This window comes from Camelina sativa, chromosome 15 (assembly GCF_030686135.1).
Source record: "Camelina sativa cultivar CO46 ecotype springtype chromosome 15, ASM3068613v1".
NCBI lineage: Eukaryota > Viridiplantae > Streptophyta > Magnoliopsida > Brassicales > Brassicaceae > Camelina > Camelina sativa.
Window position 1 is genome coordinate 32,389,435 of NC_141894.1, and position 72,089 is coordinate 32,461,523.

The 72,089-nt window shown below is 38.7% G+C and overlaps 3 protein-coding genes, 2 long non-coding RNA genes, 1 other non-coding gene and 2 pseudogenes across 6 annotated transcripts; 4 read left to right on the forward strand and 4 right to left on the reverse strand.

The window, feature by feature from the left end:
• Positions 1 to 12,338: 12,338 nt before the first annotated feature.
• On the forward strand, positions 12,339 to 17,039 carry LOC147927449 (uncharacterized; annotated as a pseudogene).
• An 11,520-nt stretch (positions 17,040 to 28,559) lies between these two features.
• Positions 28,560 to 29,566, forward strand: LOC104747775 (uncharacterized). The gene is made up of 3 exons (XR_015581552.1): positions 28,560 to 28,921; positions 29,084 to 29,123; positions 29,212 to 29,566. It is a non-coding gene; the product is annotated as an uncharacterized LOC104747775 (long non-coding RNA).
• Positions 29,567 to 37,070: 7,504 nt separating this feature from the next.
• LOC147927450 (uncharacterized) lies at positions 37,071 to 37,551 on the reverse strand. Its single transcript, XR_015582922.1, has 2 exons — positions 37,365 to 37,551; positions 37,071 to 37,277 (listed from the first exon to the last, which is right to left on the reverse strand). It is a non-coding gene; the product is annotated as an uncharacterized LOC147927450 (long non-coding RNA).
• Positions 37,552 to 47,273: 9,722 nt separating this feature from the next.
• On the forward strand, positions 47,274 to 47,380 carry LOC147927451 (small nucleolar RNA R71). The gene has a single exon (XR_015583188.1). It is a non-coding gene; the product is annotated as a small nucleolar RNA R71 (small nucleolar RNA).
• Positions 47,381 to 58,326: 10,946 nt separating this feature from the next.
• On the reverse strand, positions 58,327 to 61,508 carry LOC147927452 (uncharacterized; annotated as a pseudogene).
• A 785-nt stretch (positions 61,509 to 62,293) lies between these two features.
• On the forward strand, positions 62,294 to 63,487 carry LOC104748896 (uncharacterized). The gene is made up of 3 exons (XM_010470475.1): positions 62,294 to 63,130; positions 63,199 to 63,293; positions 63,373 to 63,487. Exons 1-3 carry the CDS (start codon positions 62,294 to 62,296, stop codon positions 63,485 to 63,487), a joined length of 1,047 nt encoding a protein of 348 aa, XP_010468777.1.
• Positions 63,488 to 63,758: 271 nt separating this feature from the next.
• LOC104748895 (QWRF motif-containing protein 3-like) lies at positions 63,759 to 65,640 on the reverse strand. The gene is made up of 7 exons (XM_019236482.2): positions 65,574 to 65,640; positions 64,704 to 65,477; positions 64,512 to 64,631; positions 64,308 to 64,424; positions 64,116 to 64,205; positions 63,920 to 64,033; positions 63,759 to 63,843 (listed from the first exon to the last, which is right to left on the reverse strand). Exons 1-7 carry the CDS (start codon positions 65,628 to 65,630, stop codon positions 63,772 to 63,774), a joined length of 1,344 nt encoding a protein of 447 aa, XP_019092027.2. The 5' UTR covers positions 65,631 to 65,640; the 3' UTR covers positions 63,759 to 63,771.
• Positions 65,641 to 65,835: 195 nt separating this feature from the next.
• Positions 65,836 to 67,732, reverse strand: LOC104747774 (putative galacturonosyltransferase 10). Its single transcript, XM_010469464.3, has 2 exons — positions 67,582 to 67,732; positions 65,836 to 67,471 (listed from the first exon to the last, which is right to left on the reverse strand). Exons 1-2 carry the CDS (start codon positions 67,729 to 67,731, stop codon positions 66,014 to 66,016), a joined length of 1,608 nt encoding a protein of 535 aa, XP_010467766.1. The 5' UTR covers position 67,732; the 3' UTR covers positions 65,836 to 66,013.
• Positions 67,733 to 72,089: the final 4,357 nt, after the last annotated feature.

Here is a 72,089-nt window from a genome sequence, read left to right on the forward strand (position 1 = left end):
GCGCTTTAGCCAAACAGTGTGGATAGTTGCTTGGAGAACAAGTCGGAGAACGAAACTAGTTGTCCCAGAGAATGTTGTTGTTGACACCAAGTTGAGAAGCTGAGAGAAACTTGCAGAGTAGTGACTTCGTAAAAGCCGACGGATAACTCTGCCCAAACCCGTGAGGAGTAGGGGCAGATAAAAAAAAGATGCTCAAGCGTTTCCATTGGCATTTGGCAAAAGACACAGGCTGTATCAACACCTCTATTCCATGTTGCCATACGATCATCCATCATTAGTCTATTCTTAGCGGCTAACCAAAGCATAAAAGAGTGCTTGGGGACCGGAGAACCAAATGCCCCTATGCCAACTCACTAACTGCAGTGGAGAACGAAGCTGCTTCCAAGTTTCAGATGTGGAGGAAGAGTGCTTGAGTATGGGTTCTTGGATGTGGAGGAAGCTCCTAAAGTATCGCTATCAGGCCAAAACTTTTCATATGATGGAGATATGCAGTGGCCTGCAAACTTCAGTTTGGTATGACCATTGGTGCCCGCTTGGACCAGATGAGGAGAACCGTGGCTGAAACTGTAAGTTAGACTGCCTCCAAAGGGAGACATCCTTACCCAGAGATAGGCCTCTATCGTGGAGTTTGGTTAGCTCAAGTTCGACCTTGTTAAGAAGGTCCAAACGATGATGGTGACGATGTGGAACATAAAGCACCAAACCAACAGTAGCAAAGGAAGGAATTCCCAAAGCAACGAAGCCTCGTGGTCCTAGTAAATCAGATAACCGTCCAAGCGGGCACCAATGGTCATACCAAAATGAAGTTTGCAGGCCACTGCATATCTCCATCATATGAAAAGTTTTGGCCTGAGATCGATACTTTAGAACCCACATCCAAGTTGCATATATTATGAGTAACCGTATTTCTTTGTTGAGTGTATTAATATTTATTAGTATATAAATATCCCTTATATATTAAAAGAGAATCATTTTAGAGAAAAAACTGATGTGTCGTCGCCAGATAGCTCCGTACCCAATTTATTTTTTGCCACTAATATTTCATAAATTACATAAACTTGCCACTGCTATATATATATAGGACCACTAATATTTTTTGTCAACTGTCACTGCTATTCAGTTTGTTTATATACACAATATTCTGCTCCTATAAATTATAAAATTGGTAAATATTATTCAAAAATTGATAAATATATTTTTTTTCCAACCAAACATTAAATAACTAGAATATCACTCCACGATTGGTAGCCCAAACAGGAGGAAAATAGTTTACAAAAGAAGTTTCAAAAAGTAAAGTTCTTGAGGACCGGGCAAGGCAATCTGCTCTAACGTTGACATCACGGGAAATCCTATTCAAAGAGAAGGAGGGGAAGGAGGATCGGAGCAAGAAGAATTCGTCCAGCAAGTTTGAGAAGGCCGGCCAATCCTCGGGCAACTGCACCATCGCTATTAATTCTGCACAATCCGTCTCAAAAATTTGACAATCATACCCAGCCGCCTGCAGCGATTCCATAGCCCACATCAGGGCTTGTAACTCCGCATGTAATGGGGACGGACCCCGTCGAAGACTTCGAGCACCCAGAAGAAGCGTCGAGTCCTCACCATTACAAAACCACTAACCCATACCTTGGAGGGGATCCGACCCCTTCCAGGAACCATCAACCTGACAGCGTAGAAAGGGCTCCCTTACATATTATCCCTTACATATTTTCAAAATTAAATTAATTTCACGTATTGTAATATAATAATATAAATATATTTTAAGAGGTAAAAATATATATTTAAAATCATATCTTCAGAATTAAAAATAATGTTACTTTTTTAATAATTTAATAAATCTCTAATGGTGAAAGAATCGAAAATTATTTGAATGATCAATACTGTGACTAAGACCAATTATATAAGAGATCTAATGACCAATCATAGTTTTCCCCCTCACGAAACAATAAGATTTGATTTATGATTTTTATTTTTATTTCTCCATCAATTACAGACACATATATTATTTATAAAAAAAACTAATAATATCCGATCCAAATTAATATAATTCTCCTTAATAAAATACCTTCTGGTATCTCCTATATAAAATACTCACGCTTTATATCCTATTTTATTATTTGCCCTTCTCTTACTATATTTTTTACATTAAATTTTCATTAGAATAACTAAGGAATATTTTATTCAATAATTGAAGGAAATCTATACTATTAATTGGGAAATACACTTAAGGGTTAAAAAAAAAATCATATCAAATATTCATGTTGCCAAACTGACCCACTTTACATATTAAGAAAAAAAAAGATTAAACAACAGATTTATTATATTTTAGAAAATCGTTCAAATTAATTCCATAATAATCAGGTTATGAGAATTTTGTGTGGGTATATTTATGTATGACAAAATATGGGACAAGAATTTTGGGAATAAGAATTCAAGCAGAATATATGCGGACATACTATTTACTCATGTAAATTACGAGGAATGGGGTTTTTTCAGGTCAAAAAAATTTAAAACATTGCAATGAGACGGGTTTGATCGCTTGAGAATTATATTTAGGTTATCTGGAAATTCTATGATATGCAACAGGATGGGTATGGACAAGTAGGCATGAACACAGGTATGATTACGGTTTATTAACTATTAGTTATTGTTATATACGGTTGTGATTATTTGACGATATGATACAGTTGATATTATTTGATGATATGATATGGTTGATATTATTTATTTTGAATTCAATAAATGAAACTGAAACTGAATCCAAATTTGATCTAACACCCCTAAACAAACAGTTGGAAATGTTTGGATTAGTTTAGAATAATATACATGTAAGATCACTTATCTAAATTATATCTTAATTTTTTCTTATATATATATATATATCACTCATGCATATATGAGTAGAGGTTTAGGTGAAATGTTTCTAATTTTTTAAAAAATTATGTAAAAATAATCTTGCACGTACGTGTGGGTCCGTACCTAGTACTTTTATAAAGTAGAAAAAAAGAATTAGTATCTTAGAGTTAGATATTGAACTGAAATGAATATTTTATGCTTGTTCATTGATTATGGCGTGATTACGTAAATGCATGTTTGTTTGTGGTAAAATAAGTGCTTGTATATGAGGAGATAGGTGCAAAGGACACGTAGATGCGGTGAGCTGCAGAGAGTCATGCAAGGAAAGATTCTTGTAGATGTGTGGTGGTCTACGGGCATTGAATGCGGGTAAATCAGGATTGGCTGACGAGTGTATTGTGCATGAAAGAAGTGCAGGAAGCAAGAGGAATCCGGATACGCAAGCGAAAATGTGCAGGAAGAAGTGCGAAAGCATGAGGAATCCAGTAATGCACAGGTTGGCGTGTCTTGACACGTGTTATCATGGGATGTAGTCCCATTTGTGTGATGTGTGCGTATATTTGTGTATCACAGGATTTATGACGCAGTGATTGCTGCTTGACTGTTTAGACTTTGGGATTGTTTAAACGTACTTAGGTGTGGAGACTTCGGGAGCCCTGAGGTTTTCACTCACTTAGTAGTTATCAATTGCTAATCCATCTCTCTTTTGCAGGTTGGTTAAGTCAAGAGTTCGTTTTGTATAGTTAGTTGGTGGATTTGCAATTATAGAGTGTTTTGGGTCGGGGCATGAAATCAACCCGTTGACCAGCTTCGGATACCGAGTTCGGGTATTACAATTTTCCTAGAGCTTCATAAGAAACTACCTTTAACGAAGGATCAAGAGTCAACATGTAAACAATAAAGAACTTATTCATTTGATGCTTTAAAAAAAAAGTCAAGAAAAGTTATGAACGCATTGAAGCTATGGACATATAAATCTTTAATCTAATTCCAAGAAACAAAAAAATCTCAATTCTTATTATCTTTTTGCTCATTTTTTTACAACAAACAATAACAATGGAGGATTTTGGATAAAAAAATATGGAAAATACACAATAAGAATATGAGAGAAGATTATGTGGAATTTTTAGATTATAGGAGATTTAAATGATTTTTTAGAATATTTGGTGGAAATGTTAGATTTTTGTATAGTAAAAAAAAGAAAAACAATTTGTTATTTTGTGAGATTTTTTATAAAATAATAACAATTATTGCAGAAGATCTTTGAAATAAAATATTACAAGACAAGTGGCTCTACAAAAAGTTTCTCTAATAACTCTTATGAAAGATCCCATATATAACAACATTAAAAATGAGACATACCAACAAGTATACCGCATAGGTCTCTCTGTACAACGTTTTTCCTGGAACTTCATAAAAAACTACCATTAACAAAGGCTACAGAGCCAACATGTAAACAGTCAAGGACTTATTCATTTGATGCTTTCAAAAAAACATCAAAAAGTTATGAACTGCATGAACGCATTGAAGTTATGGACATATAAATCCTTAATCCAATTCCAAGAAACAAAAAAAATCCCAATTTTATTATCTTTTTGATTTTTTCTTTTAGTAAACAAAAACAATGGAGGATTGTTGGATAAAAATATGGAAAATACACAATTGATTGAGAGTCAGGAATCTGGATTCAATATATGAAATGGAAAAGTAGAATCTTCATTCAAACCCAGTAACGTTTTTAAATTGAAGAACAAGAGACATATTAGAATAAGAACAAGAGAGATATGACTATGTAGAAAAGAACGACAATTTTTTTTTTTTTTGTGTGATTTTTAGTTTATTTTTGTTAATAAAGAACAAATCCTATGAAATAACGGTTTTACTGGTAAAATTTTCTCTTTTCAAATACACAAGTTTTCAAAGTCTCATAACATATGTACTTGAAAGGAGAAAATCTAGATCACTATGAGAGATCATAATAATAAGTTTCCAGCTCGTTATATCCTCCCAGGCACAACTATCGAGGACACTCCCCCAACCTCACCTTCCGACGCCGGTGAAGCTATTGCTCGCCGGCGTCGGGATCAAACCGTTTCTTTTCCTACTCAGCTCTTCTCTGGCCCCTTTTCTTTGTTTTACTTCAAGTTTTTTCTTCAATTTTTCCCCTTTTTAAAACTTTATATAACCCTAATAAAAATCTCTCCCGATCCAAACCATGACCATCGAATGCTCCCGCCGTGCTACCACTCACCAGAGAGTCTCTCTTCACAAATCTCGGGAAGCCAGTCGACCCATCCCTCTCTACGGCAATCCATCGAGAATCTAGGGTTTTCCCCAGTGGACCAAGATCTCGTCGTCGAATTAAACCGAAGGCACCAGTTGTTCCCACCGCTCTATCACTCACCGGAGATGCTTCCTTCTCTGTTTTTCCCGGGCAGCTGTCACAGTCTCTGTTCTCTTGGCAATCGGTTCAAAATCTAGGATTTTCCCCAGTGGACCTAGACAATAATGACGACCTCTGCCGCGACCACCAACTACCCCCGCTGAGCTCTCATTCACCGGAGAACACCCCTGCACTGCAGCTATCTCCGCTTAACTCGGGCGGCCGACAGAACCAACTCCCATGGTGCTTCTCTCTTGGGATCCTAGGGTTTTCCCTAGTAGACTTAGGGTCCAAGATAAGCCTATTAGCCCAAAAATGGTATGCATTAATATGCTCTTCTCGAGAAGGGGAAAGTAAAAAGTCGAGGCTCTCTGTATCACCCCTCATGTCGTACCAGTGTCAAGCTATATCTGCATGCCCTCTACTCAATGGTCGAAGACTCCATTGGAGAAAGGCAATCACATTGTTGCTCTGGCTGTTCATGAATTGTGATCGGAACCTGGCTTTAGTTGATTCTAGGGGATCGAATTTGGTTTTTAAAAGCATTCTCGTGTATGGTCTTTGCTCCTTGACTGTCTCTAGCAAAAGTGGTATGTTGTATCTTGAACGCCTTATGTTCATTAACGGCTACCAATCAAGCTGGTCATCTGATGATTTAAAGCATCGTATCCTGATATATCATGGTTTTTGTGGTTTTTAACCATGATATAAAGAGTCTTTTAGTGTCTTTTGATTTGTTTTCTAGGATGTTTTTGAGTCTTTACAGGTTTTTAGCATGAAAGGAGCAAAGTGGAGCAATCTGGATCTGTTTGGAGCAATAATCCGCAAGAAATCAACTTGGAATCGATCAGAGGAGATGGTGTCGATCGACACTGCCTTAGCATCGATAGACACCCAGTCCAAACCGATGAGAGAGCCAAATTTGGAAGTTTTACAAAGTTGCCCGAAGTTTTCCATATTTGCAACATGAGTCCCTGACGTGTTTTAGGACATATATATATATATATATATATATATATATAGTTTTTAGGTTTTCCAAACCCTTAAGTTTTTATTCTATCAAGTTTTATTTTTCCTGCAACCCTGAGATTTTGAGAGCTTTGGAGAGAGAGAGATCAGATCTGCTTTGTAGAGAAGAATTCTTGAACTCCTTCTTATTCTTTATAATCTCAATTGCTTATTATTCAGAATTATGTTTTGTTCTTCATTGATTATGTCTGAGTAGTTTGCTTGTTAGGTTTAGGGAATTTCTCAGGGATTTATGAATTATTAGATCTGTTTATTTAGGATTCATTATCTATCTAGATCTTCATCTTAGGTTGGTCTTCATATTAATCCTTGATTGGCCATCTAGAATTAATACTTTAGGAAAATAAATTGATATGAGAATATAATTGATTTTCCTGATAAAACTTTTTGATGAGCAAAATTATTTCTTGCAAAGAGATTTGATTTAATAATTTTGTGAACAATCTAAACCTGATTTTATTGCTGATTTTTAACCTAGAATTTTACAAAGAGATTTGGATTTTCTGGTTTTAAATTTAGATATTATTTGCAGTGAGAACTAATTTAATTTACAAAAGTGTTTAGAGTTCTAGATCTGTTCTTAATTGTTTGAATCCTAATTTATTGATTGATTTATAATTCATAATTTCCTGAGAAATTCCCTAGGCCTAGCTTTTTGATCCTCTGAATTTACAACAACTTTTATTTAATATTTTGCATTGCTTTTATTTTAATTCAAAGTAATCTGTTTAGCATAATTATAAAACTCTATAATTTATTGTGTAGTCTTGAGTCCTTGTGGAATTCGACCCCTAAGTATTACAGTGATCTCCTAATTTGAGAGAGTAGCTCTAGGGTAAATTTGAGCATATCAAATTTTGGCGCCGTTGCCGGAGACTCTTTGATCTACCATTAGATTTGAGTTTTAGATTTTGTCTAAATTTTCCTTTTTATTTTCAAACTAACACGCTTTTGTTTTCTTCTCTCTTGTGTGTTCCAGGTGTATGCCTAATAAGCCTAACACAAGGAGCAACAAGACTGGTCCAATTCTGAATTTTTCAAACCAAGAGTTGGGAAAACTTGAGCGTGAGAACAGAAAAGCAGCTAAATCTCTGAAGATGGTTAATACGATCATTCTGATGCGTGATGAGGCTGGTGTTTTGAGGGATCAAGAGGGCCACTTGCGCAATGAGCAGGGCCAAAAGCTTGATGCGGAAGGAAATGTGATTGTTGAACCTGTTGTCAACGAGCAGGCTGTTGTGAACCAGCAAGCTGGTGTCGTTGATGATCCGGATCTTGGTGTCGATCGACACCAACTAGGTGGCATCGATCGACACCCACCTGCAGCAGACGTGCGTGGAGCTGCCAACCACGTACAGAACCCAGTTCGAAGACAGGACCAAAACCGGGATCTGATCAGGACCATTGCTGACTACCGGGCTGATCTTGTGTATGAGAACCGGTCTGCAATTGTTCCTCCACCATTCCAGAGGAATGACTTTGAGCTGAAGCCTGCTTACTTTCAGCTGGTTAGACAGAGACCATTCTCTGCTTTGCCCAATGAGAAGCCTCTGGACCATATTGAGCACTTTGAGGATCTTGTGGCTAGTATCAAGGCTAATGGAGTGACTGAGGACTTCATATTCTGCAAGCTCTTCCCATACTCTCTTGCAGGAGAGGCATCTTAGTGGTTGAAACAGTTGCCAGCTGGATCTTTGACATCTTGGCAACAAGTCAAAGTGGCTTTCCTCAACCATTTCTATGATGATGCAATGTCAGATGAGTTGAGAGTCAAGCTATCCACTTTCAAGCAAAGACCAGATGAAGCTTTCAAGGCAGCTTGGGTGAGATTCAAAGCTTATCAGAGGGATTGTCCACACCATGGTTTTTCAAGGGTACAATTGCTGAGTATCTTTTTCAGAGGGTGTGACTGGAAGTATCAGTTGGCTTTAGATGCTGCAAGTCATGGGAATTTCAAAACAAGATTTCCAGAAGATGCTGAATTGTTGATTGAGAATTTGGCTTCTAGCAATAGCACTAAGGGAGCAGATGCTGAAAGGAAGAGATTGCATGGAGGATTTGATTCAAACCAGTTAGCTTCTGTTAATGCTAAGCTGGATTAAGTGCATAATCTCCTTATGGGTAAGAAATCTGTTCATTTTGCTGCTGAGGTTGAGACATATGAGCCAGAACCTGATCAAGGACACCAAGAGGAAGATGTGAACTATGTGTATGGGAATCAGGGACAGCGGTTTGGAAATCAGCAAGGCAATAGGCCTTACAGTGGGAACTTTTCAGGCTACACTTCCAAGCCAGAGTATCAGCAGCAACAACAGAACAATGGCTATACAAGGACATATGGGAACTCATCTTATGAGTCTCCACCTCCTAAGAATTCTTCAGAGAGTAGAATGGAAGCCATGCTTGAGGAGCTTTTGCAAGGACAGGAGCATTTGACAGTGACATTCAATGGGAAGATTGACAATGTCTACACTGAGCTGAATGGGAAGATTGATGCATTGAATGTTCATGTTAAGAAGCTGGAGATTCAAGTTGCACAGACTGCTGGGTCTGTTAAACGACAAGAGAGTGTTCTTCCAGCAAGAACTGAGTCAAACCCCAGACATGCTTGCAATGCCATATCAGTGCGAGAGGAAGATGGTGGTGAAATTGCTTCTGCCGAACTGGGTGAAAAATTGACAAAATTCTCGGTTTCAGATGATGGTGTCGATCGACACCACCTGGGTATCGATCGACACTCATCTCAGACGGAACCAAAAGCTGCAAAATCTCAGGTTCCAACAGTTGAAAGGGTCTACAAGCCTAAGATTCCTTTTCCCAAGCCAAGAAAGTCTAAGCAAGAGATGGAGGAAGCTAGATGCAAGGCTATGATGGATAAGGTGATGATTGAGATGCCTTTAATTGATGCAGTGAAGCTTTCACCACCTCTTAAACGCTATGTGAAGAGAATGGTATCCAATGGTTTGAGCCCTGAAGAAGGAGCACTTCTTACAAAAGATGTCAGTGCAATTCTGTTGAACCAGCCTGTTCAGAGGAAGAAGGAGAGAAAGCAAAAGGTGGTTGTCTCTAAGGAAGTGAGTGAAATCATTCAATGTAGGACTGCTAAGAAGTTACCAGATCCTGGAAGCTTTGTACTTGATTGCTCTATCTCAGCAGGAAGGTTTTCTCACTCACTTTGTGACCTTGGCTCTAGCATCAACTTGATGCCACATTCTGTTGCTGTGAGACTTGGGATGACAGAATTCAAGCCAACTCAGATTTCTCTAATCCTAGCTGATCGATCCAGAAGAACTCCTGAAGGTGTTTTAGAGGATATTCCAGTTAAGGTTGGCAACTTCATGATTCCCACTGACTTTGTGGTGCTGAAGTATGATCAAGAGCCTAAAGATCCTCTCATCTTAGGAAGATCTTTCTTGGCTACAGCTGGTGCCATCATTGATGTGCAGAAAGGACACATAGCACTGAATGTGGATGGTTTGAGAATGAATTTTGAGATGGATAAGCTGAGGAGGGCTCCTACTATTGATGGACAGACTTTTTCTGTTGAAAAAGTTTCTACAACACAAGCATCAGGCTCAGTGTCGATCGATGCCACCAGGAGGGTATCGATCGACACCCCTCCACGACCGCGACAAAGCTTGTCCAAAACTGATGCTCCAAGTCAGAAACCTGTTCCCAAACAGAAGAGTCATCAATCCACACTCCAGAGCCCTCAGGTAAGGCAAAGGTACACCTCTCCTTCTCCTAAACTTCCTCCTATTATCAACAAGAATTTCAAAGAGAGAAAAACTGTTTTACAGTTAACCAAGCCACGAGATTATCGTAGAGCGCTTGTTTCTTATGTTGATGATTTTGCAGGACATAAGAGAGGCAAACCAATCCCTAAATCCCACCCTGGTCCTCTTCCTCACATCCTTGGCAGACCTCATGCACCTACAGCTTATACACCACCTTGGATGAAGAGAACTTCAATGCCATGTTCTGCTCCTCCGGATGCTGAACTTCACCACAGTCAAGCTAATGACTGAAAACAAGCGCTTAGTGGGAGGCAACCCACTGGTAGGTTTTCTTTATCTTTTGATTTTGATTTTTGTTTATTTTATTTCTATTTTTGCTTTCCTCTTACTTGATAACACTAGGGACAGTGTTGTTTAAGTCTGGGGGAGGTTGTCTACTAACTATGATTTCTGTTTATGAGTTTCAGTTGTGTCAGTCAAAACCATAAAGTTTGAGTCAAATTTTTCAAATTTTTCTTTTTATCTTTGGGAATTATGATCTTGACTAATGATTTCTCTTATTTGGCTAACAATCTAATGATTACTTGTTTATGCTTGATCTCAGAACTGAAGCTTAGAAAGACTATGAGCCTTATCAACAATCCTGAAAGCCCTTATTCAATGGATATCTGATTGATCTAACGTTGTCTCAACCTTTATCAGGATTTTAACCGGACTTAATCTCTTACTTTGGGGTTGGAAGTCAGTGGACTAGACTTCTTCTTCAGGCCATACAAGACAGTGCAATTTTTCAAAGTATGTCTCCCCTCTCTCTTCCCTTCAGTGCTTTAAAAAAAAAAAGAGAAAAAAAAGGAATAAAAGATGAGATGATTTTGATCAGTTTAGAGGGGTAGGTAAATTACCAGTGACCTCATTATTCTACTCTTGAGTCAAATGATCACACAAAGCTTGGAAGCGAGGGGTAGGTAAATTACCGATGACCCCGATATTCGCTTACACCTTTGATTTAAAAAAAAAAAGAAGAAAAAAAATAATGGAAGTGAGAAAAGGGAGAGGAAAGGAGATGTAAGAAGAATGTTTTGGCCTGAAGAGAATCCAATTGCCACTGTTCGATACACCCAAGGTAAGAACTCACATGTACTTGCATTAACTTATGTTATGAGATGACAATGGAGAATTCAGAGATTCCAGAAGATTGTGTGATGAGACCATGGACAGCTCCACTCAACCACACAAACTTGAGGAGCAGCTTGAACCAGAGGAAGCACCGGAGGAGCAGCTTGAACCAGAGGAAGCACCGGAGGAGCAGCTTGTACCAGCGGAAGCAGCGGAGGAAGCACTAATCGTTTCAGCGGGTCCTATAACAAGGTCACGGTCCAAGAGGTTCAACCAATTAATCCAAGGTCTACTCAAGGAGCTGGACAAGAATTTAGAAGACGTGACTCAAACCACTTGGACGTTGTTCACAGCTCAAGGTGCTCGGTAAAGGGTAAAATGTTGCTTTGGGTGCTCTTTTTCCCTTGGTCAAGTTTTGTCCCATTGGGTTTTCTTGACAAGGTTTTTAATGAGGCCTAAGTAACATTTTCAAGCCCCCTTTACCAGCCCAAGTCGTGGTCCAAGGTTCCCCACAAAGGCCTTGGCCCATTTTCTATCTCTTTCTCATTCAAACTTTGCATTTATTGCTTTTGTAATTTCCTAGACATCTTGCATGAGCTTGAACTTGAACTTGCAAGGCTGTCTAGGGTTTTCTCTTCTCTATCTCGTCCTCCCCTTCTCCTATTTAAAGACCTTGTATCTCTCATTTGTTTCTCATCAAACATTTTAATCAAAAACTTTTACTTGTTTGATCTGAGAAGTGTGTAATATCTTCTCAACTTGTCTTCTTCTTAGTGCGTCATATCTAAGTTGAATTCGAGCCTGAAGTCTAAGAGATTTTCATCTCTCTTGGAAGTTCACTTCAATCCCCTTTTCTATCCGCTGCATCATTTCACCATTCCATCTCTTTCAATCCGCTGCATAAACCACCCTTTCACCTTCCATTTCGTTGATCCATTGCATCTTCGACCCTTCGATCATCATCAATCCGTCCATTCATCTTCAAAACCTTGCGAGTGTGTTCTTGGGAAGCAGATTCCTCACCAGGAGTCTATCATGTGGTATCAGAGCAACCACTCTGCAAACAGGTGTTGAATTCCAATCGTCACTTTCTCTTATTTTCAGATCTGTTGTTTCATCTTGGAAGAATTTTATTAAATGTTGTACTCGTTCAAAAATTATAAACTCAACTGTTTTAGAACCAGGAACGAGTCTAGTATTTTTAAAAATTGATTTGAGAATTTTTGGATTCATTTTCATAATTTTCCCAGATCTGTTTTCATTTACGTGTTTTTAGAACTATTTACTGGTGGATCTTTGTTTTTCTTTTCAGGTACCATGGTGACATCAGAAGAGGAAGAGTCATCTACATCTAGTCTTGAAAGGAAGATCCTTAAGTCAGTCACCGCAGCTATGACAACCATGCTTGATGCTAGACTTGGCACTCTACACTTGAATCAACCAAACCCGGAAGCAAATCAGCGTCAAAGGCAGAACCAGGAGGAACCAAGGCAAGACGACGAAACCAGGCGGTATTATAGCCACGGTTCTTCACACAGCAGTCAGCGGAGGCGTCGACGTGAACGTCCAGTACCAAGAGATCCGTTGGGAGGTCTTAAGTGCAAGATTCCAGCCTTTCACGGAACCAGCAACCCGGATACCTACTTGGAGTGGGAACAGAAAATCGAGTTAGTGTTTGTTTGTCAAGAGGTCACCGAGGTCAACAAAGTTAAACTTGCCGTAACCGAGTTCTACGACTATGCTCTAAGTTGGTGGGATCAGCTTGTTACCAGCCGCAGACGTACCGGAGACATGCCGATCGATACATGGAACCAGCTGAAAACCGTCATGCGAAGGAGATTTGTGCCGAGTTATTATCACCGCGATCTTCATCAACGATTGAGGAACCTAGTTCAAGGAAGCAAGACTGTCGAAGAGTACTTCAAGGAAATGGAAACCCTATTGCTAAGAGCTGATGTTCATGAAGATGGAGAAACTATGATGTCGCGATTCATGGGAGGTGTCAACCGCGAAATCCAAGACCGTCTAGAAACCCAACACTATGTGGAAATTGAGGAGATGCTTCACAAAGCAGTCATGTTCGAACAAAAAATCAAGAGGAAGAACTCTCGATCCAGCTACAGCACCGCTAAGACCAGCTACAGCTCAGGAAAGTCAAGTTATCAAAAGGAGGACAAGCCCGGCTACCGGAAGGACTACAAGCCATTCGTCAAGCCAAAGCCATTTGAGTCAGACCCGAAAGGTAAGGGTAAGGAAGTGATCACGAGGACAAAGGATATTCGTTGCTTTAAGTGTCAAGGACTTGGGCATTACGCAAGCGAATGTGTCAACTAAAGGATCATGGTTCTTAAAGATAATGGCGAGGTAGAGTCTGAAGAAGAGTGTTCGGAAAACGACTCTGTGGAAGAGGGTTTGGAAGCCCCAGCTAAAGGAGAGCTGCTTGTTGCTAGGAGATCGTTGAGTGTTCTAACCAAATCAGAGGAGCAAGCGCAAAGGGAAAACTTGTTCCACACGCGATATATTGTCAAAGACAAGGTATGTAGCTTGATTATTGATGGTGGAAGCTGTACTAACGTTGCAAGCAGGACTATGGTGGAAAAGCTTGGCTTAGAAGTGCTCAAACATCCAAAACCATATGCGCTTCAATGGCTCAACGAAAAAGGTGAGATGTCCGTTAAGGAGCAAGTCAAGGTGCCGCTTTCTATAGGTAAGTTTCAGGACGAAATCATGTGTGACATACTTCCGATGGACGCTAGCCACATTCTTCTTGGACGTCCATGGCAATCAGACCGACAAGTTCACCATGATGGCTTCACCAACTGACACACCTTTGAACACAATGGCCGCAAGACGACTCTCATTCCCATGACGCCGCATGAGGTCTATCTAGATCAGCTTAGCATGAAACAACGAACCGCCAAACAAACTGAACCAACCGATAACAAGGGTAAGAGCAAGGTAAGTCATAATAGTTTGCTATTTGTTTATAAAGAAACTCTTGCTTGTTCTACTAACCCCGAACCGGTGCTACCGAGTAAAGTTGAGTTGGTTTTGCAAGAATATAATGATGTGTTTCCGGAGGATAATCCCATTGGTCTGCCACCAATCCGAGGGATCGAGCATCAAATCGACTTTGTGCCGGGAGCCGCTTTACCAAACCGACCAGCTTACCGCACCAACCCAACCGAAACCAAGGAGCTTGAAAGACAAGTGAACGAGCTGATGGACAAAGGACATATTCGAGAAAGCATGAGTCCATGTGTCGTTCTAGTGTTGCTAGTACCTAAGAAAGATGGGAGTTGGCGAATGTGCGTGGACTGCTGAGCCATCAACAACATCACGGTTAAGTATCTTTTCTAAGATTGATCTTAAAAGTGGATATCATCAAATCCGTATGAAAGAAGGTGATGAGTGGGAAACAGCTTTTAAGACCAAACAAGGGTTATATGAATGGTTAGTCATGCCGTTTGGTTTAACTAATGCGCCTAGCACTTTCATGAGATTGATGAATCATGTCCTGAGGAAGCATATTGGTGTATTTGTTGTGGTCTATTTTGATGACATTTTGGTTTATAGCAAGAACTTAGAAGATCATGTCATGCATCTTAGACTTGTTTTGGATTTGCTTCGCAAGGAAAAACTTTATGCGAACTATAAGAAGTGCACCTTTTGCACATATAATCTTGTTTTCCTAGGCTTTGTTGTGAGTGCAGATGGAATCAAGGTTGATGAGGAGAAAGTCAAGGCAATCATAGATTGGCCAAGTCCTACCAATGTGAGCGAGGTGAGGAGTTTTCATGGCCTAGCAGGGTTCTACCGACGGTTTGTCAAGGACTTCAGCACTATTGCCGCCCCACTCACGGAAGTGATTAAAAAGGACGTTGGTTTCAAATGGGAAGCTGCACAAGAAAATGCATTCCAGGCTTTGAAAGAGAAGCTCACTAATTCCCCTGTTTTAATTCTTCCAAATTTTATGAAAACTTTTGAAATTGAGTGTGATGCCTCAGGGATAGGCATTGGAGCTGTTTTGATGCAGGATCATAAGCCCATAGCGTTCTTCAGTGAGAAGCTAGGAGGAGCGACACTCAATTATCCGACCTATGACAAAGAGCTTTACGCTTTGGTCCGAGCCCTACAAACGTGGCAACACTATCTCTGGCCGAAGGAGTTTGTCATTCATACTGACCACGAGTCTCTTAAGCACCTCAAGGGTCAACAAAAGCTCAACAAACGTCATGCGCGGTGGGTCGAATTCATAGAAACTTTCCCATATGTGATCAAGTACAAAAAAGGTAAGGATAATGTCATTGCCGACGCATTATCTCGCAGGTATGTTTTGCTTACTTCTTTAGATGCAAGATTGTTGGGTTTTGAGCAAATAAAGGACTTGTATGCTGATGATTCTGATTTTAGCAAAATATTTCAATCTTGTGAGAAGTTTGCTTTTGGAAAATATTATCGCCATGAGGGTTATTTGTTCTATGAAAATAGACTTTGTGTGCCTCACTCGTCTTTGTGAGAATTGTTTCTAAGGGAAGCTCATGGTGGTGGTCTAATGGGTCACTTTGGAGTTGCTAAAACCTATAAGGTGATGCAAGAACATTTCCACTGGCCGCACATGAAACGAGATGTTGAACGACTTTGCGAACGGTGTGCGACTTGTAAGCAAGCTAAGGCTAAGGTTCAATCCCACGGTTTGTATACCCCTTTACCTATTCCTTTGCATCCTTGGACTGATATATCTATGGATTTTGTGGTTGGATTGCCTAGGACTAGGGAAGGTAAGGATTCTATTTTTGTGGTGGTTGATCGCTTTTCTAAAATGGCGCATTTTATTCCTTGTCATAAAACTGATGATGCATCTCATGTTGCTAGCTTGTTCTTTAGGGAAGTTGTTCGATTGCATGGCATACCTAAGACTATAGTTTCTGACCGTGATACTAAGTTCCTTAGTTATTTTTGGAAAACTTTGTGGTCTAAGTTAGGAACTAGATTGCTTTTCTCTACTACATGTCATCCGCAAACAGATGGGCAAACTGAGGTTGTGAATCAAACTTTGTCTACCTTGTTGCGTGTGCTTATCAAGAAGAACCTTAAGACTTGGGAGGATTGCTTGCCGCATGTAGAATTTGCTTATAATCATTCTATGCATTCTGCGACTAAGTTTTCTCCATTTGAAATTGTTTATGGGTTCAACCCCACTTCTCCTTTGGATCTAATGCTTTTACCTTTGAGTGTGAGAACAAGTCTTGATGGGAAGAAAAAGGCCGATTTAGTTAAACAGGTTCACAAAAAGGCTAAGGAGAATTTGGAGGCCCGGACGAAGCTGTATGAGAAGTATGCGAACAAAGGGCGTAGAGAAGTCATCTTCAATGAGGGTGATCAAGTGTGGGTTCATCTTCGGAAGGAGCGTTTCCCGGAGGAGCGAGCATCCAAGCTAATGCCGAGGATTGATGGACCATTCACAGTGCTCAAAAGAATCAACAACAATGCCTACCAACTCGACCTCCAAGGTAAGTACAAAGTTAGTGGCAGTTTCAACGTTTCTGATCTTCTTCCTTATTGTGCAGATAATTCGGATTTGAGGTCAAATCCTTTTCAAGTGGGAGAGGATGATGAGACCATGGACAGCTCCACTCAACCACACGAACTTGAGGAGCAGCTTGAACCAGAGGAAGCACCGGAGGAGCAGCTTGAACCAGAGGAAGCACCGGAGGAGCAGCTTGAACCAGAGGAAGCACCGGAGGAGCAGCTTGTACTAGCGGAAGCAGCGGAGGAAGCACTAATCGTTCCGGCGGGTCCTATAACAAGGTAACGGTCCAAGAGGTTCAACCAATCAATCCAAGGTCTACTCAAGGAGCTGGACAAGAAGCTAGAAGACGTGACTCAAACCACTTGGACATTGTTCACAGCTCAAGGTGCTCGGTAAAGGGTAAAATGTTGCTTTGGGTGCTCTTTTTCCCTTGGTCAAGTTTTGTCCCATTGGGTTTTCTTGACAAGGTTTTTAATGAGGCCTAAGTAACATTTTCAAGCCCCCTTTACCAGCCCAAGTCGTGGTCCAAGGTTCCCCACAAAGGCCTTGGCCCATTTTCTATCTCTTTCTCATTCAAACTTTGTATTTATTGCTTTTGTAATTTTCTAGACATCTTGCATGAGCTTGAACTTGAACTTGCAAGGCTGTCTAGGGTTTTCTCTTCTCTATCTCGTCCTCCCCTTCTCCTATTTAAAGACCTTGTATCTCTCATTTGTTTCTCATCAAACATTTTAATCAAAAACCTTTCTTTTACTTGTTTGATCTGAGAAGTGTGTTATATCTTCTCAACTTGTCTTCTTCTTAGTGTGTCATATCTAAGTTGAATTCGAGCCTGAAGTCTAAGAGATTTTCATCTCTCTTGGAAGTTCACTTTAATCCCCTTTTCTATCCGCTGCATCATTTCACCATTCTATCTCTTGTAATCCGCTGCATAAACCACCCTTTCACCTTCCATTTCGTTGATCCATTGCATCTTCGACCCTTCGATCATCATCAATCCGTCCGTTCATCTTCAAAACCTTGCGAGTGTGTTCTTGGGAAGCAGATTCCTCACCAGGTATCATTGTGGGATTTGAGTAAGGAATGTTGATGCTAATCATGGTTAAGTATAAGTAGTAAGTTTTTGAGTCAGGTAAATGAAGAGTGTGAATAAAAATAATCTGCAATTGAGTGAGTTCCCTGTTTTCAAACCTCTTTCACAGGTCTAAGTTTCTGTTTTGCTTGAGGGCAAGCAAAGGCTAAGTCTGGGGGAGTTAATATATCATGGTTTTTGTAGTTTTTAACCATGATATAAAGAGTCTTTTAGTGTCTTTTGATTTGTTTTCTAGGATGTTTTTGAGTCTTTACAGGTTTTTAGCATGAAAGGAGCAAAGTGGAGCAATCTGGATCTGTTTGGAGCAATAATCCGCAAGAAATCAACTTGGAATCGATCAGAGGAGATGGTGTCGATCGACACTGCCTTAGCATCGATCGACACCCAGTCCAAACCGACGAGAGAGCCAAATTTGGAAGTTTTACAAAGTTGCCCGAAGTTTTCCATATTTGCAACATGAGTCCCTGACGTGTTTTAGGACATATATATATAGTTTTTAGGTTTTCCAAACCCTTAAGTTTTTATTCTATCAAGTTTTATTTTTCCTGCAACTCTGAGATTTTGAGAGCTTTGGAGAGAGAGAGATCAGATCTGCTTTGTAGAGAAGAATTCTTGAACTCCTTCTTATTCTTTATAATCTCAATTGTTATTATTCAGAATTATGTTTTGTTCTTCATTGATTATGTCTGAGTAGTTTGCTTGTTAGGTTTAGGGAATTTCTCAGGGATTTTATGAATTATTAGATCTGTTTATTTAGGATTCATTATCTATCTAGATCTTCATCTTAGGTTGGTCTTCATATTAATCCTTGATTGGCCATCTAGAATTAATACTTTAGGAAAATAAATTGATATGAGAATATAATTGATTTTCCTGATAAAACCTTTTGATGAGCAAAATTATTTCTTGCAAAGAGATTTGATTTAATAATTTTGTGAACAATCTAAACCTGATTTTATTGCTGATTTTTAACCTAGAATTTTACAAAGAGATTTGGATTTTCTGGTTTTAAATTTAGATATTATTTGCAGTGAGAACTGATTTAATTTACAAAAGTGTTTAGAGTTCTAGATCTGTTCTTAATTGTTTGAATCCTAATTTATTGATTGATTTATAATTCATAATTTCCTGAGAAATTCCCTAGTCCTAGCTTTTTGATCCTCTGAATTTACAACAACTTTTATTTAATATTTTGCATTGCTTTTATTTTAATTCAAAGTAATCTGTTTAGCATAATTATAAAACTCTATAATTTATTGTGTAGTCTTGAGTCATTGTGGAATTCGACCCCTAAGTATTACAGTGATCTCTTAATTTGAGAGAGTAGCTCTAGGGTAAATTTGAGCATATCATATCCCAACCTCCTCCTTCACATGGATTCAAGCTGCATCTCCTGATTTTCCTCAGAATGATCCAAACCCTATGCTTTGGATGTTAAAGCAACCCCTATCTGACTACAACAACATAGTCACCCGATTCCTCGCTGTGCTGTTACTGCGGATACTCTTTGTCCCGGTGAACACCAACACTTTGAATCATCTCTCAACGTCACAGTGTCTAATGACCATGACAACTAATCCGTCCTTTGAAGCTCTCGAGGATGGACTCTCGATTTCCATGATCTCTCATGTGCCTTTAGGCTCCCAAGCTTTTGGTCTCATAGCTCTTTTGGATCCAAAATCGATGAACTCTTGTTTACTTCTTTTTGGCATTGGGGATTGCCGTGTTATTGTAATGTCTCAAACTTTAGCAAGTTGCTCCTTCTCTGTACTGATACTAGTGTTTCATATTGAATGAATGAAGGCAATTGTTTGACAAAAAAAAAAAAAAAAAGAAAGGAGAAAATCTCACCTATCAAAATGTTATTTCATAGAATTTTATTTATTAATAAAAATAGAATAATACAAAAAATAAAATAAAAAATTATTATTATTCTTTTCTACGTAGTATCTCTCCTGTAGAGGAAACATAATTAGAAAACATAAACTAATATATATATTAGTATTTTTGAAATAAATTCTCATTTCAAAACAATTACAAATAATATCATTAACTTTAATATTATTTATCAAAACTTCAAAATCAGTAGTAGGTAAGATTATCAAAACTTAAAATCAATTATTTATTTAACAACATATTACAGGGCGGGGTTATACGGCGAGACAGATTCTGATCAATATTAAATAAATTCAAAATATCATTATTTTGTTAACGATATGAGTATTAGAGTAATAGACATATCTTATTGTGCTAATTAAATTAATATTATGAAAAAATTCATTTTTCCGTGGTATACAATGATAAATCATAGAACTAGCAATCAAAATACAATTTATACAATTTTAAACACTAGACAAAGTAAACAAAATTGTATAATTTTTCTATGGTGTACCACGGGTTATAATGTACTCTATATAAATCGATAATATATTATTTTGTGTCGGATAGGTTTTTGGAAATATATGAAATTACTTATATATTAGTTCTGCATATCAACTTTTATACTTATAAATAAAATTGAAATCATTCTAACTTCGTATTTTCTGTAACAAACTATTATTTTTTATCATAATGATTTTCGTAAATATTTTTTCAAAATTTAGTTATGAACTGTTTTTATAACAGGGGATATTCAAAACTACGATTCATTAGACATAATCACTTATGTAAATTTGAGACCATAGAAATTTGATTAAAAAAATAGAGGTATATAAGATGTATAAATATTTATATATTATATTTGTAAAGTTAATTGAAAAAATATACAAAGATTTCTAATTTATATTTAAATTTGAGATAGTAATATATAATTATAACATATTGTAAAGAAAGTAATATTTTTTTTTTGTCAACCATTAGGCCACAACAAGCCGACCTATTAGCCTAATCCCTACATTCGTAGGGAGCGGGATTCGATCCCGGGTGTGATGGTGCCTTATGCATTTAGGACTTACCTTTGGCCACTGCACTGTAATATTTTTTAGTAGAACTAATTTTTTCTTTTTTTCTTTTTAATTTGGTTTGGTAAGTGTGCTCGATCACTCAAGGTCGTAGTCTCAAGCACTAACCCATGCTTGAATGCTACCAACGAGCGACAAGCACAGTGGAACTATTTGTAACCGGAGTATTTTGTAATAGATTATAATAGTGTCAATAGCTCAAATGGTAATGTCCTAATATGTATATACTATGATCTCATCCGGGCTACAGCGTGGAGGAATATTTGCTGACATATGCAACCATGCAACAGTCATTATTTTGACATAAGTTAAAAATATCAATGAAAATAGAAAAGTTTCGATGATTAGTGAGGATTGGAGTGAATATTTTTTTTTTTTTTTTTGACAACAAAAGATCAGCTCATATGAGCCAATGCGAAGGAAAAGAGTCTACAAATAAAACATGTTGCGGTGAAGTACGCGCTTGGCGTGCCAAAGAATCCGCACTAACATTAACACTTCTTGGGATCAAAGAAAGGGAGAAAGACGTGAACTCCTCCCTATCCAAAACGATGTCATCGAGATAAGTCTTGAACGCCGGCCAGTCTTGAGGGGAAGACACCATCTTCACCAAGTCTGAGCAATCTGTATAAAAAGCTACTTCTCGAAAATCATGTCCAATCATACAGCGCATAGCCCAAACAAAGGCTTCTACTTCTGCATGCAATGGGGAAAGACTCTGACAGAAATTGGTGGCTCCTTTAATCATCGACCCATCCATAGCGGCTGAACACACCCAACCTGCACCCGCGTAAACGTCTCCCAATTTCCAAGACCCATCAACTAAACACCTGTAACCCGAAGAGGCAGTGGGCAGCGATCTTGCGCGTCCTATCTCCCTAGCAGTAGAGACACGTGAATTCCCGAGTTGATCCTCTACCTCCTCCTCTATTTGAGCCTGTAACCAAGTGGTTGATTCCCCTACCGCTATCCGAACAACCTCCTCTGGCTTTTCTACGACATTCTCAAAGACCCGAGCATTCCGTGCCTTCCAGATATACCACATAATCCAGGGGAAAGCCGCAACCTGAGCACCCGGGTTGTCAGTGCCCAAAAAGTGATCCACATTTGCATATATAGAGGTCGTGGGGAAAGAAACCTCCCCAACCGGTACCTGAGCTAAAGCCCAAGCCTGTCGAGCTGGTGGGCATCGAAAAATAGCATGATTTACCGTTTCCTCATCCGCCCCACAACGGGCACACCCCGAGTCACAAGCAATGCCTTGCCACCGTAAATTCGCTGAAACCGATATACATCCGGATAAAACTTGCCACAAGAAGTGTTGTATTTTTGGTGGGCATGCCACCCGCCATACTCCAGCTAGAAGGGGAGTAATATCCGGCCCGATTCTAGACACTAGCGACCCTTGTTTAGCCGACCGTTCCGTATTATACCCTGATTTCCTAATTTTGTAAAGTGCCAACCCAACGAGTCATCCGTTTGAGAACTACCCAAAGGTATAGCCCTGATCAAAACAGCCTCCTCCGGGGGAAAATGCTCAAAGAGCATATCAAGACGCCAAAAATTAGATTGACGGTCAATAAGATGTGAAATTTTCAGAGAAGGGTCCTGTAAAGGTCCCTTGCTCACAGCTGGTCTTGGGGATTGAGCTGGAATCCATGGATCAGTCCATATAGAAATGGAATCACCAGAGCCAACCCGTATAATGAGCCCTTTGTTGACCAAAGATCTAGCTGAAACAATACTCCGCCACACATAGGATGGAGAGTAAGAACAAATAGGATCCATAGGATTTGAGTTCCTGTAATACCTGCCCTTAAAAACCCGTGCAAAAAGGGACTCCGGGGCCTCAATCAGACGCCACAACTGCTTTGCCAGTAAGGCAGTATTAAAATCATCCACATTCCTAAACCCCAGACCCCCCAACTGCTTGCTTTCGCAGAGCTTCTCCTAGGCTAACCAATGCATTCCCCCGGACTGCCCCGAGCACCACCAGAAGTTGGCCACCGCACTAGTTAGTTTTGATGTAACCGTTTTCGGCAGCCGCAAACAGGACATGACAAAAGTAGGTACCGCAGTGGCGACAGACTTTATCATAACTTCTTTCCCTCCTCTGGACAGTTGTTTCGCTGTCCACCCGTTTGTACGGTTTTGCAAACGATCCCGAACGTAAGAGAAAACTTTCGTTTTGGATCCTCCCAGACTCTCCAGTATCCCTAAGTACGATCCCATCCCACCCAGATTCAAAATACCGAGCACCTCTTGCACCTCACGTTTGACTCCTTCCTCGACCTTGTGACCAAATTGAATGGAAGATTTATCGAAGTTAATCTGTTGCCCGGAGACCGCCTCATATTGTTTTAAGATGTCCAGAATGACCCCACACTGATCCTTGTCTACCCGGCAAAAAAACAGACTATCGTCCGCAAACAACAAATGCGTGATAGCCAGACATTTATTAGCCACCTTGATCCCCGTGATTCGTTTCTCCCTCTCCGCCTTCCGAATATTAGCAATAAGAACTTCTGTACAGAGAATGAAAAGATAGGGAGATAATGGATCACCCTGACGCAAACCACGTTTCGGGACAATCAAACCATTTGGTTGACCGTTCAGCAGTACCTTGTATTCAACCGAGGAAACACAAAATAAAATCCAGGAAACCCATTTACCGAGAAACCCATTTTTCTTAGCAGAGCTTCCACAAAACCCCACTGAACCCTATCATAAGCCTTGCTCATATCCGTTTTAATTGCCATAAACTTCCCTTTGCAGGATGGATTTGTCCTGAGGCCATGGAACATCTCCTGGGCAATTAAAATATTATCCAATATTAGTCTACCGGGCACAAAAGCAGACTGAGTCTCCGAGATAAGCTTTGGTAACACCAATTTCAACCGTTGGCACAGGATCTTGGAAATGATCTTGTACCCCACATTACATAGGCTAATCGGACGTAACTCTGTCATCCGGGTCGGCTTGGCCACCATTGGAATAAGACACAAGTTCGTCCGATTTAAGCTCCTATCAAAAACCCCCTCCTCAAAAAATTGATTAACCGTGGAGACCAGGTCTGCTTTGACCACCCCCCAAGCCTTCTGGAAAAACAAAGCAGTCATACCATCCGGACCCGGAGCTTTATCTGGGTGCATCATAAACAGGACCTTGCGGACCTCTGCTTCTGTTGCTGGAGCCGTTAAACGGTCATTTATCTCCTCCGTAATAACCCCCTCAATCTCACTTAAAGCTTCCTCAAAGGAATCCGGGGAAATCGAAGTAAAAAGATCCTCAAAATATGAGACTGCCGTCTTGCAAATATCATCATCCTTCGTAGACCAAACATTATTCCTGTCATACAGGCCAACTATTCGATTCCTAGCCCGCCGCTGCTTTGTTTGTGCATGAAAATACTTTGTATTTTTGTCGCCCACCCTCATCCAACGGTTCCGACTCTTAAGGTACCAATAAATCTCCTCGTCCCTGTAGGCCTCACGTAATCTGGATGTTAGGTCCGACAGGACCTCCTGTCCAACCGAATCATCAGCCTGCGCCACCTCCAGTTTCCTTTTAAGATCCTCTATCGTTTCCCGCCCATAAGGAACCTGCTCTTTCCGCCACTGCGATATTGCGCGACGACAGTTCCCTAATTTGGTGACTAAATCATGGGAATCCTGAATACCATCAGCCCCCCCAGCCCATAGCAATAGCATCCATTAACCCTGGTTTACCAATCCAACGCTTGTCAAACATAAAGCATCGACGACCACGTGGTCGCTTAGCCCCAATACTCACCACCAACGGTTTATGATCCGAGGCGATCATAGGCAAGTATTCCGTCACCGTATCCAGATACTGGTCATGCCACTCCTCAGTTCCGAGAGCCCTATCCAACCGGCACCGAATCGGCTTTTTATCCCGCCAGCCCCTCCATGACAGGTAGTCTCCAAGATAGGGAAATTCCAAAAAACCGCAATCCTGAATCATTCCGTTAAAAGAACGGAAAGAGCCGCATGCCTAAGCTTACCCCCTCGTTTTTCATGATTTCCTGTTAACTCATTAAAATCACCCACAACCATCCAAGGAGAGGATCTTATAGTGCTTATCCTTAGCAATCTTTCCCAAACCATATCACGATTTTTAGGAACTGGGTCTCCATAGACAAAAGTAATATAAAAAACTTTGCCATTGTGAACTGCTTCTATGTCAATGATTCTATTTGTTGCCAATAAAATTGAAACATTAAAATCATCTTTATTATAAAATAGGGCCAACCCCCCACTACAACCAATAGGTTCCACTGTCTTTAAATTTTTATAACCAAAATGGCCTACAAATTGTTCCAAATGAAAAAAGATTGTTTTGTTTCCATGAGAAATAAAAAATCTGGCCTATGCTTGTTCCATAAATCTTTGAGATGTCCAATAGTGGCCTTGTTACCTAGACCTTGACAATTCCAACTTAGAATATTCATTTACTAATATTCGGTTTTGGTGGCTTGACTCCACCGTGACTGACTTTCACCCCTTCCTGGGCCCTGATAGTAACACCGGTTGCACCAGTCTCCTGGCCAATTGGCGGGGGACGTCTGCGTGGAGAGAGGAGCATGTTAGCATTCCTCTTCTTAGTGGAAACACCTCTAAGCACCAGAGTCCCCTTCCCCTTTCTCCCTTTGTCTCCCAGCGCCATAGTAGTTGGAAGGGTCACACCTACCTGCTGATCACCCTCCATTATGTCAGCCAAAATCTTTTCACCCTCACCCTCATTCTCCATTTGATCAGCCAAAAACTTTTCACCATCACCCTCATCAAGAACCTGACCACTGGCGGCCTCTTCCATGCCAGAAACATCTCCTGGCTCTCCCACAAACTCCCCATGAACCTCTTCAACGAAAGCGACCCCAGTACTATCACCATTTGCCGTGTCCGCATCTTTCCCACTCGCAGCATGAGCATCCAAAACCACCGTACTGGCAGAAACATTGTCATAAATATGATCTTAATAATATATTTGTAAATCAAATGTTTAAATATAGATTCGAGGTATATGCTCAATTTCCAAAAAAATCGAAATCTATATTTATGATTAAGATTTTTTTTTCTGTCAACATATCTAAGATTAAGATTATACTTGAAAACTAGGATCGGATCCGCGTTACAGCGCGGAAGAAAATTCGCATATTATTGTATCGGGTGACCATATATAAGGTGGTATATTATCTCGACATTATATTGTTTATGTTTCGAACTACCTTCTACCGCTGTTAAATTGTTTTTAAAATTAAGCAATTATTTATATATTAGTATTGTAGATTATCTATACTATTAAAAGGGAAGCATTTTTAATAAGTAAACATAGATTAAGATATTATTACATAAAATGCCACTAAAAACAGAATAAGGATATATATAAATCATGTAGCCAAACAGGTACAATTAACAAGGAATGTTGAGCCAAACAGATATAGTTTAGCAAAAATCGGAGCCAAACATATTTAAGTTTTCCGAGGCAAACAAATATTTAATGATTATTAACACATACAAATTGGAAGCAATTAAAATCTGCCATTAAATCTAAACAAATTAACCCACATATTTAGCGTATGTCATTAAAACAATTAATAATTAAAACCTATCCACGTAAATCATATTGTTACGGTTAACATTATGGAAACAATTAAAATCATATTGTTATGATTAGTGGAAATTCAATCTTAGAATATCTTCTAAAAAATGAAAATGCGTTTAATTAAAAAAAAGTGAATTTGGCAATTAACACCAAAATCTCGGATAATCAACATAATCTTCTCGATTTTGAAATATTCTAATTCACCAAATCTTAGCAACTTACCAAATTTGGATAGATGATATGATCAAATCTTAAATACTATGAGATATTCTTTAAAACATGACCTACTACTATAAATACAGCATACATGATCAAGGTGTTACTCATCTCGAATACCGCAAACCTAAACCTATTTTTCCAAAAAAAAATGGAGCCTAAGGCAACTTCGAAGATACAAGTAATAACTGTATACAGTTGGAGGCAATATACTCTTACAAATGATTAAAGATCTTTATTGTTGATAAAGATGAGGACACTGAATGTAGTCTTTAAAGAAGTTTTCAAAAACTTATAGATTACAATGGAGAAAGCAGAATAGATCATGACTACTAGGTATTTTAATAATCTATGAACTTATACAAAAACCTTTCATCCGTTCAAATTAATGTACTTATGGGTTTTTTAAATTTTGTTACAGGGATTGTACTTTTTACAAGCACTTTACAATAATAATGGATGAATGATCAAAACAATGATTCTTTTAAATAAAAAGAAGAAACTGAATATGACAAGAATCTAGATATCAGATGGTTGTAGCCATCTATCCATGATTTCCTCTGTTTATTTTATTACTTTTGCGTCTTTGTTTTGTGTTTTGAAGTTTTTAATTTCAATAATTTCCAAATGCTTATGCAAATGTAAAGAGTTTTCAATTTTTGGGAATTTTGTAATGCCACACATTCAATAATATTTTGGAAACTTCTATTTGGTTCAAGTCAATCCTATTTTTTAAGTCAGAAATATCTATAAACATAAGTATGATATAACTAACCGATTAATGGAGTTATCATATAAGCAGGTTTAGGCCGAACCAACATACTCCGCCATGTTAGAGAATCTACATATCACACACTTTGTTAGAACAATTATAATCGATTTGACCATAGAGCTTAACGGAATTACTAATTAAATAGACGAACCCGCAATAAACTTTTCAAATAAGAAATTAAGAAGTACGTACGTACACATTCCATTCATATACGGTAAGCAAATAATTTTGTAGTTAAATCACATTTAAACATGAACAATTCTTAGGTTCACTCTTAAAGTGAACTTCTTTGTTCACCTCTCCTTAATTTATCGAATGATAATTTGACATGTCATAATATATTTAATAACCAATTTATATATTTTTTTATAAAATAACGAAATAAAATCTGTATATATTATTATAAGATTAAAAATTCAAAATGCTCTTTTATAAACCCAAACTGATATATAATTTCATTTTAATTGTAAAATCTAAATCTTAACCATTTCATTTGTAAACCCAAACCGACATGTAATTTTATAATATGCCTAATAATAACAGTAAACATGATATTCTCATTAAATATAAAAAGGTAGTGTAAATGTGAGCCTTAAATAAATAAGAACTGATCCATCTACTTTCATGATAATGGGTATGGGTAAAGAAAACTAAACCCAAGAATCAAAAATATGAATCATTAGGTATATTATATATACCATATGCAACAATCAATACAAACTACAATCATTATATTTCCACAAAATGATATTAAAAATATGCATACTATTTGTAAGAAAAACACTTGCAACAATTCCACAAAACAAATTTTCAACTAACAACAACATAATTATTTTTTTCAGAAAAAAAGAAATTTATGAAAATATTCCCGGACGTACGTGCGGGTCTGAATCTAGTATACAATAAAAAGTAACAAAAAGAGGAAAGTTTATAATGAGACGGGATTCTAATAGAACTAAATTTAAGATGCGGTTGTCCACGAACAGAGGAATAACAATGTATAGATTGATTAATATGATAGCTGTTAGAGATATACTAATATGTATTTATTCTTCTACACATCATATACATGGACAATGTATTTAACCAATTTGCTTACCGTAGTTTAAGTATAAATTTTGTAGTTTATGATTTAAAATTAATGTAATTTAAATGTATTTAACTTGTAAGTAAATAATGGTTGATGTATAGTTTATTGGGCTTGGATATAAATTTCAGCACATTGACAAATTGGGTTTTGTTGGCCTTTTTTTGAAATTAAAACAAATTATTTCTTTCGCGATAGTCGTTTTTTTCTTCATTTCCTCTTCCTGAGCGATACAACTTCAGATTGGTTTGAAAGACCATCTTCCATTCGCTTGATCGCCCAACAAAATTTTAGTTTGCGAGTTTTGCTGCTTAACTCATACGTTTTAATCAAATTCACAACCTCTATAATCGAGAAAATATTTTCTCGGTTAGCTATAAAATTGGGAAAGGAGAGAAGCTTCATTGAGTCAAATCAAATCGAAGTGTGTGTTGGGGTAGATAAATCCAAGAATCGACGGATTCAGTTTTGACCCATCAGTACAATAAACTGAGTAATCAATTCAATTGGGTTGGTAAGTTGTCTATCATTCAGAATTGCTTCAATTGTAACAAACTGAGTAATCAACTCTGTATTCAACTAAACTCTCGATAGTATGTTTGGATTTGGGGAAAGTTGTATATGTGATTAGCAATACGGTATATGATTAGTTGATATCATATACATTTTTATGCAGTACATATGGAAGCATATATATGAAGACATTATCTCTCTCAGTAAGATATAAATTTGTATTGTTTTAACATGTTAGGTTGTTTTATTTGGCAGAGGCAAAACTGATTGCTTTACTTATTTTGCTTAAAGGTTCAGGATATCAAATGACATATACTTACATGTAGATCGGTTTATTGCCACAGAGTACATGTTTTTGTGGCAAAAAACAGAAAAGTGAGTTCGTAATATTGAACCTTGAAACTTACAGAGTTGTGAATTCTTATAAGCTACTGAAATGTAAAGCCAATGTGTTCATCAAAGATATATACGAACATGGCATATTTTCTCTTCGATTAGGATTGAAATAGTTAAGAGTATGAAAATTTGGAACTAATTGTAATATAATGGCATGTTTTATGTATCAGCTTCGATTTAATTGTGAGTACAAGTTATGACGTTTATTGGCTGTCAAGTTATTGATCACATAGCAGAAGATTTCAAGGAATACATTCTTTGCTCATTTATTTGATAATACTAAGATAATAACAAAAAACTTATTCTTTGCTCATTTATTTTAAACTTGAATATAGAAATAAAACATACGAATAGGTAATTTAAGTAAAACCAACTGAATTTAAAACCTGTGGTAGGAGTGACAGCAGAAGCCATTGGAGAAGGGTTGGAGAAGATAGAAGGGAGAAGGTTAAAAGGGTTTGATGATTGAACTTTTGATTACTAGCATTGTATTTATAGGAGGCTTTCACGTATCACGATTTAGGTATAATTTGGTTGTATAAGTTTGGGTATATTCTCAGAATAATTCAGTTAAGGTATGTAAATATTTTCAGAATAATTCAGTTAAGGATCGATTTTTTTAAAAAATCCAATAAGGTAATCTAGTACTAATGTATCAAAAGCAGGTTAGGAGATTGATATCTTTCAAATTAACTGATGAGATTGAGTAGCGTAATCTTCGGCTAAGTTGACGTGATAGGGAGGTAATTTCCGGCTTTCGTAAACATTTTTGTGCACAACCGAAATACAATAATGTTTTTAGCCCATTAAAATCTGCACAACCCTTATATATCGAGAACCCATTTAAAACCCACAAATTATTTTCTAAATTTGCACAGCCCTTTTATATCTTAAACCCATTAGAAACCCCCCAATTGTTTTCTAAATACCCGAGTTGTGAATTTCGGGTTACGCAAGAAAAATGCTCCAACCCAATTAATTATATTGTCATATGCAGTGCGGCGTAGTTGTTTGCTTGTGTTGGATGTGGGGGCATTTTCGGGTGAAATGTAAGTTGTACTTCTCTTTTACTAATATAGGGATATAATTAACTATCTGTTGTAAAACATTTAGTGGACTCTATCTGACCGGCCCATATATTAGTCTAGTAGTTTACGGTCCATTGTACTAAGGCCCATTCGGCCATGTCATTAGTTATGTTGGTTTGTACTTAGTCTCTTATGGGACTCTATATATATATGTTGTAACCTCAATTCATTCATTAATAAAAACAAGAGATTTCCCTAAACTCTCTAGTTTCACAACACGTTATCAGCACGATAGCCTCTAAACCCTAAAACCCTAAGGCAGCCGCCGATTCTCTCTTCTTCCCTAAAACCCTAAACCGCCTTCTTCTTCTTCTTCGAGACTTATCTCCTTTGTCTCGAAGTTCTCTTACTGATCCACGAGCATCCTTAGCTCGTGATCAAGTTCTTATCAAAACCTGATCGAGGTTCGTTTGTTCGCGGTTTCGGGGCTGAGTTCGTGAGGAGCTGTTCGAGAGAAGCTGCTCGCAGGAAGCTGTTCGTGATCGAGGAAGAGAGGAATTACCGAGGTCTTTAGCTCCCGGTTCATAACCAGTCAGAATCCAAATCGGTGAAGGTAAACAAAGATCTAAACACCCTTAAAATCCTATGACTCGAATTTGAACCTAAAGCTATTGAACCCTAAAAACATCCAAGTACACAATCTAACAAAGTTTAAATTCCTTAAAATCCTAAGACTTAAAATCGGATTGATTAGGTTGTTAGATTGTTTGTTAAATTGCACCAAATTATATCAAGCTTGAAACTTGTTGATTGACGCTTGATTGTTGCATAAGAACCTAGAACTAATTTAGATTCATAAGGATCAAATTAAAACAGTTTGTTCTAGGAAATTAAAACTTGGATCATTCATGCATAAATAATTAAAATCGGACCATGTATAGGTTGTTTAAAAAAAATCTGACTGCATGAATTAAATCTTAGGATTGCTTAAACTGTTCTTAAGAAATTAAGAAGAAAATTTTCAGATCCTAAAACCATAAACTCGAAATTGTAAGAGTTGTTCTTGGTTGCTAGAACTATTAGGATAACTTCCAAATTAAAATTATAGTAATTATCCTAATAATATCCGATTGAATTAAAAACTTTTGTTAAGTTTCCATAAATTAAAACTTGAAATCGGAAATTAAAATATTGGTTAGGATAAGTTCCTAATTATTTATAGTAATTATCCTAACGTCTATATAAAATTAACTTAACCGTTTAAGAGTATATCCGAATTGAGAGTAAAACTTTTGTTAATATTCTATAAATTAAACATAAATTTTCGGATTAAATCTTTAATTAGGATAAGTTCCTAAAACTCTTAAAACATAATATACTAAATCCTAGAATGAAAAGGAAAACATAGAAAAGGAAATCCTATCTAGGAATAAGGAAATTATTGCATGCATTTCCTATTTGATTTTGTTTCTTGCATGCATGAATTTAAACCACGAAATTATAAGTATAACAAGGCATGTTTCGGTCTCAAATACCGCATGACCTGAATTAATATTTGTGGCATGGTTCGGTCTCAAATACCGCATAGCCTAGACTAAAACAGTTCCATGGTTTGGTCTTAAATACCACATGGCATAATCCAAATTAATTAATGTTTCGGTTTCAAATACCGCATAACCTAAAGCATTTTTCCATGCACACCAAAGCCGAAAATAATGAGAAATAAGGCAAGGCATGTTTCGCATGACCTACGAATATGTTAAAGGCATGGTAACGGGGGCAAATCTGCATGACCTATTTTGCATGGTAACGGGGGCTAATACCGCATGCTAATGATATGATGCATGTCATAAATTTTGTAAATGTCAAAAAAAATTAATAATCTCCAAATATGATCTATGCGAATGCATTAAGAACAATGATGATCCCACTGAAAAATATAGATATCAAATGATTATCTTGCTGAGAGCTTAGAAAACCAGTACCTCACAATAGATGATCCTATTGACCTTTGGACAGAGCTTAAAAGCAAATATGGACACCAAAAGATGGTGCTCCTACCAAAGGCTCAATTCGATTGGAAAACCTAAGGAACCAGGAATTCAAATCCCTGGATGAGTATAACTCAGAGACTTTTAAGATTGTCTCAATCCTAAGGTTGTGTGGTACTAAGGTCATTAAGAAGGAATTGTTGGAGAAGAAATTCTCAACATTTCACACAAGTAACATTGTGCTCCAGCAGCAATATCGCGAGAAAGGTTTTAAGACCTATACCGATTTAATCTCTTGTTTGCTACTTGCTGAGCAAAACAATGAGTTATAAACAGTGCTGTGAGGCCTCCTGGATATAACCAATTACCAGAAGCCCACAAAGGTTGATTTGGGAAAGAAAAATGCAGTAGAGCCTAAAAGAGCTTAGAGAGCCTAAGGAGACCAACCACGTCCACAGAGAAAGACACTACGGCCATGGCCGTGGTGGCAGAGGACGTGGTGGTCGAGGAGGCCAAGCCAGCCGTGGATGTGGTGGTAGTGGCCGTGGGTCCTTTAAACCACACACCAAGGCAAAATCGGTATGTCACCAATGTGGTATGTCTAACCACTGGGCCAAGAACTGCAGAACACCCAAACATCTCATTGATGCATACTAAGGCCGTGTAAACCGACTAGGCTTCGGCCATGGTCGGGGGAAAAAGGCCGCAGATTATTTAAAACCGCAACATAAGACCAAGTCCACTTATCATAAATATGGTATGGAGAACCATTGAATAAAGACATGCATAAACTCCTAATTAATCTCTATCAAGAGAATTTGAAAAAAAATCCAGAAACTAATGTGGTGCATCTCGATGGTGAAGGAAAATTTTGGCCATGAGAATGATGACCAATTATGAGATTTCTGGTTGCCTAAATATAAGCTTTGGTTTAATAACTTTGGATTTTAGTAGATTATCATTTTGGTTTAAATTCAATGATTTTATTTCCTTCAATATATATTTGCTTGTTTTATTACTTTAAAGTTTAAAACATAAAATTATTGTCCTATTTATAGAAATGGCTGATGACATATAATAAAAAGTGCCAATGTTAGTACAATTGCGGGTATAGCAATTTTATGTGAAGGCTACGGCCAGGCTCACATTTTGTTGCCTAATGGCACACATATTGAACTAAGTGATGCCTTATACTCACCCAGCTCTTAGAGAAGCTTATTGAGCTTTAAAGATATAAGATCAAATGGTTATCATATTGAAACCAAGGGTGAAGGATCTAAAGAGTTCCTCTACATTACAGAAAATGTGAAAGGACAAAAGAAGATCCTAGAGACTATACCTGCACTAGCCTCTGGTTTATACCATGCTAAGATTAACATGATAGAAGCTAACTTGGCAAAGCAAAGAAAATATTCAACGAATAATTCGCTATGTCATGACCGGCTTGGCCGGCCGGGTTCGAACATGATGCGTAAACTAATTAAGAGTTCGAAAGGGCACAACCTTAAAGAAAGAAAAGTTATCCCTAAAATCTCACGTGTGTAGCATGTACACAAAGGAAGCTTATTATATCCCAAGCATTTAATCATAATGGTATGTCCATGGGGGGAAGTGTTGACCACCCTGTGGCACATGTACATACAGAGAATGGATTAGATGAATCCTTCATTAAGTGTATTCCATTAAATGCTCGACCATTACTTATGAGGTCGAAGCTTCTTGTGTCGGCTTGGGGACACACAATATTACATGCAACAGAACTTATACGCATCAGGCCATCTAGTGAGAATAAATATTCCCAATTAATAACGGGTCATAAGCCAGACATATCCCATCTAAAATAAGTGCCGTTTATATTGCATCCACATAGAGAACTAAGATGGGATTTCAAAGGAGAATGGGAATATATGTTGATATGAGTCTCCCACTATTATAAAGTATCTTGAGCCAACCACATGTGATTTATTAGTGGCCAGATACGTGGACTGTAAGTTTACAGAATCCGAATTCCCTATGTTGGGTGGAGAGACTAGCAAGCTGGTCAAAGAATTAATATGGAATCAAACATCCTTAAATTGGCAAGATCCTCGGACTCTAGCATGTGATGCAGAGGTCCAAAGAATTATATATTTGCAAAAGCTAGCTAATAAATTGCCAGATTCCATTTGACCCAAAGAGAGTAATAAAATCGTACATACCAGCTTGTAATGCACCAGTACGTATTGATGTTCACAAGGAACACAATAAACAAGTTGCTACAGAAAGGTTCCAAAGATAGAAACCTCGGAAAAGTAAAAGAGGTGCATATCAGACCGAAGCTAAGGGAATTATAGAGAAGCCAGACATTGTCACAGAAACTCCTAAGGCACCAAATGAGACTCAGGACGCTGAACCTCAAGAGCCTGAAGGAGTTGACAACAATGAGATCTCAATAAACTATATCATGTCTGGAATATAATAGAACTGCAAAGATGTTGACATTAAATGAAATATTATGCATACAAGGTAGCACTTGAGACAAATGAGGATCTAAAGTCCACGTCTATATTAGAGTGCACTCAAAGCAAAGAAAGAAGCTATTGACGTGGAACTTAACTCTTAGAAGAAGAGTAGTGTGTTTGGTCCGACCTTAAGGATAACACCTGAAATTAAAGCCAGTTGGACATAAATGGGTCTTTGTAAGAAAGAGAAATGAGAGTAATGAAATCGTGAGATATAAACACGGCTTGTAGCACAAGGATTCTCTCAAAGACCTGGCAAAGATTATGAGGAGACATACTCCCTTGTGATGGATGCAATGACTTTTAGATATCTAATAAGTCTGGCTGTAATTTGTGGTTAATGGATGTTGTAACCACATACTTATATGGTCCAATGGATAATGAAATTTATATGAGATTACCAGAGGGTATAGAGCTCAATTATAAGAGTGGTTCTCGAGAAAATACTGCATAAGGCTAGACAAATCCCTTACTGGTCTGAAACAAAATGGGTGTATATGGTAGAATAGATTCAGTAAGTACCAAGTCAAGGAGGGCTATAAAATGATCCCATCAGTCCATGTATTTATAAAGAAGTTTGCAAACAAAGGATTTGTAATCATAGCAGTATATGAGGATAATTTGAATATCCTAAGAACCTCTGGGAAATCACCCAAACAGTACATTGATAATGAAAACCTTGTGCATCAAAAGGCATATACAGAAAAGGTACTCAAGAGATTTAATATGGAGCAAGCTCACTCATTGACTAGCCCAAGGGTTGTGAGGAGTGTAGAAGTGGATAAAAGATCCATTTGCTCCTAAGAAGGACAATGAAGAAATTCTTGGTCCTAAAATGCCACACCTCAGTGCTATAGGAGTGTTAATGTTCTTGGCTAGCCACACTAGACCAGAGATAAGTTTGCCGTGAACCTCCAAGCAAGAATTAGTTCTTGTTCGACCCAAAGGCACTGGAGTGAAATTAAGTATTAATTACGTTACCTACAAGGAACATTTAAATTTGGGTTTATATTATACTAACTATAACAAAGATGTTTTAGTTGGTTTTGCTGATGCAGGTTATAACAAAGAATTTTTAGTGTGTTTGGAGCCAACAGTACTATATGAAGACAATGCAGCCTGCATCGCACAGCTCAAGGAAGGTTACATCAAGGGAGATCGAACGAAGCACATCCTGCCGAAGTTCTTCTACACACATGAACTACAAAAGGCCGGAAAATTTCAAGTGGTGCAAGTTCAGTCATGCGACAACTCAGCCGATCTCTTCATCAAGGCATTACCGACAACAACATTCAAGAAGCTCACGCACCAGATTGGAATGCGGAGACTCAAGGACTTAGAGTGATGTTTGGAACAGGGGGAGCAATGTGTGCTGTACTCTTTTTCCTTCATCAAGGTTTAGTCCCAATGGGTTTTCCTGGTAAGGTTTTAATGAGGCAGCATCCCCTAAGCACATTGCAGCGATCCCATCCAGCATAGGCACGGTCATCTCGTCCAAGGGGGAGTGTTGTAAAACACTTAGTGGACTCTATCTGACCGGCCCATATATTAGTCTAGTAGTTTACGGTCCATTGTACTAAGGCTCATTCGGCCATGTCCGTAGTTATGTTGGTTTGTACTTAGTCTCTTATGAGACTCTATATATATATGTTGTAACCTCAATTCATTCATTAATAAGAACAAGAGATTTCCCTAAACTCTCTAGTTTCACAACACTATCAATAATTTTTGGTTAGTTTGTAGATTTGAAATCAAATTATTAACTACTAGGTTAGACCCGCGCTATGCCGCGGGATATTTTTAATACATTTTTATTATATTTGATGTTAAATATATAATTTTAATTTTCTAAAATTATATTAATCATAAAAATTATGATTTACACAATGATAAACACTACAAGAAAAATCAATATTCATAGCACACGATAAATGCTATCATATGTGTTTAATAGCGTTTTCATAAATGCTATGTTATCCGCAGCTATCTTAGGTGTCACCTCTATTATAGCGTTTTTGAAATGTTATTATATGTCGTTCTTTGACAACATTAACCAAATGCTATAATATTGTTTTATATAACACATATTTCGTGCTATTTTATATTATGTCATAGCATTTGTTTTTTGCTATATGGATATTTTTAATTTTTAATTTGATTTTTTATAATTTATATATTTGACCATAGTTTTGCTGACTTTATTTAACTCGACTGATAAAAAAAAAAAATTCATAAATCATCAACATACATAACATAACATTAATATAAACAAGTCTTACATATCATACCAAGTTTTATCCAAAAAGCTAACATTATAACTTATAAGGATAGAGACAAACTTTGATCTCTTAAGTCTCTTCTCCTCTATGGTTTTGCCTTCCCATCAAAAGCAGTACACACGTCTAAAGAGCTGTTCCGGTTAGCATTCCTGTTCATATTCCCTGTAATCATGTGTATCCACATCAACTTAAAGCTTATGTTTTCAATTTGTTTTTCATTAGAGTTCAAGAGTATACATAGTTACATACCTCTACTCCAAGTTCCATCTTGTAGATGAGAAATAAAACAAACACGTATTACCACATAAATAGAAACACCCAATGTTCAACTATGCATTGCCATCCATCACCAACAGCTACAGCTTTTGAACCAATATTAAAATGGTTGTTGCTTCTTCTTTCTGTATACACCTCCAACATTGCTAATAGTTGTTTTCTCTCTATGTATAACATTAAAAATAGACAAACTCACATTGCAGCTGGAAAAATTAATACCACAACAAATCTTAGATAAACAACTCACTGTTTACGTCACAAATTATTAATGGAGAAGAGAGTTTTACCTCTGTGTATGTCGTTATCTTCTTGGATTCCAACTTTTGACAAAACTGAATCCACTTGAATGTGAAGTTGATCAAAATTAATACAATACTTTCAACTCATTAATACAATAATAAGGTGCTTTTGTGGTAATGTAAAGGAAGATATTCACTAACCCAAAACGTTGACAGATCAAATAAAGAAATTTTAGCTCAAACTCAAAAATCAGAGACTGATGGGATAAACAAAGCATTCACCTTGTATCAGCCATAACTTCGATATTATAATCACCAATGTGTAGTTCATACAAGAAAAGCTTTCAAGAGGAAGATGGCTTGCTCATTATCCGCCCTAGCAAAGTTAAACAATGTAAGTAGCAGGAGATAGGTAAGTTACTTACATGGTCTCCTTGAACTCAACTGTCACCACAGTCAGATTCTCTGCAGTCCTCACCACTAAATTCACACTGCAAAATGACACACAATCAGCTTCTCTGAATTGCAGATCCAAATCACAAGAATGTCTAGTAGCTTACTGAAATAGGAGCAGAAGAGAGATAAGACATACTCAATTCACCAAGGAACATATGTTTGTATTCAGACACAACAATTTTCACACAAGACATGGATAGTCTCTCTGCAATTGATGTGACTGCTTCTCCATGTAACACATTAAAGAAACTTTACAAAGCAATGATCAAGACTTTATGAAACCCATATGATTTAATTAATTGAAATCCAGAGAGAAGAAGAAGATTACGTCTATGGCTGGTGTTACGATGACGGAGGATCCTGTCGAAAGACCATAACAGAAGACGATGGAGACCGGCAAGATTGCAGGAGGACGGACCATCGTCTTCATCCAGATCTGCCTCTTCCACTTCTTCGTTGAACCAATTTTTGCATAGGAGTTCCAGACCGTCGTCTCATCCAGATCCGCCTCTTCCAATTCTTCGTTACTCATGAGTCTTCCTCTTCTGAAAGAATATTGCGAGTCTCTCAGGTCAGGACAATGGAGATCTCATCTCCCGATTATCTCGAAAAATTGCCCTAATTATAATTTGGGGGAAAAAGAAATTTTAGGTCACGATGCTTAAGGGAAGAAAAATTCCATCGATATATGCAAAAAAAGTGTGAAAAGGGAGAGGAAATTTTTTGCATATATCGATGGAATAAGTTATTTTAACTTTTGATTTAGTGATTTTTTATCATAGCATTTTTCAAAAGCTTTTACATAGTACCAAAATTTCTAAATTTACTTTTAATAGCAGTTATTGAAACCGTGCTATCCTTATGTGCTATCAATAACGATTTTTCTTGTAGTGAAAATATAGAAATGTACTGAAATAAAAAAACCTATAATGGTTTGTAACTTCGTAGTATTTGTTATGCGTTTACATTTTAAGTCAGATAAATTTAATTGTATAATTGGCTTAACGAAAATTCAAACACTACAATCATCACGGTAAAAGAAATCACATTTATATTTGTAGTAAATCTATGCTATAAGATAGACATATGATAATTTTTGTTTGATAATACGTTAAGTTTATGTATGTTGCTCCAAGAATCCAATAACTGATGTTTATCCTCCACACAGGCTTGAGAGATTAACATAGCGCACTCTTAGAATGAAGTGTAAATTAAGCAATTGTATGGTTTTTTTTTGGTCGAGAAGCAATTGTATGGTTTGTTCTCAAATTTGGATTACCAAAGCGTTGAAAAAAATAAACAAAATAAATAAATAATGTAACTAATCATAACTTGTTAATATCACAAATCAATACTATTGACTAATGATAGAAGTGATGTGGAACATAAAAGGATTTTTACTGGACATGAAATGTTTAACTGTCTTATTTAATTTAATTGGTGATTGCTCGAGTAATTACCCGATACACTTAACCGCAAGGCAGTATATACGGGGTCGAATCCACAAGGACCAACGGTACACTAAAGATTTGCGAGAGTCGTAAATAGCTAAAGCGAACGAAAGATAGTTTGTTTGGTTTCAGAATTGTAAATAAAGATGCAAGAAATAAAATCGATTAGCTTATAAGATTAAAACATTGGGTCATAGGGTATTTCAGAGATCAATGACTAATGAAAAAATGAAATATGGAATTCAATAATTAAGAACCGTTCTAGAACATGAACACAATAACAGACTAACCCTCTTTCAAGGCATTAGAAACTAAACTTGACTACTAGTTTGCTAAACTTTCATTTGCAACCTCCTAGCCAAATTTGCATTACAATCAAGTTCATTAAGTTCACAATGCGTCCTAACATCAACTTTCGCAGGCTAGAAATACATTGCTCAATTCACACTCATTCAGGCATTCTATCGAACACTTTTGGTGCATAGAAAAACCTAGAGTCTAAAACAAGGTGATCCGTCCTATTTTAGCATTAAGATCGTGTGAATCAAGAACCTAAGGATTAAGAACTCCAAACAATAATTAAAACATCAATTCATTGAATCTCCTAATTGGAACCCTAAAACCCAATTGGAGAACTACTCACACATAGCAAAAGAGGAAACAAAAATCACAGATGACGAAAACATGATTAATTTGCAGAAATAATAAGAAAGGGTTTAGAAATCTTCTCCAAATTGTCAATGAGGATCAATCTCTAGAATCCCAAAAGAGTGGCTTACAAAAAGTCTCAGGTAGCAGAAAGAAAGCGTAGAATAAAACTTCGAATAAAACTTAGGGTTTTTCTCCCAGCAAATAAAAGATATTTATAAAGCTCTCAAAATAGGGTAAAAAAAGGCAACGGCCTGGTTAAGACATTTCTAAGCCAGGCGGGTATCTTAGGTAGGCGGGTTTTAACGTGAAATTTGCCGGGTCAGACTTCGCTTCTCATCCAGGCGGGTTCCTCAGATAGGCGAGTTTTAACGTGAAAGTTGTCGGGTTACACTTTGTTGCTTAGCCAGGCGGGTTCCTCTGGTAGGCGGGTTTTCACGTGAACCAACATTCATCTCATATGCTTGTTTGTATCCAGAATAGCTCATTTTCCTCCAATTTCCTCCAAAGTGTCCTAAAACCTGTAAAGACTCGATAAAGAACTAAAAGACTCCAAAAACACACTTTGACTCAATAAAAAGTGTAAAATAAGAGAGAAAACAAAGACTCAAAACCGATAAAAACACCATATATCAACTTCCCCCGACTTAGATCTTTGCTTGCCCTCAAGCAAAACAAAAACCTTTGCCAAGGAAAGAGGTTTGAAAACGCGAGAATTCACATATTCTTCTGGGATCATGCTATCTAACAATTGCCTGCAAACCACTATCACAAAGCTCATATCAAACCGTACTTAATCGTACTTTGCCATGACCGTAGCAGCTTCATAAATCCTATGATCACAAATACTTTCAGACTCAGATAGCTTAACCTTTTAACATTCATTAGTAAATGCGTGCACTCTCACAAAGGGGATATCGAACACATTATGGTCTAGGTGTAAGGACAATTTCAAGGTGGCTCAAGTGTTTAAGGTTTCCAGCAATCTGAACGGATGAAATCATTATGCAAAATCACAGTGAGACACAGACCAATTAGGAGGTACACAGCTTCCCTCTAACTCGGATCAAACCAACCAACGCTAAACCCCAAACAAATCATTATTGTTCTAGATGCTTTTGATAAATAAGTAAGAGCACTCTGACTTTTCCGGTTCCATTCTTACTCCTCTCCCATTTTCTTCTTCTTCTTTTTTTTTTTTTTTTTTTTTTTTTTCTTCTTTTTTCTATATGGGGGAGTGGAACCGGTTCTCGTCTCACAAAATTGCATCAAAAGAACTAAATTATGGAAACTCAACACATGCTTATGAACATAACCACACAACTACAAAAACTCAATATCAATCACCCAAACAAACTACAATGACAATCCTAACTAGAGGAAAGCTATGTCGGTCTGTATACTCCGTAGTTTTTGCACATGAATGCACATGATGATGATGATCAAGAATGCGAGTGGTATGAAGCAAGGATATGGGTAAAGGTGTGGTACTAGACTAAAGACGAGTCTAGCCATTCAGAATTTACAAAGAGTGTAAAAATGGTGTAAACTAAACTCTGAATGTATGATCCATTACATGATTCTCAACCCCCTAAGTGAGATATATAAGTTCATATTAAGTCCAAATAAGCAAGGTCAAGCTCAAATCATCCAAATTTCAAAGTGACAGGAATTATTGAAGTGATCAAGTCATGATTTTTTCTAAACTTCCAAGTCATCATTAAACAATGTTAAATGGTCCCAAGGCAATGAAACAAGCATGGTGCAATTCCCTAAGAAAAGCTCATAATTCTCAACCAGCATTTTGACTCAATAAAACACACTTTTGACTCGATAAGACAAATTGACTGACTCAAAAGAAAGCAACAAAGGAAAAACAACCAAAGCAAACAAGATTAGTAGACATATGACACCTTCCCCCAGACTTGCTTCACACCGTCTCGGTGTGAAAACAAATCCAAGAAAAGAGGTCAAACAGACTCAAAAGAAATTTAAAAGAAAAAAAATTAGTAAAAAGTGAAATACCTGGTGGGTTGCCTCCCACAAAGCGCTTGTTTTATGTCGTTAGCTTGACCTCCATGAGCCATTAGGCATGATCGGGATCCGTTAGAGGAACCACAGTGCCCTCTTCTAGAGTTGAATCCCCAAGATATGGTTTGAGTCGTTGACCATTCACTGTAAACGGATTACCATTGGGGTCCCAAAGAACAACTGCACCGTGTGGTTTCACTTCCTTGATGGTGAATGGACCAGACCAGCGTGATCGAAGCTTTCCTGGAAATAACTTGACACGAGAGTTGAACAGTAGTACCTTGTCATTCTCTGCAAACTTTTTAAGGATAATCTTCTTGTCATGAAGTGCTTTGGTCTTCTCTTTGTAGATTCTGGAGCTCTCATAAGCCTTCAACCGAATCTCATCTAACTCGTTAAGCTGAATAAGTCATCTCTCTGCGGCGGCCTTAATATCGAAGTTCATCAGCTTTGTTGCCCATAATGCCTTGTATTCCAGCTCCACAGGTAGATGACATGCTTTGCCATAGATAAGGTTGAACGGTGTTGTTCCTATGGGGGTTTTAAAGGCGGTCCTATATGCCCATAGAGCATCATCAAGCTTCGCAGCCCAATCTTTCCTTGACTTACCCACTGTTTTCTCCAAAATCCCTTTAATCTCTCGGTTAGAGATCACTACTTGACCACTTGTTTGAGGATGATAGGGTGTAGCCACCTTATGCTTTACACCATGCTTCGCCAACAGGTTCTCAAAAACTTTATTGATGAAATGTCGTCCACCATCACTAATCACCACCCGAGGAACTCCAAATCGAGGAAAGATAATTGTCTTAAACATCTTAAGCACCACTTTCACATCATTGGTTGGACTAGCAATAGCTTCAACCCACTTAGAAACATAATCCACAGCAACCAGGATATACTCGTTTCCATAGGATGACGGGAAAGGTCCCATAAAGTCAATGCCCCACACATCAAACACTTCAACCTCAAGGATGAAATTTTGAGGCATCTCATTCCTCTTACTGATATTACCCTTCCTCTGACAAGCATCACACTTGGAGACAAACTCATGTGCATCATGGAACAATGTAGGCCACCAAAAACCAGCTTGTAGAACCTTTGTGGATGTCTTGAAAGAAGCAAAATGTCCTGCATAAGCTGAAGCATGACAATGCTGGAGGATGCCATTCACCTCGCCTTCAGAAATACATCTCCTGAACAGGCCGTCTTTACACTTCTTATACAGATATGGTTCATCCCAATAGTAATGTTGAACATCTTTAAGGAACTTCTTTTTAGCATAGCCTGTGAATTCTGCTGGTGGAACATCATGAGACAAGTAGTTTGCAAATTCTGCATACCAAGGCAATTTACTTTTCACAGTGTGTACTGTCATGAGCTCAGCTATAGTTGAATAATGAGCCTTTTCCACCTCATCTAAGTAACCATCCTCAATTGAAGCAAGTTCTTCACCTGGAAGAGCATCATCCATTGGAACTCCTTCCTCTACTCTCAGCCTTGACAAGTTATCTGCTACTCCATTCTCAATGCCCTTTTTGTCTTTTATTTCCAAATCAAACTCATGCTGCAGGAGAATCCATCTCAACAATCTCGGCTTGGCATCTTTCTTAGTCAACAAGTGCCTCAATGCAGCATGATTAGTGTGCACAATCACCTTAGACCCAACAAGATATGATCTAAACTTCTCAAAGGCAAATACAATTGCAAGAAGTTCTTTCTCTGTTGTGGCATAATTGAGTTGTGCTCCATCAAGAGTGCGACTAGCATAATAAATAACATGCAACTTCTTGTCTTTTCGCTGTCCCAAAACAGCACCCACTGCATAGTCACTAGCATCACACATTACCTCAAAAGGTAGCTCCCAATCAGGAGGTTGAACAATTGGAGCACTCACAAGAGATTCTTTGATAGTTAAGAATGCTTTGAGGCAGTCATCATCAAACTCAAACTTCTGTTCCTTGCACAGCAACTGAGTCAACGGTCTAGCAATCTTAGAGAAATCCTTGATGAATCTCCTGTAGAACCCAGCATGTCCTAGAAAACTTCTTACTCCTTTCACTGAAGATGGTGGTTGCATACTGGTCATGACCTCAATCTTAGCTTTGTCAACCTCGATACCCTTCTCTGAAATCTTGTGCCCAAGAACAATTCCATCCCTAACCATGAAATGACATTTCTCCCAGTTCAGAACCAAATGCTTGTCCTCGCAGCGCTGAAGTACCCTGCACAAATTAGACAAACAAACAGAAAAAGATGTGCCATGCACAGAGAAGTCATCCATGAAAACCTCCATAATATCCTCAATCATATCAGTAAAGATAGACATCATACAACGCTGAAAAGTAGCTGGGGCGTTACATAATCCAAATGGCATGCTTCGATATGCGAAGGTACCATAGGGACATGTAAAGGTGGTTTTCTCTTGATCTTCCGGGTGAATCGGTATCTGGAAGAATCCCGAGTACCCATCAAGAAAACAGTAGTAAGGATGGTTGGCTAGTCTTTCAAGCATTTGATCAATAAATGGTAGAGGGAAATGGTCTTTTCGGGTTGCAGAGTTAAGTTTTCGATAATCAATGCACATTTTGTGTCCTGTGATAGTTCTTGTGGGTATTAGTTCATTCTTGTCATTTTTAATCACAGTAACACCACCCTTCTTAGGCACCACATGGACATGACTCACCCAAGTACTATCAGAGATAGGATAGATGACGCCCGCATCTAGAAGCTTCATTATCTCTTTCTTTACAACATCTCTGAGATTTGGGTTTAACCGTCTCTGATGTTCTACAGAAGTCATCGATTCATCTTCTAGATATATCCGGTGCATACAAAGAGAGGGAGAGATGCCTATTATATCATCGAGAGAGTAACCCAAAGCTTTTCTGTACTTTCTCAACTCACATAATAACAAGGCACTCTCCACATTATTCAGCTCAGCATTAATTATAACAGGATAAGTGGAATTAGGACCAAGAAAGGCGTACCTGAGCCCGGTAGGAAGTTGTTTAAGCTCCACCTTTTGAGCTTTCAGCTCACTCCAATCATCATAGTCTTTTGGAGAATAATCAACTGCTGCCTTATCAATCTCTGGTTTTGCAAGCTCAGCGATTGCTACCACTTTTCCCAACTCAGCTCTAGAATTCAGAATCCTAGCAAATCCAGTTGTTTCTTCTCCAAGGTACCCAAACTGATTCTCCTCCTTAACCAAAGCAATCTGAAGAGGATCCTCTGTGTTTAGTTCCTCAAGAAGCTCATCAGCTAGCTCATCCATGATATCAACCCAAAAAGCATGCCCCTCAATAGTAGGTTTAGACAATACTCTCTGCATATCAAATTCCTGCTCAATATCTCCAATCTGCAGCTTAATCTTGCTCTTCATCACATCTATCAAAGCACCAGCAGTGTGCAAGAAAGGTCTTCCAAAAATAAGTGGGACTTTTGGCTCCTCAGCTAACTCAAGAACAATAAAATCTGTAGGAATGTAGAAATTCCCAACTCTCACATGTACATCCTCAGCTACACCAATAGGAAACCGCACTGAACGGTCTGCAAGGACTAGAGAAATCCATGTGGGTGTAAAATTTGTGATTCCCAACCTTTTTGAAACAGAAAGCGGCATTAAACTGACACTTGCTCCCAGATCACACAAACACCGATCAAAAATAGATTCACCAATCCTGCAAGGCAGAACAAAACTACCTGGATCTTCCCTCTTCTTAGGGACTATGTTCTGGAGAATGGCACTGCACTCATGAGTGATCAAAACAGCTCCCTCCTCGAGAGTTCTCTTGTTAGTCAAAATGTCTTTCAAATATTTCCTGTAGAGGGGAATGTTCTGGACTAACTCTATGAAAGGAAGCTTAACCTGAAGCTCCTTCATAATCTCATCATACTTAGCATACTCCTTCTCCCTCTGAATCTTTCTTTGACAGCCTGGGAATGGCAACTTTGGTATGTAAGAACGAGTTGCAGGTTTGTTAACTATCTCTTCTTCAATAGTGTCTTCCTTCTCCACAACTTCCTCTTCCAAAGGTTGAGGATCAGGTTCTTTCCCTATAATACCATCATCTAAATCATCAACAACTTCAATAACTTTTTCCTTCTTAGGAAGTGATCTCAGCTTCTTCCCACTTCTCAGGGTGACAGCATGCATAAACTCCTTGTTATTGTTGTACTCTTTCGGGTTCTGTAGTGGTTTGCCTGGAAGAGCTCCTTGCTGCCTAGTAGAGGCAGAAGCTTGTTGTGCTACTTGATTCTCAAGTGTCTTAAAGTGTGAGGATAGTGTCTCAAACTTTCCATGAAGATCATTATACATACCATCCACTTTAATATTGATGTCAGCTGCATTCTTTTTCTGTCCCTCAAGAATCTGTCTCATCATCAATTTCATCTCACTATCGCCAGATGAAGATGCAGGAGTGTTGCTCACAGGAGCTTGGACAGGTGCTTGGTATCCTCCTTGGTAATTATTGAATTGAGGCTTCTGCTGAAAACCTCCCTGACCATATCCACTTCCTTGCCCTTTTGTCACAAATGGCTGCTTGTAGTTTCCTTACCCTGGAACAAACTGCTTTTGCTGAAACTGTTGTGGTGGATATACCTGATCTTGTGGGTTCTCAACATTAGTGCTTCGGTAGGACATATTAGAATGATTCCTATAGCCTTGGTTGAAACCATTGTTCTGATAGCCCTGATTAACATAATTTAACTCAGCCTGCAGCTCCTCAGATCCTTCCCCAATACCTTCTAGATAAACCTGACCCTCACCAGATTCATCACAGTAACTCACACTCCTCTGATCTCTTCTCAAAAGTTGTTCAACTTTTGCAGTCAACTCAGCAATCTGTTTCGTATCTCCTCCTCCACTACTTCTCACTGTCCTATCATAGTCAACACAATGGTTACTGTTGCTAGCAGCTAGGTTCTCAATCAAAATTTCAGCTTCTCCTTCTGTTTTGGTCATGAAGTCCCCATTACTAGCTGTATCCAAGGCCATCTTATACCTCTCATCAACCCCTCTGTAGAACGTGTTGATGAGTGATTCTGGTGTGAATCCATGGTGAGGACATTCTCTCTTATAGTCTTTGAACCTTTCCCAAGCCTCATGGAATGACTCAGTAGCATGCTGCTGGAAGCCTGAAATCTTATTCCTAAGAAGGGTAGTCCTTGCTTGAGTAAAATATTGTCCCAAGAACGCAGCTTTATACTCATCCCACGTTCGAATGGTATCTCCCTTCAACGACTTAAACCAGCGATGAGCTTTATCAGTCAGAGAAAATGAGAACAACCTGCATTTGACAGCATCATCAGGTACCCCATTCATCCTAGTTGTGCCACATATATCCTCAAAGTACTCCAAATGATAAACTGGGTTCTCTGACGGTAAACCATGAAACTGATTTTGCTTCACTAGACCCAACAGTGCCGGTTTGATCTCAAAATCATTTCTGGCGATTGGAGGATGTTGGACGCCTCTACGGTACATCTCAGCGTTGGGAGCATCATGTTCCCTCAAAGTCTGTCGAACATTTGTTGTTCTTTGATTAAAAGCAGCTAAACGAGCAGCTTCGCGGCGCACAGCTTCTCTTTGCGCAGCTGCACGGGCAGCCTCTCCACCAGCAGGAGGATTAACGTTCCCAGCAGGAGGGGGATCCTCAAACTCTCCATGATGTTCATCTTCATGATGTTCATCATCCACATTGCCAACATTTCGACCAGCTAAATCATCAGCCATTTCAGCAAGTCTTTTCTTTCTCCTATTCTCTCTCTCAAACTTTCCCAAGTCTTCGTGATATTGTTCTAGGTGTGAAGAGCCTGCACTGCAGGTCATACACCTGAAAACACCAAAAAGAAAGAAAAAGTTTAGTTAACAACTGTAATAAAATGCTCTAGACTATAAACTAATCCTAAATCTCTAGGTAACGCAATTGGTCCCCGGCAACGGCGCCAACTTGATTGCTCGAGTAATTACCCGATACACTTAACCGCAAGGCAGTATATACGGGGTCGAATCCACAAGGACCAACGGTACACTAAAGATTTGCGAGAGTCGTAAATAGCTAAAGCGAACGAAAGATAGTTTGTTTGGTTTCAGAATTGTAAATAAAGATGCAAGAAATAAAATCGATTAGCTTATAAGATTAAAACATTGGGTCATAGGGTATTTCAGAGATCAATGACTAATGAAAAAATGAAATATGGAATTCAATAGTTAAGAACCGTTCTAGAACATGAACACAATAACAGACTAACCCTCTTTCAAGGCATTAGAAACTAAACTTGACTACTAGTTTGCTAAACTTTCATTTGCAACCTCCTAGCCAAATTTGCATTACAATCAAGTTCATTAAGTTCACAATGCGTCCTAACATCAACTTTCGAAGGCTAGAAATACATTGCTCAATTCACACTCATTCAGGCATTCTATCGAACACTTTTGATGCATAGAAAAACCTAGAGTCTAAAACAAGGTGATCAGTCCTATTTTACCATTAAGATCGTGTGAATCAAAGAACCTAAGGATTAAGAACTCCAAATAATAATTAAAACATCAATTCATTGAATCTCCTAATTGGAACCCTAAAACCCAATTGGAGAACTACTCACACATAGCAAAAGAGGAAACAAAAATCACAGATGACGAAAACATGATTAATTTGCAGAAATAATAAGAAAGGGTTTAGAAATCTTCTCCAAATTGTCAATGAGGATCAATCTCTAGAATCCCAAAAGAGTGGCTTACAAAAAGTCTCAGGTAGCAGAAAGAAAGCGTAGAATAAAACTTAGAATAAAACTTAGGGTTTTTCTCCCAGCAAATAAAAGGTATTTATAAAGCTCTCAAAATAGGATAAAAAAAGGTAACGGCCTGGTTAAGACATTTCTCAGCCAGGCGGGTATCTTAGGTAGGGGGGTTTTAACGTGAAATTTGCCGGGTCAGACTTCGCTTCTCATCCAGGCGGGTTCCTCAGATAGGCCAGTTTTAACGTGAAAGTTGCCGGGTTAGACTTTGTTGCTTAGCCAGGCGGGTTCCTCTGGTAGGCGGGTTTTCACGTGAACCAACATTCATCTCATATGCTTGTTTGTATCCAGAATAGCTCATTTTCCTCCAATTTCCTCCAAAGTGTCCTAAAACCTGTAAAGACTCGATAAAGAACTAAAAGACTCCAAAAACACACTTTGACTCAATAAAAAGTGTAAAATAAGAGAGAAAACAAAGACTCAAAACCGATAAAAACACCATATATCAATTGGCTATCTATTTTGAGATTTTACAAGTTATAAATGAAATGATAAATGTTAACTGGTATTTGTTTTTAGATTTTACTTGGTTATCAACTTGTGAAATGAATCATTAGCATGCATGTTTTGATAACATTGACTTTATTTACATTTTTTTATTGAACAAGTGACTTCTTGTGAGTTATATGTTTTAAAAATATATTTTAGCAATTTCGATGCATTCTAAGTTACACATCTGTCAACAGAGCCGGCGAGTGATACAAGCAAAACAAGCAACTTCTTGCGGGCGATTATTTATTAAAAGAATTTTGGCCCAAATATTGTGTAGCTATATGTAGTCTAGTTGTATTGCTCAGTTTATTCTGGCCTTCACATTCTCGGTTCGAGTCTCCAAAGATGTTAATCTTTTATTATTATTTATTTTTCATTTTTATTCATAAATAGTAGCTATAAATTATTTATAAAATATTTCTCTAATAAATATTACTTTTTTAGAAAACAATAGAAAAAAATCAATTAACCTAGAGATTATTCTTTCTTCTTCCTCTAGCTTCTTTGTTGCACATCGTTACCCTTGTTCACTATTGTCTATTGCTCTAATTCTCTGGTTATGAATTTGCCATCTTTAACCTAGAGTTCATCTTATAAATTTAATTAGGTAAGCTTTCTCCTTTGGCTGTTAATTTTTTTTTTTAGTCAGGGCAACATATGTAATACATTCTAGTATACATGGAATAGTATCATAGAAACGTTTTGTGCACCATATTCAATTATATAATATCGATAATGCTCTGCCTCTTAGTCTGTTAGTTCCATTCTTATATAATCTCTATATATCTTCATTCTTCACTTATGTTAATTTTAATAATTTTTTTTTCAGTACGATGACTGCGAAACAAATAAGAAAAAAAAAATTTAACATGTGAAAAGCAGTCTTTTTTTTTTCAGTTCGCTTGTATCCGTGAAAAAGAGTTATTTAACGCTAACGCCATGAATAGTAAAAAAAGTTTGGCAAAATGTCACATTTCTATGACCTTTTCCGCACTGCCACATCTCTAACTCGAAAATGCCAAAATAACCCTCGCTCTTATTTACACGCCGTAGCGCGCGTCAGAGAGAAAATCTTTTATTTTTATTTTTTGTCCAAATTTGACCGCTCCGCTTCTTTCTTCTCTTTCTCTCCACTCTCCATAACTTCTTCTTCGATAAGGGTTTACTGTTCAATCCCGAAACATGCCCGCCGACGATCCCGCCGACTTCCAGATCAATGTCGACTCGTATAGTATAGACAACAAAGTTTCAAACCCGTCCAAGTCATCCCCAACTGGTGATCCCGGGAGAAGCAATCCAGAACCCAGAATTCCTGGCAACCCCCCAATTCGCGAGTCCGGTGCCGGTGAAATGGCAACAACCCAATCTGAAGATACGGTTACCCTTAACCGCAAATCCGCACTGTGTACTGCGCGGGTGGGTGACAACGAAGGAACCAACTTAGAGACCCACCACAGGCCACCACTTCGGTTTGTTAACCTTCCATTTACAGGCTAATTTACCATTTCCGTAAATCAAAATTTTTTTCCAATTTTAAAAAAGTTTATTTTCTAGATCTGGGACCATTCGTACCACACCCACGGTCGACAACCGCGAGACACTTGGAAGTGCAACAATTCCGAAAGTTCCAAAGTTCAACAGTCGGTCAGCGTAAGTCTTTTATGTCTATCTCTATAAGTTGTCCACCATAGTAAACAATAGAACCTTCTACTTAGCCGAATAATTTCCTGTCCATTCATGTTACTTGTCCCTTGCTTTTATGTTTTCATAAAATTTGTTATGTCCACTGGTAAGTTTTTCCTAAAAGATTGTTATAACTTGTCCACCATTGTAGAAAACATAACCTTCTACTTAGCCGAACAATTTCCTATCCATTCATATTACTTGTCCATTGCTAACTTCTCCATTGCTTAAATGTTTTCCAAAAATCTGTAATGTTCATTGCTAAGTTGTCCACCGTAGTAGACAAGTTAACCTTCTACTAATAGTTGAACAATTTCCTGTCCATTCATATTACATGTCCATTGCCTAAATGTTTTCAAAAAAATTATAATGTCCATTGGTAAGTTTGTCGTGAAAGATAAACTTGTTCTTTAATTTACCCTTCTCTTGTAATGCCCATTGTACGAGTTTTTTTTAAATGTGCCCTACTCAGAATGTGTCCTACTCATACTTAGTATATGTTGCTATGTCATAGTAATTTACTTGTTTTAAAACTTTGATGTATGTATGATGAACAGGCCATCTAATGTGGACCACTCTGATTAACTACATCAACACCATGCTTCTCAATCGGCTCGCCTACCTCCTAGGCTATTCTCCACAGATCGATATCCTGTGAAAGGTCGTATCAATTCCTACTCTAAGACGGAGTATCTGCTGGATATTGTTGAAGTATTAGATGGTTATGATGAGTTTAAGTGGTTAAAAGAATCATGCTTTGGGCGATTGTTTGAACTCCCAGTTAGGAAGAGCTCGCTATCTGGCAAACTCGTCCACCAGTTTCTCTGTCGCTCTCTCGGAACGAAGAAGAAAAGAGAGTTGTGGTTTGTCTTTGGTGGTCATCCCATACGGTTTTCTTTGAGAGAGTTTGGAATCATTACGGGACTGAATTGCGGTCAATTCCCTTCTGAAGAAACTCTTTCTAAGTTGCAGAATCCTGGCGAAGGTCAAGGGCCGTACTATCACACTCTTATTGGACGTAAGAAGTCATACAGCATACAATATATTGTTAATCTGTTGAAGCTTGACAAGAGGTTACCAAAATCAAAAAGAATGGACGCCGTTAGAAGGCTACGTTTGGCACTTATTGTCATAGTCAAAGGTATTTTAGTCTGCGACTCTTCTAATGTGAGAGCCTCGATGAGAGTTGTAGAGACGGTGAAAGATGCCGACGCATTTGTTAAATATCCTTGGGGGCGGATGTCATTTCTTAAGACGTTAGAGATGGTCAAAGTCGGTCAGAAAGTAGAAACTTTACACAAGCTTGCTGAGAAACTAAATCAGTCCCATACAGCAACACACGGCTTCACACTTGCTTTCCAGCGTCTTATTCTCCATGCCATTCCCCAATTAGAGCAATACCTTCCTGATGTCATGGATGAGCAAACATTTACTGATCGATCTGTGCTCCATTTGACTAAACTTAAAACCTTTCACAATCCAAACATCCTGGAAACAGAGCTACACCCGGAGGTAAGTTCTGTATGCTGAAGTCGTGTTAAGCTTTGTTTTGTTATCAAAGACATATATCCGTTTTGTAACATGTTGGCAATCGATTTCGTAGGTTGATATTGAGAGCATTTTACACGGTGATGATGATGCAGACATCCAAGACTACTCCTGGGGTGAGGATGAGACGCATGATGTGGGAGTGGATTACATCTGTGAAAAGCTTAAAGAAGGTCATATTTTCAAAAAAAGAAGACTGGCATGGTGGTTTCGGACATCTACCACTAATAACAGCAGTGGCTATTAAGGAAAATCTGAAGAAAGAAGCAGTCAAACCAAAGAAACCACCTACAAAACGCAAACCGAAGGTACAAGTGAAAGCAGAATCTCTTGAGAAGAAAAAAACTACCATAAAAGGTAGGAGTTCCGTTAGGGAGGAAACGGTGTTTCATGCTGATTGTCTAACTCCTCAAGCCTTGCTTAATGAAGTAGACGGAGAATAATTGAACATACATCGAAGATAGGGTTAATGTTGTCTGTAGAGAGGGCTGCAATGAGAGACGAGATTGTTGATGATGTTCTCAAAACTCTGCGAGAGAAAGGATTGTTTGATAGGAGTATAAAGCACTTAGATTTGTTGCAGGAGATCAACAAGTCATCTTGGTGTATTGGTGCTACCGGCTCTAGACAGCCCACTGATTTGCGGGATAATAAAGCATGGTCCACCTTTATGCCTGGTATTCCAGAGATTCTCACCAAAAATAACTCTACTGCCGCGGATCAGGTATTCGTTGACTACTTTTTCCGGTTTCATAAAGAAAGCTGGAAAGTGAAACTTTAATAATTTTCGTGTTCAAATTTTCAGGGTGGGTGTGAAGATGTCTCTGCTACTGGAAAGACATCAGGTAATGAGGAAGATGGGAATGAGAGTGAATCCCATGACGGGGCTCAGGTTGATAGTGGTAGTGAATCTGAAGAAGATATTGGTGTCACGAATGATGTAGTTGATGTTGCTACTGAATCCGAAGATTGTGTGGATAAGGAGGAGGAGGACGAGTCTGGGGTGAAGGAGGAGGAGGATGGGGTTAATGATAGAGAGGCCGATGATGGAGTGGATGATGTTAGGGACGACGATGAAGGGGACAAAGAAGGAGACGAGCAGGATGCGCAGGAAGAAGGAGACGAGCAGGATGCGTAGGAAGTAGGAGACGAGTAGGATGCGTAGGAAGAAGGCAATGATGAGGAAGAGGAAGTAGAGGAAGATGGGGATGTTTTCGTCGAAAGCGATCACCAAACTGTGGAGGATGATGGTGGAAAACAGCTTGTAGTATATGATGGACGAAATCAAGATGCTGAATCTGTTAGAGAAGCCGGGAATAACTCAACCACTGTCGAAGTAAGTTGTGTAACTGTCATTGTTTCGTTAAGTATTAGGTAAAATGTGTATCAATTTTATATATCATGGACAGGAAACTACCCCAACTTCTACAAAGAAACGCTCTCAATCCACTACAGATAATCAAACTCAATTGCCCCAAATCCCTACGAAGAGGTTAAGGACAAAGCCTAAAAGGTTTGGGAAGTGTTCATCCTCTACTAAAAAAAGGAAGGCATCTGAAATAGAATCTGTAGTCCATGTATACATGCCTTTCCGGCCTGTGTCCGCGTCACTGAGAGCAAAGTTCTTAACAAAGCTGGAGTCTTATAGGAAAAAGTAAGTTTACTAAACGTTATAAAATATTATTTCTAACATCAACGTTTCTGACACTTTTTACATATTGCTTAACAGAGAGTATGTCATTGACAGACACCGTGAGAAGAGGGAATTTTTTGAAATCAGTACATTCTCTGTCTATTTATCGATGAGAAATATCTATCCCTTTCACTAATTATACTTTTTACACAGCATATGGAAGCAATGCTTAGCATATTGTGGAGGAGATTGGGTGAGTTTTTCTTACAGGATAGGATCAGTGTATTGGATACATGGTTTACGCAGAGAGTTGCTGAAGATTATGGACGGTTTCTAAAGACGAAGAAGAAGGCATCATTCAAATGGAACAGTTTGATCAAGAACTATGTCAAAGGAGTAGTCCCTAGCCATTCTGCCAAATTGGGATGGTATACCGACATTGATACTGTGTATGTACCATTGAACTGGGGGAAGCATCATTGGGTTGCTGCTGTTATTAAATTAAAGTTAGGACACATATACATCCTAGATCCCCTCATCGTGAACAATGACTCCAAGAGATTGCCGCGGCTGTTGAAACCCCTGCTTGCCATGCTCCCTTTGATAATTAAGCAGTTTGTAGATATGGATGCAGTTGATTGCACTATCCCTAACGCATTCACGTTTGAGAGGCTTGTTGATGTTTACCAGAACGACCGGACGGGCGACTGTGGGCCTCTGACATGCAAGTTCATAGAACTACACGCTCAAGGTCTGAGTCTGGATGGACTAACAGAGGACAAGGTAGACGAGTTGAGGATGCGCTTCGTCATAGTTGTCTACGAGGAATTTGTACTCTCTCTAAGTTAGTTCCTGATACAATTTGGTTTTATTTCTTTTTCTTTGTTGATGAACTATGTATCGGTACTGTTTTATGACTATTGCTTAACTTATAACGATAGTTTGGAGACTTCCTACACGATGGACAAAAAAAAAAAAAAAATTAATGGCGGACAACTACTCTTGATAGACAACACAACCAAGCAAACCTTCACTGCATTAATAGTTGCCATAATCGACCACCAACACACCAACCAACCCTTCATTAATAGATACTGAGTGACTACAATAGTGATGGTTGCACAAGAAAATTAATATTGGTAGACAACGTAAAACAATATCGGATGGACAAACTCAATCCCAATAGTTTCTCATCTAACTGTATTGTATTAGAGAATTAGTTTGATTTTTATGACTAATCTTTGAGTATTTGATCTTTGTGAATGGTTATATTTGGTTTGATCTTAATATAGTTTAACAAGAAAATTAATATTTGGCAACTTTGATTGACAATTTTTGTAACATTCAACCCACCAGCATTGAATGTTTTAAAAATTATAATTTGTCAGATTTACTAGTTACACATAACACTTAATAAATATTTCACCTACATAATCAACCATCAGCATACCAACTTACGCTACATTCGTAAATGCCTTCCTTTAAAAGGGAAGTCCTCGTTCTTTCTTGAAGTACAACATTAAACATGGCCAACCTCCTTTCTCTCCCACAACATCTTATATTGTACATTGTTAGCCTTGTCGCTAAGTCTAGATTTCAGTTCCTTGGGCCTCTTATTGCTGCCGGACCCGTTGGTATGAGTCTTGCTTTTGACAATTACGTTTTGCGGGAGGCGTCAATTCTCCTAATATCCATAAATCCCACGGTTGTAAATAACGGATCTTTATTCCGACCATTCTTCATGCGCACCGTTCGAGCAAGAAACCCAGCTACTGTATCTAGAGGCCGTTATATTAGTAGCGAGATATGGAGAGTATCGTGAGGCCATTCCCATGCTTGCTTACAAGTGGAGCTCCCTTTTCGGTAAATGGCACCCATCATCAACAACAACTTTTACTCTAACGATTTTGATGTTATGTGTTGGAGAAACAGAGGAGGGTATTGGCCTGATGACAAAATTCAGGAGTGCATTCACGGACGAGAATGAGGTCGATGTAGTTGCACAAATGGTTTTTTATGATATCGTCGCCATTGGTGGGGGAGAAAACAACTATCGACGTCCAGCGTTGTTAAAATTGGAAAGAAAAATACCGATCTTCCCTGATGTCTGCCAAAAATGTTCCGAGGAGAAGAGGTGCCCCGCATGCTACACCTGGTGACGCTGCCAAAGATTAAAAAATTTGTTCTTGATACCCTAGATGATTGTTTTATAATGTCCTCCATTAGATGGTTTATTACAATCTTGTCTACTACAATCTTCTCTACTGATTGTTTTCTCTAAATGATTATTGTTGACCTTATGAATGTTGTCCATCTACTAAGTTTTAGCCAATCTTGTCTACTATGTTGATCTAATGTTTTACCCAATCTTTTCGACCGTATGCTTTACCCAATCTTGTCTACTATGTTATAGCCACTCTTGTCCACCGTATGCTTTACCCAATCTTGTCTACTATGCTTTAGCCAATCTTGTCCTTATGTATCTTTGTTGAAGTTTTTTAAAAAAAAAAAATTAGTATCTACTGATATGCTCCATCATCATATGCAACTTGCGTGTTGTCAGATAAAGCATACAGTGGACCTTTACCCCCCCATTAAAATGATACGACTCCCATTGTCTGCCCACACTCTTTCCACCTTAACCTAATTTTGTATCTAACCAAGATGGGGCAATATAGCTACAGTCAACCATCTTCATCATCTCCCTCAGCTGCCTTGTCCATCAATTCCCGTGACCGTAGAAACGGTAAGTTTGGCATCCCAAAGAAATGCCATTGTGGTGGGGCGATGTATCTTGAACCAGATCTGGCTTCTAGTGGCGGTCGGATGTTCTACAACTGTCAAAATAAGTTTGTAAGCCTCCCAAACTCATCTTCTCCCTATAAGATCCCCTTGTGGGCCCATTTCATTTTTATAATTGTTCTTCTTTCAATACTGTTGGCTAGGAAGGTGGTCTTCATCTACTAAAGTCTTGGGACAAAGCTGTGCTCGATGAAATTCATGATCTCCAGATGAAAAGCCTAGACCAAGAGGACAGAATTGCTTACCTCACTCGCGGACCTGATGGTGAGACCGTTGAACCCTCTCAGATGTGGCCTGAACTAAAATTCCAGCGCCAAGAACTGAGGGAACTCCATCAACATGTTCGTGCAAGCTATGATGGATATACGAAGCTAAGGGATGAGTTGCTAGCCAATTACAGTAATCAACAATCCTCAACTAGATTGTCCGGTTGCAGTAAATGTCCCACAGATCTCTTATACGTTGCCATTTCTTTCCTCGCCTTTGCCGTCCTCGTTACAATGATTTATTCTGCTTTTAAATAGGACGTCAGTCTAGATCTAATTCGTTGGTTGACCCTATTTTCACTAGGGATCCACTATCCTCGACGAACCCTAATTGTCGTTAAATGTTGTCTTCGTTGTATTATGGTATGTCTGTGCTTGTAAAAGACTAAAATATTGTAGACAACAGTCTTTGAAGTTAAACGTATTGTCCACAAAGTTTCTTAAGATGTTGTCTACCAATCCCAAAAACGTGGTAGTCCATAGTGAACTTTATGGAGGACAAAGTAGAACAGTAAATCCGTTATATGTTGTCCACTGGACTCCTTTACATGTTGTCGATCAAAACACCAACAGCAGTGGAGGACAAAGTAGACAACTGTGGAATATGAGATTGAGGACAAATAAATGAATTAAAGGACAACTCTAAATAGGATATATTCGACATTCACGTCTAGCAAGTTTCGTAAAAGGACAAAACGAATTAAAGGACAATATTATAGGGGGTCAGTTGTCCACCAGAAAAACATAAATCTGGAGGACAACGTTAACATAAACCAAAGATAATATAGAGGACAAATACCGTACGCGGCATGTGTTGTCTACTACCGTAGACAACATATTACCCATACCAAAAAATAGTGGGTTCCTTTCGACAATCCACTACTAAGTTTCAAAAAACGCTGTAACGATAAGAACTACTATTATATCAACACAGAGCATGTCTTCCTGTTGTGCCCACGTCCAAAGCATCTTCCACACTTGGTCACCCTTTTTCTGTTTTAAAGTACATACACATTTAAATGTTACTAAATTTCCACATGAATCATTAATGGGAAATTGTGATGTAATTATATAATTAAGTATAATTATGTATACTTACGTGATGCACTTCTCCCTTCGAAGGTATACGAACTTTCCTTGGCCTGCCACCACCCCGAGCTGTTCGCGGTGGATTAACATCACCATCTGCCACCTCCGCTGGAATATCTTCATCTTTCTCATTTGGGACCGGCATTATGAGGTCTTCATACTTTTTCATCCATGCTCTAACAAAGTAGCACTCATCAACAAGTGAGTATTCGTCCACCTGCCTTACACGACATGCAGACAAAGCATGACAGCATGGAATTTTGAGAACATCAAAAACCCTAAATGTGCATGTTTTTCTCTCCAAATCAACCGTGAAAACACAACTATTCCCATCGTTAACTTGGTAAATCCAGTTATTAACTCATAACACACCACAATCTTTTGACTCTTTGAGATGGTCTATTAACAAATCCTCTATTTCGGGAGTACACTTACTATTTTTTTTGCCGGCTAATGTCCTCTTACACCAAAACCACCTCATCAGCATCGCCCTAATGAATCCAACCATTGACATAATCGAATATTCAACAGCCTTTTTCATTGCTGCATTGAGTGACTCTGAGATGTTGCTACTCATTATATTGTACCTATTTCCGGGGAAGTGTGAAAGTGTCCAATGAGGAAAACCTATTTCTGTCAGATAATCCGCACACCTTTGATCACAATGCTCTATTTCTCTCCACCAATACCTAAAATCCCCAATGGTATAGGCTCGTGCAGCTTTAGAAACTGTTCCAGCTAGACCTTCGCAACCAAAGTTATGTTTCACGTTCCTAAATAGATGGACAATACAGGTAGCATGGTGCGCAAGTGGGTAAACCTTCGCAAGAGCAGAGTAAATAGCCGGATGTCTGTCAGAAACAAACACAAGGATTTCCTCGTCAGGGAAAAACTTTTGCAGATTCCTAAAAAACCATGCCCAACCAGCATCATTCTCTTTCTCAACTACACCAAATCCAAGAGGATAAATCTGCATATTCCCGTCTTGTCCACTAGCTGCAACCAAACACCCTTTATACTTTCCTTTCATTGTAGTGCCATCTATCACTATAACCTTTCGCAAGTACTTATAGCCGGCGATGGAAGCCCCAAAAGCAAAGAAGAGATATTTGAACAATGGTTTACCCGTCTCCTTCTCAACGGTTGTGTGCATGTCGCTTATTGTTCCCGGATTGGTTTTCTTCACCAAATGGAAATAAGTTGCCAAAAAACGATAATTGTCTTCCTCATTCCCACGTGCAGCCTCAATAGCCAGTTCCTTGGCGTTCCATGCTTTCATGTAAGTAATAGTAATGTTTAGCTCTTCCAAAACCATACTAGGCAATTCACAAGCCCTAGGCCCTTTCTTCCCGTTGGAAAATTTACACTGCAATAACTCGGCTAGTATCTGAGCTGAGGCCTTCTCACCATATCTAGACCTGCATGAAACATCACAATTGTGTTTCAACAAAATAGTTTTAATTTCCAAATTTTCAGAATTTGGGTGTGTAGTAGCATAGATCCTCCAACCACACTTCTTATTTACGCAAGTAGCAATGACTCTCCCTTTGTCAGACTTCCAAATTCTGAATGTGAAAAGCCTTCTCAAAGCATGAACAGACAAAGTCTTCCGTAGTTCCATCTTATTAGCAAATACACGGCCAACATAAATGAAATCAGTTCCTCTTTTCAGGTCCATATTCCTCTCTACGCTTGGTGCACCGCGCATATTATCATGGAATGATGGTGCATCTGCCAACAATAATGGGTCTTCTCCATCTATCACACCTGCCCGTACCATGAAATCGGAGTCCTCATTGACACCTAAAGTCTCGACGACTGCATCATCACTAACTTGTAGATCATCCCCTAATGGTGCCACTGGTAAATCATCATTTAATGGTACAACTGTAATAGCAGCACCAAGGCCTTCATCAACAAGTTCACCGACCCTATTTCCACTATCCGTATTCCACCCTCCCACACCTTTGTAAGGATCTCAATCTAATGGATAATCATTGTTAATTCTATCTGTCCACTCATCAAAATCATAATCTTCCTCTTCATCTTCCTCTTCACTTGGATCATGTTCGGCTAACAACACTTCTTGCAAATTGTGACCAATGGAGGACATGTTTTTCTCAACAATATGTGAATTGGTCGACTTCTGAGAATTATCCAAACTGACCTCCTTAACTATCGTGGAAGTCTCGTCTACCACACTCCGAGTATTGTTGTCCATCACAGACGATTCTGGTAAATTGGTCTGTTTCTGAGAATTATCTGAACTGATCTCCTTCTCTATCGTCGATGTCTCGTCCACCACACTCAGAGTGATGTTGTCCATCATAGACGAGTCCACCATGTTGTGTACTGAAGTGAAATTATTTTTGTCCACCCCACTTGACTCTGGTAAATTGTCCACCCCCTCTGACGACGACCTTTGTCCACTGAATTTAGTCCTCTTGCCCATCAACGCTTTCGTCGCCTTGTCCACCAATTCTTCCTTCTCTCTTGTCCTCTTCCGTTCCCTGTTGAGTTGTCCACTGCTTATCAGATTCACTTCTTTGTCCATTTTTGCGTTCACAAACCTACAAACACAATAAAGTTTGAATTTTTCCCCTTTTATATCTAGACCATAAAGCATTAATTGCTCAAAACTTGTTCTTCAAACAAAATTAACTCTCCAACCAACACCATTAGTGGCGGCCAGACATTACCTGTAAACAATGTCTCCCGTTTTGTGTCTTAATTTTGTCCACCAACCTCACTCCGTTTCCTTTCCGCCCCACCACCGTAACAAAAACCAATTTTCAGATCTAAAAAATAAAAAATGATTTTGTCTCTCACATTCCAACAGACACCCCTATTGTCCACATTAAATGCCTGTCAGTGTCATATCTGCCAAAACGTACAAAAAAGCACAAGACTTTCCCGCCATCTTTTTCTTCATTGTTGCGCTGAGGGCAAATTGGCCAAAGGACACCATGCCACATTTACGAGTTTTGGTATTTTCTTATATGTTTGTAAAATGTGGCATTGCATAAAATTTTTAATTAAATAATGGCATGTCTGGCAAAATTCCCGTGAAAAAACGTAGCGCCGACTCTGTCTGTCCACGTTAGATATCTTGGCAATTGGGTTATCTCATCAATTATGTGTCCATGTAGGCGAACAAAAAAATTATGTGTATTAATGTTATAATTTTATTGGTTAAATATTTTAACTGATGTGTCAACTCCTCTTTTAACTAAAAAGCTGAGGTGTCAATACTGGAGAGAAACACATTCTACTTTTATTGTATTGATTGTTCCCAAATATATCAAAATCAAATTATTCATTTAATTTTCAAGTTGTTATGTCAAGTGCTAATTATTAGGATGATTAGTTAGTTCTTTTCTTCATAATCCGAATAATAAACATTAAATGTATTTAGGATTTGAATATATTTATAGTTGTATGTTAGGTACTAAATTTTGGGATGTTAAATTTAAATTGATCTTCTTAGATATTTTCCGTATAAAAAAATTTTTAAATATAAAGGTTAAATTTTAGAAATTTTAAAATTTTATACATTTTAATTATGGTTAGTTTGTTTAAACGATAATCCATTAAAGGTTTTGTCGACTAATTAAAGAAAACATTATTTAACAAAAGATGAAACCTATGGAAACTGGAGGAAACAACACCCTGTGATATCTTAGGGTTTATATAATAAAGATAGTGAGTAATGGTGTTTTGAGCCAGGAAAGTAAAAATAAAAAAAAGGAGATCAAAAGAAATGAATTTGAGATTACATCTTGGAGAGATGAAAGAAACATTCGATATGGAGAAAGCAGTGTGTAACCATGGTTTCTTCATGATGGCTCCAAACGTGTGGAACCCTTCATCAAAGTCACTACATCGACCGTTAACCCTTTCGGATTCTTCTTCCACGGATGTGACCATTTCTCATCCCTCCGGACTCTCATTTCTTGTAATCCAAGTCCACGGCATCAATAATGTTTCGAGAGTGGACGAAGCACTCATCTTGCAACAAGTGGCGAGGATGCTGAGGTTGTCAGACAAGGACGAACGTGACATGGTTGAGTTTCAACAAGTCCATGAGGCCGCAAGGAAGAGTGGTTTCGGTAGGATTTTCCGCTCTCCGTCTCTCTTTGAAGATATGGTCAAATCTATTTTGTTGTGTAATTCCGATTGGGGTAAGACACTACTCATGGCTTCTCGTCTCTGCAAATTGCAATCAAAGCTAGCTGACGGCACAGTTAGGCCTCTTAGCGTATCAAAAAAGAGAAAACTAAACCCAAAACCCTGGATGGCAGCTAATGGAAACTTCCCGAGTGCCAAGGAAATAGCAAGCCTTGATAAAGATGTGATAAATGAGCACTGTAAACTTGGATATAGAGCAAATCAAATAGTAAACTTAGCAAAGAAGGTTGAAAATGGTTCACTGAATCTTGAAAAGATGGAAAAGGGAGAGATGGAAGTGGATGAAGTGGTTGGGAAACTGAAAAAGTTAAAGGGCTTTGGTCCTTTTGCTAGTGCTACAGTGCTTATGTGTATGGGTTATTACCATCTTGTTCCATCTGATACCGAAACCTTAAGACTCTTACGTGAGGTATATACTTAACTCCCTTTACATTTATCACTAATCTAATTTTAATTTGTGTCATTTAATGTTTGCAGGTGCATGAAAACGAGGAGTGTTCGAAAGAGACGCTTGAGAAAGCAGCACAATCATTTTACGACCGATTCTCTCCATTCCAGTGCTTAGCCTACTGGTTAGTTTCTAGTCTTTTATATTTTTATTTCCTGAGCATAGTTTTTGAATGGCTTCTCTTCTTGCAATTATATATATAGGTTTGACTTGATCCAAAACTATGAAACAAAACTTGGGAAGCTTAGCAAATTGAGTCCCAGTGACTACAACAGTGTTAGCGGATGCTGCCACATGAAGCAGCTTAAGGCAAACTGATGATTATCTTACTTCTTCTATTGACTACATTATAATAAAAGTTTTGTTTTGGGACTTTTTATTATTATTATTTGTCTCTCTTGCATGGTGTGTTCGTTGAGGTTACCATCTTAATAAATTAAAAATCCAAAGTTCTTTGGATTTCCTAATTAATCATATTATACATGTTGGTTAATGTGATTTGATTCAGTCTAAATGACGTCACCGATACAAATTACTTTTGCTTTAAAAATTTGAAAAAGAAAAAAAAAACAAACAGAGACGCAAAGCTTTGACATGGTCTACTACCCAAATTCTGTATCAAAAGTCTGCTTGTGTTGAATCATGAAGCAGCACTTCAAGCTCCTCTCCTGCATCTGCATACATCCCAAAACACGATCAAAAACAGAAAATCAGATCAGGTCTTCAAATGTTCAACACAGTTTTTTGTACCTCTAACTCGGAAATCATTCTCATAAGATCATGGCATTGCTCCAGCATCAGTTTCTCCTGTGCAGCCACTTCCGCAAGTTGGGAGGCCAGTGGAACAATACCACCCTCCATCTGCTAATGAGAAATTTTAGTTTATTACACTGGTTAGATACTATTGAATCATGTCACACTTCTCCGCAGAGCCGCAAAAACTTACCGTGGGAGCATAACTATTTAAAGTTGAAATGATAGCATCAGTGACTGTTTCTGCGGTCTTAAACATAGTTACAGCTGATTCAATGTTCATCTGAAAACCGCAGGGGTTGTTGGAAAAGAAAAGAGACAATAAACAAACTTGTTTTGGAGTTCAAAACATACCAGAGGAACATGATTTTGAATCTTGATTTACCTTTGCACCTTGTTTGAGGGGAAGCCTGGAAAGAACAGAATGCAGGGATTCTCTAGTCATAGAGAGAGCTGAAATGTGTTCTCTTTCCATGTCCTCCCAAGCTTCAAGATGCTTAACCTGTTTCATATATATTGTATCAATCCGATTTAAGCTTGCTTACCCCTCATGGCTTGGATTTTAAAGTAAATGGAGTTGGATACGTACTTGAGAAAGCAGCACATAATTCAGCTTCATCTCCAGGTTTTTCTTCTGCAGTTTGATTCTCTCTTGCAGAACCAAATGTTTTAACTTGGTCAGAGCATCCCACGCACAGAGAAGCTGGTTCTGCAATGAAGAAAACCATGGAGTAGAGGTGATGATGACTGTATATTGCTGCATGGAGTAGAAAAACATTACCTTTTCTTGGGAGGCTACGCTATTGTTTGCAGCACAGGCTCTAGCATTGACAAACCTCCACTGAACCAACCGGTTATTCATAAGCTTCAGCTGATGAACAGATTCTGCGACAGCGTCACAGGTCTTTGGTTTTAGTGGTGAAGACTTGTTCTTGCTCCTAAAGAAATCGAAGCCAAGGTTGATTAGTTTACCCACGCCTTTGCCTCTCGGAGGCTTAAGTTTTGAACTTGGAACTGTCACTGCCTGAATGTCTAATGACCTTCCTGGTGAAAGCGCCCACTGAGACATGGAACTTCCGTATCTTGCCACTGAATTATTCCTCTTCATCCTATTCTCAATGCCCCTAAAGCTATTGGCTCTCTGCAAAACTTCTTGTGACCTTTGTTTGGTCTCATTGTTGTTCTCTTTGCTTGGTCTAGCTGTTAAATCACGCAGATATTTAGAAGAGACCTTGATACCAGGTTTATGGTTCCGGGACGAACGGTTAGTACTAACACTTGAAGAATAGGATACATCGCTCAACTCTGAATCTGATTCATCGTTTAAGGACTCATATAGTAGAGAGCATGAATTCGTCGTTGATGATGCTCTGTACAATGCACATCCATCAACGGAGAATCTGCCAGGGAGTATGACGCTGCCCTCATCATCGATCCACGGTGAAGACCTACGGTTTTCTTTTGTGTCAACTTCTATGCTACTTTGGTTTGGTAACCCGAGACAAACTTGTGTGCCAATTGACATCCTATCATGCTTTTTCATACCGTTGTTGTTCTGATCATCTCTCTTGGTAGATGAATTAGAAGTGGAGTTTCTGCGGTTGGGAGAAGAAGAAGACGCGGACGGAGAGGAGAGAAAACGTGAACTAACCTCGCGGGACTTTCCTCTTCTTGCTTTGAGTTGCTGTTCATGCTCACAGCCCTTCATTGTTACTCTGCTTCCTGAGTGAGAGAGAAGAACGCTTTTCAACTTTTTTTTAAAGAAGATACATAGAATCTTTTTGAACTTAAAAAAAAGAAACAGGATTTTCAAAGTTGCGGCTCAATAGACGAGTTGGTTGCCAACACTATAGGGTTAATCAGTTGAAGTTTGAAGCAAAAAAAAATGATAATAATATGAGAAAATGAGTGAATAGCTGATGATGCTTCATTGAATTTGAATATCACATTCACAAGATACAGTAAGTGATGGTGCTAGAGCATAGAAAACTCTTTTAGCAAGTGTGTCTCTCTGTAACCAAAAGTGGAAGAGTATATATAGCTGACTAAGAAGAAGTGGAAGTAAAAAAAAAAACTAAAGACCCTAGGGAATCAATGGAAATTGCATTGTTGCATAAAAGGGTGACTGTAATCAACGTATCTCTCCCACAGTGGTTTGAACTTTTCTAAGCCGATCTTCAACCACGGCTTTAAGTTGCCATTGAAGTGAAGAACAGCTCCTTTGTCTATGACACGAGCATCGACATTGGTGTATCCTAATCCCAGGATATGCCAGGACGTCTCGAGTGCCTCTGTTAAGCCGTAAAAGGTGAGAAGCCCTGGAGGTAGGGTGCCAAGTTTCCATAGGGTGCGGTCCACATTCTTTTCTTGCCAGTAGTGGTAAATGCCGGTCACATTTCTCTTCCTCCATTCAACTAAATCAAAGACGTTCATCCCAAAAGCCCACCCACACGCATCTGGATCAAAGTGAGAGCGGATGAGGGGATGGGAATAGTTCAAGTACTTGTGGTAGCGGTGGAAGGTCTCCATGCAGGTCTCAACAGCCCCGTTGACATTTTTGTTTAAATCGATGGAAAAGAGAGCGGAAAGATCCTTCTGAACAACAACATCATCATCAAGAAAGACCACCTTCTTGAGCGCAGGAAACACTTGCGGGATGTAGAACCTAAGATGGTTGAGCATGGAAAGATACTTGGGGTTTCTGAACTTGATTGGCGTGCGACCATCGTCGTTGTGCCCAGAGAAGTAGTAGCTCTGCGTATCAGAGTCTTGGAGCTGCTTGAGGACAGGGACATAGGAAGCATTGAGCCAAGAGAAATCCTCGAATTTCTGAACCTCCACGGTGACTCCTCTGAGGTTGTCCATGCTCATGGCGAACCAAGCCTTCATTGCAGCGTAGTTGATCTCGTTGGTGACAAGATGAAACACGACTTTCTCAGGGGCCTTGGAATTGAGAGCAGTGGAGTTAACCACAACGGAGGTAGCAATGATGTTGTCGGAGAAGACACAGAAATGGTAGAGGGTGTTATCGGTGAGCTTGTTGGAATCAGCAGCCCTGAGGCTTCTCTCCTTTCTCTGTAGGTTCTGAAACCATTCGGTAGTGAGACGAACACCAAGACAGTAGAGACTCTTGGGCACTTCCTCGGCAGCAATCTGTCCGTACTTGGAACTCTTGTCGGCAAGGGAACTCATCTGCTCTTCAAGAGACTGAATGGAGGCCTTGAGCCTCATAATCATAGTGGCACTATCGTAGTGAAGCAGCTGCTGGGCTTGGTATAAGAGAAGAGCCATGTCACGAATAGTAGGCTCGGACTCCAAGACAGTCAAGGGACTTCTCCTAGTAGCAGCAGTGGACAAGAGCAGCTGAGAGTTACGGATCTGAGCACTCAAGTCCCAAGCAAACTGAAGATTCTTACTTTCTTTAGCAATGACAACGAAGGCTTTAGCAAGAGCGATCTGGTCATTAACTTGACGAGCAACCGAAGTAGGACTCAACATTTCCTCAGTCATGTTCATACCCTCTACAAATTTGTCATTACGGTACCGTCGCTGCATCCCAATATATCAACAAAAAAAAAAAAAAGGTTTTGAGGCCGAATTGAATGAAATCCACAGAAACAAACAAACAAACAAACAAAAAGGAAAGAAGAGGGTGGTACCTTGGGAATGGAGGGTCTGGGTTCAATATGACGAGCTTTGGAGACAAGGAGGAAGAAGAGCAAGAGGACAAAAGCAGAGAGTACCCACCAGACTACATTCGAGATCTTCCGACGGCCAGCTCTCCTGAAACTATCTCCTCGCCTCCTCATACTATTATACTACGCTCTATGTAAAACCCAGATATATCTTTATAAATCGAATGAAGAACTCGTATTCGGGATCTGGGGATTCCTTTTTTTTTTTTTTTTTTTGGGTCGAGAGAAGCTAACCAAAAAAAAAAAAAATTAATTCCACCGACCGACCGACGACCATTTTCTTTCGCTTCGCTGCAAAAAGACATATTTACCCTCCTTTTATTTTTGCTTCTTCGACGTCCTTGGCCGTGTTTGGTCCTTTTTGGTGGTGAAAGAGAGAAAAGAAAAAGAAAGATTCCGTTTTTAAGAGTTTTTGGAGTTTTTTGTGCATTTTCTTAAAAGATTTTGCCTACAAGTGAAGATTTGTGGTTCGGATCGTGGTAGGAGTTTTATTAGGAGATTTTTTGTGAGTTTAGATATTGTTTAGTGATGTGTCGCGCGACTGCATCAACGATGCAAAGAGTGCATCGGTTGGATGCAACGATGGTGCATTGGTCGCAAGGCATGCGTAGGTCGATGCAAGGTCGTGGAGTTACGCATTGTCTTGTTTGTTTTGTATGTTGATTGTGATAGTTTTTTTGCTTGTGTAGATAAGCGAATCGCTTCACAGAGTATTTATGATAATATTCATGCATGTTGGTGCTCGGTAAAGGATAAAGTGTTGCTTTGGTGCTCTTTTTCCCTTTGGTCAAGTTTTGTCCCATTGAGTTTTCTTGACAAGGTTTTTAATGAGGCCTAAGTAACATTTTCAAGCCCCCTTTACCAGCCCAAGTCGTGGACCAAGGTTCCCCACAAAGGCCTTGGCCCATTTTCTATCTCTTTCTCATTCAAACTTTGCATTTATTGTTTTGTCATTTCCTAGACATCTTGCATGAGCTTGAACTTGAACTTGCAAGGTTGTCTAGGGTTTTCTCTTCTCTATCTCGTCCCCCCCTTCTTCTATATAAAGACAATGTATCTCTTCTTTGTTTTTCATCAAACATTTTAATCAAAAACTTCTTTTTACTTGTTTGATCTGAGAAGTGTGTAATATCTTCTCAACTTGTCTTCTTCTTAGTGTGTAATATCTAAGTTGAATTCGAGCCTGAAGTCCAAGAGATTTTCATCTCTCTTGGAAGTTCACTTCAATCCCCCTTTTCATCCGCTGCATCAATTTCACCATTCCATCTTTTTTGATCCGCTGCATAAACCACCCCTTCACCTTCCATTTGATCGATCTATTGCATCTTCAACCCATTCATCTTCATCATTCCGTCCATTCACCTTCAAGACCTTGCGAAGTGTGTTCTTGGGAGCAGATTCCTCTTTAGGAGTCTATCACTAGCTCAACCTCCAACTAAAGATAAAGAACATCTCTTTCACATTCAATTAAGTGTTTGACGAATTCTTGCAAATGGAAGGTGAATCAAGCTCAATCGGTTTCAAGGGTAAGGCTTTTTAGTAAGGTGGTTTCAAACAAATTCTTTGGGTGGTTTTCTCTCAAATGATGGAATGCTAGACAGTTATGAAAACTATCTAAGACTGAGAACAATTTGGGCATACAAAGTTTAACTCTTGATGATCTACCCTTTTCTCATCCACTTTCTCTTTTTTTTTTTTTTTAAAACCCCTTAGAATCAAACTACCCACATCCTTGATTTTAACTCTTTTTTACTCCCTGAGGTTTAGACCTTTAGACTTTAAATTTCTAGCTCTATCTCTTTTTTTTTCTTTCTTTACTAAACTCCTAATATAAATATATTCTTTTCTTTCTTTCTTTCTAGGAGACTATAGCAAGATCTTTTCTGTTTTCTCTTTTTTTTTAATTTTTTTTTTACTTAGAGACTTAGAGCTAATTGATTCTAACCTTAGGGACTTTCTCTTTTCTTTTTTTTTTAATTCCACAACCCAACCCCAAATAAACATTCTAACCACCTATGTTTCAAAACCGAATCTATTAGCTAGTTCAAATTCTAACTTAGCTAAATCAAGAGGCAGTTCTTTGTCGTTCTTAATACTCTCAAGGTTTCACAACCTATAGCACAATGAAAGAGGCCTCACTCAACAATTCACAACAAGGTTTGAAAGAAAGGTTTGAGTTCATGGGTAGGACAAATGAATCGGGTTAAACGAAAAGGTTGGTAAAAAGTGGAGTGTTAACCCGAGTTTAGAGTTACCATGAACAAGTATTCAAGTTCCATAAGCAAGACAATTAAAGTTCAAATTAAATCCAGTAATATTGAGATGTTCTAATGTTCAAGCAAGTGGAGGAAGCATTCAAACGACACAAAGGGTCTAAGCAAAGATTTTTCATTTTTTTCCAAAGATTGATCTAGCAACAATGAACTGTGACTAAGGGCTATAGCTTCAATCCTAAGGTTTGATTTTAAACAAGGTGGTTTTAATCATTGTCCCCTAAGATGCATATGCAACAATCCTATATGAAACAAACTAGTCTCAATCCTAGTATGTAAATGCAACTACATGAACACTCTTTTTTTTTTTTATGATTATTGTTTTTTTTTTTCAAAATTTTTCAAATTTTTTGGTTTTTTTAATGCACATAGATGCAGACTCAAATGAATAAAACTAGCATGCAAAAATTTTGAAATAATAAAAATAAGAAAATAAAACACAATGTTTAATACATTCTAGGACCCTCCCCCAAACTTAAATTACACAGTCCCTGTGTAAATAAAAGTTGGAAAAGAATCTAAGAATCACACAAAATGAATTAAACTAAATGCAATGGTATATACAAGTGTTGGATGAAATTGGTACCTCATGGGTTGGAGAAGAAGGAGGTTGCAGCAGCCTCCATACTCGCCAACGTGTAGCCAGGGTCGTCGCCGGCTTCAGCAGGTGCCGGTGTTTGCTCGTCAGAGAGCTCAGAAATGCGCACAGACGACTTACTCGGACCAGCATCCGAGGGGTTGATCGAGGGTGGGATCGCATAGCTCATCGTGTAGGGCATCGGTAGTATGACGAAAATGGCGGAAGAGGTCCAGAATGATCACCCGTGTATCCACTGGCAGGGTGCATCGTGTATGGCATCGTGAATGTCATCTGGTAGGGCGGAGGGAAAATACCAGCATAATCACCCGATTGGATGCTCGACGGGTGCATCGGATAGTTCATCGTGTATCCCATCGGGTTGGGCGTCGGGTAAGCGACAGAATGGCTTCTCCTCGATGCTTCTGGTCGGGTGATGTTCTCCTCAGCTTGGGGCTCGTATGATGATGCTCTTTGAGGTTCCGGAGGTGGTAGTCCTCGAGTTCCTCCTAGCGGTCCGCTTCTCCCCATCCAAACTGCTGCTTGTGCCGAGGTAGGAGCTGAGGCACAACTTGCCTTGTCTTGCAACTCCTTGATTTGACCTCCCATTGTCTTCACCGAACCAGCAAGGTCTTTTACCTTCTTCGCCAAGAACTTGTTCATCCTGTTCAGCCAACCGATCCTCTTGTGAGCTTCCCTCACACCAACCAGTTGTTTTTGAGAGCACACATACTCCTCAAAATCGGATTCCTCCGAGCTATCTCCTTGTCTCTGCCCGGTCTCCTCTCTCTTCTCAGCTTCGAACTCCTCCTCCGGGTTGTATAGCTCTTCCAACGGTGGTGCGAAGTCAATGTTGTTTCCCAGCCGAACCTTGGTGCATATGACATTAGGCAGGATCATTTGAGCAGCTCCGGCGGTTGGATGGACAAACTTGAACAGCATCATGTCATTAGGCCTCTCATAGGCCAAAAATCTCGCCAGCATGAGGTAATCCGCATCCAGCCATCTTGGTTCGTGCTCAATTCCCTTTAAGGGCACATCGCATGCCACTAGGATTGGTGTGACTAGTCCCCCAATAGAGATCTCTCCGCCTCCTTCTGTTCTTTTCACGGCCCACGATTTCAGGTAGAGGAATTGATCGAGTAAAACAAACACCATACTAGTATCAGCTACATCTCCTACTAGAGGTTTTCCATCCCTAGCGCTATCCAAAACTCCACACAGTGCAATATCTAACAGCTGGAGCTCATGGTCGTTCACATTGCCAGTCTCTTTTCTAGCAAAAAGAGTGCATGCGAGGGACTTGTGAAAATACCTCAAGACAGGGCTCCTTATTTGAGAGGATTTGGAGCTTGTGGACTTGTCGGGGTTCTTGTCTCCTATTGTCAACCATAAGGACCTCATTTCCTCCTTGGTAACCTCCATCCCTTCTCTATTACCAGTTTTGAAGCCATACAGCTTCTCCATCTCTTTGAAACTGAGTCGGTAGTCCTTGTTCCTCACGGAGAAGGTGATGAACCCGATCCCCCCATCGGGTAGTAGGGTCGGGTGGTCCTTGAAATAGTGCAGCTTCAAGGTCGAAAGGAAATGGACCGTCTCCTCCTCATATGCTTTGAGGTGGG

Coding starts and splice junctions, on each gene's coding strand:
- LOC104748896 (XM_010470475.1), top strand. CDS start 62,294: ATGAATTTGAGATTACATCTTGGAGAGATGAAAGAAACATTCGATATG. Junction 63,131..63,198: donor CCTTAAGACTCTTACGTGAG/GTATATACTTAA, acceptor TAATGTTTGCAG/GTGCATGAAAACGAGGAGTG. Junction 63,294..63,372: donor TTCCAGTGCTTAGCCTACTG/GTTAGTTTCTAG, acceptor TTATATATATAG/GTTTGACTTGATCCAAAACT.
- LOC104748895 (XM_019236482.2), bottom strand. CDS start 65,630: ATGAAGGGCTGTGAGCATGAACAGCAACTCAAAGCAAGAAGAGGAAAG. Junction 64,206..64,307: donor CCCTCAAACAAGGTGCAAAG/GTAAATCAAGAT, acceptor TGCGGTTTTCAG/ATGAACATTGAATCAGCTGT. Junction 64,034..64,115: donor TAAATAGTTATGCTCCCACG/GTAAGTTTTTGC, acceptor ATTTCTCATTAG/CAGATGGAGGGTGGTATTGT.
- LOC104747774 (XM_010469464.3), bottom strand. CDS start 67,731: ATGAGGAGGCGAGGAGATAGTTTCAGGAGAGCTGGCCGTCGGAAGATC. Junction 67,472..67,581: donor CCAGACCCTCCATTCCCAAG/GTACCACCCTCT, acceptor ATTGGGATGCAG/CGACGGTACCGTAATGACAA.